This window comes from Ascaphus truei, chromosome 1, assembly GCF_040206685.1.
Source record: "Ascaphus truei isolate aAscTru1 chromosome 1, aAscTru1.hap1, whole genome shotgun sequence".
In the NCBI taxonomy this organism is placed as follows: domain Eukaryota; kingdom Metazoa; phylum Chordata; class Amphibia; order Anura; family Ascaphidae; genus Ascaphus; species Ascaphus truei.
Genome location: NC_134483.1, coordinates 200,645,386 through 200,717,474, shown reverse-complemented (window position 1 = coordinate 200,717,474; position 72,089 = coordinate 200,645,386). Strand labels below are relative to the sequence as shown.

The window sequence follows — 72,089 nt, the reverse complement described above, 5'->3', positions numbered from 1 at the left end:
TTTCTTAGTTTTTTTTTTTACTGGTTGGGCATTGGCTCCTTATTGGATTAGAAAATATAATGTATTTCAGACAAGCTAGCTGTATAGGTATTACTCACCAACGTTATCCTATACAGGTAATGTTGGATATTTCCCACACCAATACTTTGGATTTTGTTTACTAGTTTTTAATGTGAAATTCACTCACAAAAAGCAGCGGGAGACCATTTAGAGTAGTTTGGCATATGGTAAGATTACAAATTTGATGTTAAAAGCAGCTTAAGGGATTTTGGAGGGATGGTAGCTCTCCACTGCAATGTAATTTACAGGAGGAAATGTATCTGCTTATCTGAATTGATCACTCTGTGCAGCACTTTTCATCTCATGGAAAGGTAGAGCAGACAACAGAAGAAATACAAAGTAGTTTTTCAGCTTAAAATATAGCTTAGATGACAATTTCATATTTAGATAAAATTGTCATATTACTTCATATATTTTAAGTGTATGTGCTATAGCCAATAATTCAGATTTTTTTTTTAATGCACCGATTTTGCAGATTTAAGTAAAAAAATAAATGGGAAAATGTACAAATAAAACAGGTCTCTGAGGTACAGAAATTCTATATACCTGACCGCTATTTCTATCTAATAGAAAAGGGTTGGAAAAATAGTCAATTAAAACAAAATACATTCTACACTGACAATTCCATCTTATTGAATTGAAATACTGGTGAATTATAATAATAATAATAATAATAATAATATCATGTTCTTGTATAGCGCTGCTAGTTTTACACAGTGCATTACAGAGACATTTTGCAGGCACAGGTCCCTGCCCCGTGGAGCTTACAATCTATGTTTTTGGCGCCTGGGGCATAGGGAGATAAAGTGACTTTCCCAAGGTCACAAGGAGCTGACTCTGGAAATTGAACAAGGTTCCGCTGCTTCAAACTCAGTGCCAGTCAGTGCCTTTACTCACTGAGCCACTCCTTCTCCTTATCATTCATCTCACGCAGCAGAAAAGCTATGGATGGAGCCTTAACTATATAACAAGTGCATGAACTTGACTGTGAAGGGAAAATGGTTTAGACATATTGATTACATTTATCCTGATATATGCAGCCAAAATAAAGTGTCAAAATCTTCTTGATTAAAAAAATGGAAAGCATCAATTTTTTTTTGTATATTATGAAATGTTAGTGGGGCAAAATGTCAAGACATTTTGAAAAGAGTACTCCTTATTGGATATATTCAGTAATAAAAAAAAACTCCATGGAAAACAATTGAAGTAAACATTGAAAACTAAGAAAAAAGAATGATTTGAAATACAGTAGTTTTAAGTAATTAAACATTGATGTGGAAAACTAAAGTGAAGTGGTTATTTTCTATTTTTATCCTAGTAGGAATACATGTGGTGGATTATGATAAAAGAGTATGCATCTGTCATGAGAAGAAGAGGCATCATTCATAAAGAGATGATACAGTAAGTCAAATGAAATGAATTAATACTACATTAACATTCCCTGTATTACTGTATTCATCCAAGAACAGGTCTGCAGAAAAGCAAAGTTTAAAAATAGACTAAATGAAGTAAAATGCAGATTTGGGCTCTGGGTTTCAGAGCTGCAAAGGATAATGTTATTGGGAGTAAATACTGTACTGTATGTCTACATCCAATGACCAACATCAGTGATTTGGGAGTTTTGGACCAAAACAATTAATAAAATATTCTGGGAAAGTTCTGAATTCCATCAGTGAGAATCCACAGACACACATACCGGTTCAATCAGTGAGACTAGATATCTGTGAAGTGATTACAGAATAATATATACTTGTAACCCCATGTAAACAGCACGGGCTATATATATCTTTCTCCTACTGTGGTAAGTCCTGTTAAGGGCAGGCGCCAGTAGTACTCATGGGTTTTCCCCCTTCACGCCCTGCCTTGAGTGATAGATGCAGGCCCCTGACTCTGCTGCAGGCATGAGACAGAGGGGAGGTCCTGCTGACATCATGAGAGGTGGGGCTGACTCTATTTAGTAGCCAGTTCCTGTGAGTGACAGTTAGTCTGTTCGAGTCTGTCCTGGGAGTTGGAGGAGAGGAGTAGGTCGAGCTCTGTCCTGGGAGCAGGAGAGAGAGAGAGAGAACTCTGGCCTATTAGTTTGGAGAGTGAGCAGAGCTCCGTGGACCAATGCCCCTCACCCTGATGAGGGGGTGATGGGGAGGATCTACCCCCACCCAGAGGATACCCTCTGAGGTGGGCATTGGGGTATTGTGGCCCCTCACAGACCATCCTGTCGGAGTGCATCTTGGAGGAAAGGAGAGGAGAGGAGAAGGCCTGTACACCTTTGGAGTGCCTTGTGTGCTGCTGCTGCTGTGTGCTGCCAAGACTGCTGTGTGCGAGCTAGAGACAATAAAGAGACATTGCTGATTTTAACAGAGACTGTGTGTGATTCTGGAGCATCCACCCTGGGACCAGGGTTATTTCTTCTATAAGGGTCCTACCCCATATCCCTGGGAAGTTATAGAGGATGGAGGCGCTGCACCACCACTAAAGAATGAGGCAGCTACCCCAGAAGCCTGGTCCTGTGTCCCCAACATCATCGCGGGAAGCTCAGGCCCTCCTGTTACCGCCAGGTACGCACCACTCAAGCACGTGTAGCCAGCCCTCACACACCCTAGATATAGCATCTGTGTCTGGGGGGGGGGGCAAATATGGGTTACATACTATTTTTATGTTATTGGCAATGCTTGTGTAAGGGGGTCACCCCCGGTTCCCGTGATCTTCCTTTGCCCCCTGCCTTACCCCTGTGGCAGTGGGGGAAGGGGATGGCGACTTCTCCTGGCGGGCACCGCCATCTTGGTTGCGGTGCGAGGTTTGCGCAATGCGCAGAGGTTGGCCAGGCTAGCGGTGGCCATCGCCAGTGTGCCGGAGCTCTGGGAGGTTGCGCAGGCACAGTTAAGCGTAGCGGCGGCCATTACAGCGTCGCACATGCGCAGTACAGATCGCGCACGCGGTCCCCATAGGAAAGAGCTGTGCCAAGGACTACAATTCCCAGCAGCCTCTGGGGACTGCACTTTCACCCTGGTCACAGGCAGCATTGAAGCCAATAGAGTTGGCAGATTCTCATGCTGCAGAGTTGCAACAATGTTGTGTGCAGACAGGGTTTTTGTCAGTTGGAGCTGGGAGTAAGAAGGGGAAGGAAGGGTGTAAGGAGCAAGTGAAGCTCCTGCACCAATTAAGGTTCCCCCAGGTCCCAGATAGGCCCCAACTCCCCACCAGGTTAGTGGGTAATTAACAAGGGACGGCCCCAGGTTAGGGACCCTGCCCTTAGGTGTGCGTATATGCTGTCTTGTCAGAGTCACGGCTGTCAGTGCTGTGAGGTCTGACAAGAAGGCATCGTGTGTTTGTGCAGCACGTTTGCTGCAAGTACCAAGTAGGTGGCAGTGCGTTACTGCAGGTGCTAGGTAGTACAGTAGTTAGAGTCAGGACTGGGAAGAGCTAGGGGAAAGGAGCAGGTCAGTAACCCCTTAGGCCCCAGAAAGGTTCTCACTCCCCAGTTTGTGGTGCTACAGGGATAGGCCCTAGGTTAGGGACCCTGTCACAGTAGCACTAGTGTTAGATAGGGACACAGCGGACGCTGCGCTCCCCGTGAAGAGACTTGGGCTCAAGTCTGTGCCCACAGAAACTATCACCAAGGTGGGATCGCCCCTGGCGGACCCCGTGCGAGGAACCACAAGAACAGACGGAATCACCGAGCGACAGATCCTTTGCGAAGTCAATTGCAGGCCCGAGTGCAGGAGCGCTCAGCAGATACCCCCATAAGTGCACCAACGTATCCTAACATACTATCATCACACATAGTGGCAGCACTGACCACGGGACAAGGGGGTTGGGCTGTGGACACAGTGTGGGGATACGGTGACTGTAGAGTTACTCCCTAGGGGGAGTGTTAGTAGTGTATGTTAAGAGTGTTGTATTGCCTGCATATATATAAATTGGTTATATACATCCTCGTGTATGTACTTATTATATGTGTGGGTCCTGTGTAGGTAACCCTCTACATCCCTAGAACCCTACACAGGTGGAGGCGCTGAAACCGAGAACGTTCCAGAGGATTTACCCCAGGCTCTCACTAGCGGAGGCTCAGACCTCCTGTGAGCCTGACAGGTATACTGCACCACACCTGGTAACATATAGGTTCCCCTTCCATATGCCATATATGCAATTGGGTGGGGGGGAATACCCGTTACATTTGCTTTTTCTTGTTCCATGTGAGTTTAATCCCTCTGCATCACACAGACTGGAAATCTTGTCTCAAAGAACACAATGTTTAATCAGACGCGCTCATTTACGACTGCAAAACTATTAAAAGTACAGCATGTGCATTTTAGAACACAGTGACTACCAAGTCAACGGGATTTCAATATTTATTTTACATCCATTAAACAGAAACATGATACACATTGTGTAAATACAACAATTAACATTGCATATCATGCAGTTCATTCTTTTAAGTGAAAACGGAACTTAAAGAGTAGCACTGCAGCCCTCCAGGCTAATAGTAAGAAGGGACAAAGGAGTCGTTTTTATGGACTAAAGAGACCCTCAACTAGTTGTAGAAGAATGCAAAGAGTGGACAGGTATAACTATTTGGGGTGCCGCAATCAGTTAGTGCATCCATTTATTACAGGGAAGAGGTTTTAGATTGGTGGAGGACTGAACTTATACTTTATATGTTGCACAGGTTCCTTTTCAACGCTGCTTTAACTAAAGATGGAGCTAAGCAAAATGTAATGGTGTTGCAGTTGTGATAAAATAAGTACAGGCATACCCCGTTTTACGTACACTCGCAAGTACGTACATTTATTTTTAGTTACACCATACCCCTGTGTACGTACGCATGCTTCGCGAGTACGGACACCAGGGGGCGGCGTGCGTGCGTGCGCACCTCATCAATACTGCAACCTCCTTCATTGTGGTCCCTAACTGAGTGGGAGTGCAGGTAAGAGGAAAGGGGGAACGGGGCCAGATGGCAGGGGGAACGGGGAGATTGGGCGCGCCATCAATCAGCAGCTATAGCAGTGATTCCGCCCGCACTGCAGCTCCTGGCTTTTCTCCCTCCGCTCTCCTCCCTCCTCAAAGCTCGATCTAGCCTTCTGCTGCTGCTGCTGCTGCTGCTGTAGAATGGAACTTTGCATGTGAGTTACAGGCTACGGGGGAGGAGGAGGTGCTCTTCTACTGCATTCTGTGCTTGTGTGTGTGTCTGTGTGTGTGTCTGTGTGTGTGTGTTTCTCTGTCTGTGTGTGTGTGTGTTTCTGTGTCTGTCTGTGTGTCTGTGTGTCTGTGTTTCTCTGTCTGTGTGTGTGTGTGTTTCTGTGTCTGTCTGTCTGCGTGTGTGTCTGTGTGTGTGTGTCTGAGTGTGTGTGTGTCTGAGTGTGTGTGTGTCTGTCTGTGTGTGTGTGTGTCTGTCTGTCTGAGTGTGTGTGTGTGTGTCTGTCTGAGTGTGTGTGTCTGTCTGAGTGTGTGTGTCTGTCTGAGTGTGTGTCTGTGTGTGTGTCTGAGTGCACGTGTGTGCGTGACTGAGTGCGTGTGCGACGGAGTGTGTGTGCGTGCGTGACTGAGTGCGTGTGCAACGGAGTGCGTGGCGTGCGCGACTGAGTGCGTGTGCGTGCGTGACTGAGTGTATGTACGTGCGTGACTGAGTGCATGTGCGTGCGTGACTGAGTGCGTGTGCGTGCGTGACTGAGTGAGAGTGCGTGAGAGATTGTGTGACTGAGGGAGTGTGTGAGAGATTGTGTGACTGAGGGAGTGCGTGAGAGATTGTGTCACTGAGGGAGTTCGTGAGAGATTGTGTGACTGAGGGAGTGCGTGAGAGATTGTGTGACTGAGGGAGTGCGTGAGAGATTGTGTGACTGAGGGAGTGCGTGAGAGATTGTGTGACTGAGGGAGTGCGTGAGAGATTGTGTGACTGAGGGAGTGTGTGAGAGATTGTGTGACTGAGGGAGTGCGTGAGAGATTGTGTGACAGAGGGAGTGCGTGCGTGACTGAGGGAGTGCGTGCGTGTAAGCCAAGCTGATCAGGGACCTGAGTAAGGCCGTGCGTATAGTGCCGGCGATGCCGCTCAAAAACAAACACATTGCCGCCGCCGCGTGCGCTTATAGTAAGCGCGAGAGCGGCAATGCGACGGAGCGGACTTTGGAAGCCGGGAATATTTGATTTTCAAGGGCTGTCACCTCATGTGACAGCCCCTGAACAAATCAAATGTCCGGGAGTCTGCGATGCCGCCGCAAAGCGAAATATAACTTTCGCTAGCTGGGATGGGTGATGTCGCCGGTCGCGGGCACTGTACGCACGGCCTAAGCAAGCACAGCATTGTAAAACACTGTACTGTACAGTATTGTACTGTACTGTTTTCACCAAAGTCACAAAAAATAAGTCCCAAAAATATATCAGTCAGTCAAATAAATGCACCTCACCTTCATGCCCTTTCAGTAAAAATACAGTACAGTAGAAGATATGCCCTCTCCTTCATCCTTCCTACATATTTCTAAAATAATTTTCCATTCATCCATGTTGTATCTGTCAGCACATAAGAAAAATCTGCTGACATGAAAGATTTTATTTCAATAAAGCGTACTGTGTTTATTTTAGTTCCAAATGCATTATTTACATCAGTTATGCACATATATGATGTTTGCAGTACAGTACATGCATTGTAAAGTGGAAAAAAGGTAGTGCTTCACTTTAAATACATTTTCACTTTACATACATGCTCCGGTCCCATTGCGTATGTTAAAGCGGGGTATGCCTGTACACTGATGCCCACAATTGTTGGCTACAATGCCATTACAACAGTATTCCCCTCATTACAGAACAAAGCATAATTTCCTCTTACCTATTTTTTTTGTTTTAATAAATGCAGCAGTTCCTTACATCTATGGCAATGCAATAATCTAAGATGCTAATTGATCTATTCTCCGGTGATCTGTTCTACCATCCTTATCCCAAGGTATCAGAAATAGCTCTCTTTTGGAACTGCTCAGTATGGGTCAATCCTGAGGCGCTCTGTGACCCTTTACTTAAAAGGATTCCCCCCACAATACTATGCATCCTCCTCTTTCAAGGCAGATGACTAACCTCGGACCGTTGCTATGGGCCATGACTAGAAGAGGCACGTTCCCCTACTATAAAATAATAAAGGTAACCAGATATCCTTAAACATATTGCTCTACACATAAACATGACTTACACTATGTACAATGAGATCCCCCCTCTGTGTCTCCTACTGGGACCTGACTCTAGAATCTTCCACCCCTACTATGTATTCTTACTACTAACATCACTGATCACCATGCCTACAGGGGGAGTAGCATGGATTTTGCAGTTATCCTATACCAGTTCACAAGCTAGACATGTTCTAGAAGGTGGACGTGGCTATGCTCCTGCCTAGTAACCCTGTACCATGTGATGGGAGAGGGTGTTACACTTCCTAAGCACATACAGTACTGTAGCATTGACCCTTTAAGGCCCATAGCCTTTTAAGTGAAAATAGTAATCCCAAAGAGATGGTTTGCTTTGGTCAGAATTGCATGAAGGGAAATATTTGGATGTCCACACCACTTTTTACACATCTAGCAATTGTAGGGCTTCTTTGAAAACAAGATTTATATTTCAGTGTATCTTTTATAGCTTGTACAAAAATGCTATTGCACAGAAGTGATGCAAAAGTGGTAAAACCTAACACTTGAACTGACCAGAAAAGAATCATTGACATAATTTGGGAGCGACTCCCATAATCAATGATGTTTCATCTTTACTTCCCAGATATTGTCATATTTCAATTCCTCTTCTCTATCACTATTATCTATAAAGTATTGTGATTAAGTTACTTTTTGTAAAATAATGATTCTGCCGGACCCTAGTCCTCTCTCGCAGGCCTCCAGCTCTCCTTAAGAGTTTCTCCCTCCCGCGGGTATCTGGCCATGCCCCAATGCATGCTTCCAGCCCCCCTCCCCCCCCCATCCCCTTGGCCAGCCATATATTGCAGTTTCCAGCTTCTGAGGGCCTGCAGCACCATGTTGGTGTATAATATGTCTGTCACTGTGTGTGTGTTTGTCCCTGTGTGTGTCCGTCACTTTGTGTGTGACTGTATGCCAGCCTGTCACAGTGTCATTACAGTAGGTCAAAGAGTGTGCATGTAACCTGAGAGGGTGAGAGTGATGGAGTGAATGACAGAGTGTCTGGATGTAATAGGGATGGGTGTGTTTCATGTTCCAAGTGTTTAATTTTAATACAATAGGGGACTCAGTGCTATTATTGCTCAGTAATGGATTTTATTGTTTTGTGGCCCAAAATAGTGTGTGCATGGGGGGGGGGGGGGGGGAGCTGTGTTGCGTGTGTCTCTCTCTATAGAGGGGGAGCTGTGTGTTTCTCTCTGTGGAGGGGGGAGCTTTGTGTGTCTCTCTGTGGAGGGGGGAGCTTTGTGTGTCTCTCTGTGGAGGGGGGAGCTGTGTGTGTCTCTCTGAGGAGGGGGGAGCAGTGTGTGTCTGTGTGGGGAAGCTGTGTCTGCATGAGGGAGAGGGGGCTGTGTGTGGGTGTCTCTACGGGGGTGCTGTGTGTGTCTCTTTGGGGGTAGCTGTGTGAGTGTCTGTCTCTGTGGAGGGAATCTGTGTCTGTCTCTCTGTGGGTGTGTGTCTGGGATGGAGCTATGTGTGTGTGTGGGGGGGGGGAGACTGAGTGTCTGTGGTGTGTGTGTGTGTGTGTGTATGTGTCTGCGGGGAGTTGTGTGTGTGTGTCGGGGGACAGCCATGTGTGTCTTGGGTGGCAGCTGTATGTGTCTTGGGGAGGGGAGCTGTGTATGTGTGATTCATGAGGGGGAGGTGTGTTTGAGCAGGGGGGAATTGAGTGAATGAGTAAAAGGGTGTGTGTAAGAGAGGTGGAGATGTGAGAGTGAGGTAAGTGGGGGGAATGATTAGAGGGTAAGTGATAGAGAGGGGAGATAAAGAAAGGGGCGCATGAGTAGAGATAGGAGTGCGTGAGTGAAGAGTGTGCGTGAGTGAAAGAGGGGTGAACGTGAGAGAGAGGGGTGCATGAGAGAGAGAGGGGGGTGTGTGAGTGAGAGATGATTAATAAATAATTTAGTATTTTGTCCAGGTTTGTCACTTTAAAAATATGGTCACCTTAATTCTAAATATACCCTGTAGTTTTGAAACTGCTTACCATGTTTACAGTAGTCAAAGTACAAATATTAGTATTTTAGTGTACTATCTGAAGCTTTAGTGTGCTGCTTTCAAAGCTCACTGTCAATATAAATCACTGATGTTAAGCCTATTCTAAGTTGGCAAATAATCACTCTCTTCTGTTATTGTATCTTCAGGTTCATTGCATTCTTAGTTATCTTGCCTTGTAAATGTACTGCCATAAAAGTTATAAAATGTTATTGTGTCGAGTAGATTTTGAAGAATATGGAGCTTTAAATCATCCTTGATGTTTGGAGGGAGAGGACTTAATATCCCTCTTCTGTATCTCTTAAAAAATGAACATGATGCATTGTCAGGTCAGCACAGTCCTTTTCTTTAGAGAGAACATTGAATGTAAAGTAGGCCCCTGTAACAGGGTGCATTCCCTGTCTAAATAGCTTTGCAGAGAGACCTTGAGCCCAGCACTGAGCAGGTTAATTCAGAGCAGACTATCCTAGTTAACCTGCTCCGCTGGCTCGTTAGTCCTTTAAAAACTGTAAACCTCTTAGTGCAATGCTGGAGAGATCACATAGGGACTACTCTCTATGATCCAGGAAGGTACTGGACCGTGGACCGCTGTGGATAGACACCTACACTCAGACTCTCCCCCATCCCTCTCCTAGCCAGACTGGAGTAGGCGGGGGCCCGATAGTAACTGACCTCCACCTGCAACTAATGTATTTTGTTGTTGAAAAGGGGCTTAGCCTCCCAACCCTCAGATAGGGAATAAGACTGATGTTAGCCAGAGCTCCCTGTAAGAGCTCGGTATGCTTATTCTGCTACTCCCATTTTTGCTGAAACATAAGCTGTGTTTCTGTTGTTTAAAACCGTCAGTCACCTGATGACGACTGAGCTGAAGACGACAAACGCTATTATTACCGCCATGGTCAAGAAAGAGTCGCTCTGACACAGTTAGGCTGCAAACCCGCTGCGGCCGGCGGGGCGGGGCCCGCGAACCACTAGACTCTTGCCCGAATGGTCCCTGCCCCCACTGCCTCCTTCCGGCAGCGCTGATTACGTACTGTGATGCGTCAGCCGGCCGATGCTGCAAGAATCTAGTGATTTTCGGCGCTGACGCGTCACGTGGTACGCGAGTCAGCCAATGGGGAGGAGGGGAGGGAAGGAGCTAGATGGGAGGCGCCTTGGGCGGGGAGCAGGGAAGGAGCTGCGGGTTAAAGTGTGTGAGTGTGTATGTATGTATGTGTGTGTGTGTATGTATGTGTGTATGTATGTGTATATGTATATGTATATGTGTGTGTGTGTGTATGTGTGTGTATGTGTGTGGGGGGTGGACGGCACCTCAATCAGCACTGGAAGAAGCAGAGCGTTCTTTACAGCAGGAAAAAAGCCAATCCCTATTTCTTCAATTAGAACTTTCTCAGATCAAAGCAGACTCTGAAAGAAAAAAGATAAGCTTTCTAACACTTCGGAAATACTGCAGAGCTCTTATCTAAGTTAGATTGGGGGGGAAACGTTATCCGCGCAAACCCTCTGCAACGTCGTCATACAGGCTGCCTACAGAGGAACAAAAGCTTGTCGGCTTTATCGTCAGAATAAAGCCGTCTGTCTTATCCAGTCAATATGGAGAATACAACGACAAAGAAAGAGTATGAAGATTTGAAGCAAAGTGTAATTGTGGTCCAGTCAAATGTTAGGAATATCTGCAGCAAAAGAGGCTAAAGAAAAATGAAGGAAGCTGCTTGTATGATTCCTTTAAGATATAGGTCCTACATCAAAACCAAGAAAGCTATTTGTTGCTACTGTATAAGCGCATCCACCATACCATCTCAGTGCTACAACTGGCTTTCCAAAAAATCCAGGAAAGAAGAATCGAATTGGGACTGAGAAGTACAAAACAAATCCAGTCATGCTACGTACCCACGTTAGCCAAACAGATTCCTCACGAGGAAAATATCATAGTCTTTGTCTAGATAGAGACAGATCTGCATCTGTGATCACGCCCATAAAGATGCTAGACTAGTTGTCTACTCACCTATGCAAGGGAAAAAGGCACAAAACTACAGGTTTGCCAACTGCAAAAAAAGAGGCTGCAGGTAATGGTCAGGTATGAGAAAAAATGCAACAAGATAATGTACTGGAAATTAAAGATCCCGAACCAGAAGCAAAAGACATCTCTACTGATAAGGGGGACATGCTTTTTGTGGATAAGCCCATGATGGATGAGGAGGATGTATCCCAGGGTCCCCTGATGTTGAAGGAGCTTCAAGACGGTGCTACTGTAGTAAAGATACACCGCCAGACATCACTTGGGACTTCCCCATGCATTGGAGAAGCGGACAGGCAGGATAAATTAATGCATTGAGAGAGGCCCAAGACTATGTCTGCCGACTGATAAAGAGAGTTAATGAAAACTCCACCAAGGTTTAGCTCCATGAGATCAATTATGCTGAGCCAGAGGCGGGTGGTCACCTTAGTGACAAGGAAAAAACACAAAGTGTGAAAACTCACTAATGGAAAAATGTGCTTGAGCGAGATGTTCTTCACAGGGTTGAAGAAGCTAAGAACATCGTGGAAAAGCGGTGCTTTGGAAGAGTCATCCAGGAGTGACTAAAGCGTGTTTAATTTAAGCGTCTACTAAGTAGACTCTACTTAAACAGACACTGGTTGTATGCACAGGCTACAAAGACTTTGGGGGCTATGCACTAAGCTGTGATAACTGCTTTTAAGACCGCAAAGTGGCTTTTAAGGCCAATAAAGGCTGCTGCGTGATTCACTAAGCAATGAGAACAGTGTTTTATCGGCCTTAAAAGGCATTTTTTCTGGCCTGTGAAACATTTCCAGCCGATCAGGCAAAAAACAGTGTCAGGCAGTCTACCCAAGTGTCAGGCAGTCTACCCAAGTGTCAGGCAGTCTCCAAAGTTGTCAGGCAGTCTCCCACCCACCCAAGTGTCAGGCAGTCTCCCACCCAACCCAAGTGTCAGGCAGTCTAAACCAAAGTGTCAGGCAGTGAATGTGACTAGCAGTCTCCAAAAGTGTCAGGCAGTCTCCCACCCGAACCCTGCCAAGTGTCAGGCAGTCTAAGTGTCAGGCAGTCTCCAAACCCAAGTGTCATGCAGTTTCCCACCCACCCACGTGTCAGGCAGTCAAAGTGTCAGGCAGTCTCCCAACCACCCAGCCACCCAAGTGTCAGGCAGTCTAGTGTCAGGCAGTCTAAGTGTCAGGCAGTCTCCCAAACCCAAGTGTCAGGCAGTCTCCCAACCACCCAACCACCCACTCACATGTCAGGCAGTCTCCCACCCAAACACCCAAGTGTCAGGCAGTCTGTCACCCACCCACCCAAGTGCCAGGCAGTCTGTCACCCACCCACCCACCCAAGTGTCAGGCAGTCTGTCACCCACCCACGTGTCAGGCAGTCCGTCACCCACCCACCCAAGTGTCAGGCAGTCTGTCACCCACCCAAGTCTCAGGCAGTCTGTCTGTATGTCTCTCTCTCTGTCTGTCTCTCTGTCTGTCTCTCTGTGTTTCCCTGTCTCTCTCGGTCTCTCACTCTCTCTCTCTCTCTCTCTCTCTCTCGGTCTCTGTTCTCTCTGTTCTGTCTCTCATCTGTCATCTGTTTGTTCCTCTGTCATCTGTCTCTCATCTGTTTGTTCCACTGTCTTTCTGTCTGTCTCTCTGTCTCTCTGTTCTGTCCTCCTGTCTCTCTGTTCTGCCATCCTGTCTCTCTGTCACTGTCTCTCTGTCACTGTCTCTCTGTCACTGTCTCTCTCTCACTGTCATTGTCTCTCTCTCTCTCTCTCTCTCTCTCTCTCTCTCTGTCTCTCTCTCTCTCTCTCTCTCTGTCACTGTCTCTCTCTCTCTGTCACTGTCTCCCTCTCTGTCACTGTCTCTCTCTCTGTGTCACTGTCTCTCTCTCTCTCTCTCTCTCTCTCTCTCTCTCTCTCTCTCTCTCACTGTCTCTCACTGTCTCTCTCTCTCTGTCTGTCTCTCTCTGTCTCTCTGTCTCACTCACTCAGTCTGTCACCCACTCTCTCTGTCTTATCTTAACTGTCTACAGAAGTTCAGAAGTCATTCACATCTGGCTTTTTTTTTGTTCGATTTAGTGAGGTCATCCGACACACACACACACACACACACACACACACACACACACACACACACACACACACACACACACACACACACACACACACACACACACACACACACACACACACACACACACACACACACACACACACACACACACACACACACACACACACACACACACACCAAGAACTAATGGTAGTAAAGTATAAGTGTAATACAATAAATAAACTGTTAATGTAAAAAAATAAAAAATAAAAATATAATTGTGTGTCCCGGTTTCTAAGGACTGTAATTACCCTATGGACTTTGTGTCTCTTGTGCAGTGTTTTTAAGCGCCAGGTATCTGTGTTTTATTTGCAATTCTGTTACATGTAAGTTTATGAGAGACTTACTCCATGAGACACCTTGGCAGCTTTTGATATCTCCAGCAGGTATCATCATTATTTATCACAATTAGTAGCACTGTTTATTTTTCACTTACAAATCACTTTTATTTTTTGTATTAGTATTGTGATTGTTTAAATTCACAGTTGTGTAGCACTCACATATATTTAGGTCGAGCGCTATTTAGTTTAGGGTCTTATTTCACTAGCATATGTTTTACCAAAGAGGGAGGGATGCATTTTACAGCATGTGCCGAACTAGAAAGGTGTGGCGTTATCATGTAAATCTCTAGTGTGATATATATGTATATTGTTTTAAAACACCAAGTCAGCTGCAGTTGACACATAACAGCTTGTCTAAAACTCATTATTCTTGTTTTCAATTTGTGTTTACTTATTTGTTTGAAGGAACACAGCTTTCCAGCAGCACAGAGCTAGTGAACCAGCGCCTCCAATCAGAAAGGGCTTCTCAGGAACTAATCGCAGGCTGGCTTCCTTGTTCAATCTGCTGCATGCAGTTTGGAGGAGGGGCATGGGAGGAGGAGAGAAAGTGGCCTCCCTACAGGGATAGGATCGGACTGTCACCAGAGAAGCCCTCCCTCTTCTTATTTCTTTCTCTCCGACCCTCCTCCCTCTGACACCATCCACCTCTTGCTGTGGTGACAGTAGGAGGAGCAGAGACATTATTAGCAGCCTTTTGCAAAAAGAAAAAAAAAAAAAAGTTCCTTTTCATTCAGTATAACAGGTCTTGAACATGGCAGAGCAGCCAGTGTGTGCAGCTCAGGTGAACCCCAGCCCTGGCACTCAGGGTAGCTGCTGCATCGGTGCCCTGGGAGGCATTGGCAGTAGTAACAGCAGCAGCAGTAGCAGTGTCCCTTTGCTCTTCTGCTTCTCAGTGTTCGCGCGGCCCTCCTCGGTGCCGCTCGGCTCCAGCTATGAGGTCCTGATCCAGAAGTTCCTCAGCCTGTACGGGGAGCAGATAGACATGCAGCGCAAGTTTGTCGTGCAGCTGTTCGCGGAACAGTGGGGCCAGTACATTGACCTGCCCAAGGGGTACCTGGTCAGCGAGAGATGCAAAGTCAGGCTGGTGCCCCTGCAGAATCAGGTCAGTGGTTACAGGTGCGCTGGGTACAGGGCAGAGGCAGGGCTGCATTGGAGTAAGGGCTGCATTGGAGGAAGGGGGTAGTGGGAATAAGGATTGTATGAGCTACAGCTTTTTTTGCACAGTTATTGTTATGTAAATGAAACATGAGGTATGTGTCCCATTTGACACTAGCTATGGCAGTATAAATTAATGCAGGAACAATTAAGGATTGTATGATGATCAGTTGCACTAAATTAAGCAATACGTGGTCATTTCACATACCCAATATTATTTGCAAATAGCCAAACTTGTTGCCTTGGTAGCAAAACAAACACCAATGATTAAAGCATCAAACTACACTCTCCACCCCCCCACCCTCTTTTTTTCTTTTTCTTTTTCTTTTATAAGTAAAGCATGTGGCATTGTATAATTCTATATTCTTACCTAAACTGGCAAACATTTGTTGCTCTTGTTATAAATCTGTCAAAATCCTGATTGTGTGCCTAACGAAATGTCCGCTTCTAACTATGCTGCAGTCAGTGAAATGCTGCCGCTGATATGTAACATTATACAGCTCAACCCCGTTATAACGCGATCCGTTACAACGTGAATCCGCTTATAACGCGATCCAAGCGTGGCTCCCAATTTTTGTATTTGTGCATACTTTACAACACGATTATTGGTATCTTAAATACTCTATTGTACAATGCATACAATTGTACATTATTTCTAACGCGATACGCTTATAACGCGGTGCGATTCTTTGGACTCCAAGCACAGCGTTATAAGGGGGTTGAGCTGTATTATTAAATGTAAAACATTACTGTTACAGCATTCAGAGCAATAGACAGTCTGCTCTTTGGAACTCAGCAACAGATTTGTTTGTGATACTTAGTTGTCAAAGGGCAGAACTAAAAAAGTTGTGTGAGAGCTTGTTTCAAGAGAGGAAATCGATACACTTTCTAAATGGTTGCTGTAGCGACCAAAAGGCGGATCAGTACATTAAAAAAAAAAACATTAATAATGGCATTAGGAGTTACAAAAAAATGCAAACAGTATTATCTAATACTACAGAACAACTAATTTATTAAAAACAAATACGTATAGGATTGTTCATGATTTGGTGCTTAATCTTTTGTCTAATAAACAAAAAACTATCTCTCCTGTCTCCTGCCCTAAATAAATCAGTGTCTGCCTCCAGAAGGTGATTAGCCAGAACGGGAGCTGCTTGCAATCACAGGCAGGTAGAAACAGCCATCAGAAATAAACCATCAGAAATTAAATTCTCAAAGGAATACTCCACAAAATCTGCTTAATAAGGCTGCGGCTGAGCGCGCTTAGTGCGTTAAATTCAATAAAAGTCAATGTGTCCGGCCACGCTCACGCGGCTCGTGCCCGTACTCTTGCTGGTGCATGGCGAGACAGATGAAATTGATTTCCAGGTGCGCTGAAGGGTCACATGACCTTCAGCAACCAATCAGCGCCAGTCATGGCACGGCCACGCCCACCCGCTCACCCTTGAAAAAAAAAAAGTTGTGTGTGCTGTGCACGCGCATAGTAAGTGAAACTTCTTTGACTTTTGTCACAGAAATTGACTTATAACGCGCGTGCTCGGCACACATGTGTCAGTCAGTGTATGTGTCAGTCAGTGAGTATGTATGTGTGTCAGTCAGAGAGTATGTATGTGTGTCAGTCAGAGAGTATGTATTTGTGTCAGTCAGAGAGTATGTATTTGTGTCAGAGAGTACAGTATGTATGTTTGTGTATGTATGTGTGTCAGTCAGAGATTATGTATGTGTGTCAGTCAGTGTGTGTATGTGTGTCAGTCAGTGTGTGCATGTGTGTCAGTCAGTGTGTGCATGTGTGTCAGTCAGTGTGTGTGTGTGTCAGTCTGTGTGTGTGTGTGTGTGTGTGTGTCAGTCAATGTGTGTGTGTGTCAGTGTATGTCTCTCTCTCTGTGTTGTGTGAATGTCTCTCTGTGTCAGTCAGTGAGTGTATGTGTGTCAGTCAGTGTGCGTGCATATGTGTGTCAGTGTGCGTGTGTGTGTGTGTGTGTGTCAGTCAGTGTGTGTATGTGTGTGTGTCAGTCAGTGTGTGTGTATGTGTGTCAGTCAGTGTGTGTGTCAGTCAGTGTGTGTGTGTGTGTCAGTGTGTGTGCATGTGTGTCAGTCAGTGTGTGTGTGTGTGTGTGTGTGTCAGTCAGTGTGTGTGTGTGTGTGTGTCAGTCAGTGTGTGTGTGTGTGTGTGTGTGTGTGTATATGTATGTGTGTGTGTCTGTCAGTGTATGTGTGTCTCTCTTTCTGTGTCCTGCCCCCTCTCTCCTGACTCCCCCCCCCCCCCCTCACAGACAGGCAGAGCTGCGGACCCGCGGCGGCTCTGCCTGAGACTCTCCTCCTCCCCTCACACCCCCTTACAGACAGGCAGAGCTGCGGACCCGCGGCGGCTCTGCCTGAGTCTCTCCTCCCCCCCCACCCCCCGGCGAGACGCGGCCGCACCGGGCACCGGGCAGATACCTTAATAAAGGCCCCCCCCTCCGGAAGTGCTGCGTGGGCAGAGGCAGTGTTGGCGGGGGAAGGGGGGCAGCGCGTCATCGTCAGCGGGAGCTGGCTTCGAGGGGAGCGCTGCAGCGATCCCCTTCTGATGGTGCTGTGGGGAACGCAGCTCACTCTACCCCCCCCAGTTCCATGCCTCGGCCGAGGGAGGTCAGCAGGGAGTGGCGGCAATTAAATTTTGAGGGCTAGCGCCGCCGCATGTCAGTGGGTGGGGGGAGCAGAGCTCGTTAGGAGCTGCGGCGGCGAGTAAATGTTGAGCGGGTGGGGGGGACCGTTTGGGGGGGAGCAAAGATGGTTGGGAGCGGCGCCGGCGGCTGTCGCCGCCGCCGCCGCCGCATATGATTTGCCAGAACACAGCCTGGCCTCAACTGCCAGCACTGTGACGTCAGCACTTTGACGTCACATCCGTTTCATTTTCTATCCCCACAATCCATTTTTGTCCCATTAGAAATGAGGTGCCACTAAAGAAGTTTCACTTCAAAAAAATATGCAGGACAGCCGAGCACTCATGCTTGGAGAGTTGGTGACGTCACCGCTCTCAAGCATGAGCGTGCTCAGTGGCAGTGTGGCCGCAGCCTTATGTTCTGCAAAGCTATGAAGAAGCTTGGGAGCAGTGATAATTAACCTGTGGCTCCCTTGACACATTTGGCTCAGGAAGGCCCTCTAATTGTATTTTTTTTGTATTGAACACTGGAGAATGAAAGAATATTTCACGCAGCAAACAGAATAAAGAAAATGGTTATAGTACGGAGATATTTGAAATTGGCGGTGAATTGCAGGTATTTCCGTACTACAACCAGTTTTTTCAATTCATGGCTAAGGTGAATCTTTTCATGCTACAGTAATTGTTTATCACCACTTTACAGCGTCACCCAAAGCACACACACGCACCTGCAACCCACTGTCTCTGGATTCATAAAATTAGCCGCGTTATTCATCATCTGTCAATTGTGTCATCAACTGTCATTGTGTTTTGTTCCCCAAAGTTATGTTATAATATACTTTCATTATATACACAGACCAGCATACAGTAGCTGTTGACGAGGTATGGATGTTCCTGGTTGGATTGCTGCTTTAATATCTAGGGAACCTTTGGATCTTAAACAATTTGATCTGATTTTCCTTTTCCTTCCTCCAGCTGACTACACTTGGGAACCTTACACCTTTAAGTACTGTGTTTTTCTGCTGCGACATGCAAGAGAGGTTTCGGCCTGCGATCAAATATTTTGGAGATATAATTAGTGTAGGACAAAGATTGGTAAGTACAGTTTGCCTTGAAACGCCTATCACAATATAGGAAGAGGATATTCAAGATGTACTGTGTATTTTAATGACTATATTTAAACTGGATATACTTTTAATTTTAGCTCCAAGGTGCACGCATATTAGGAATACCAATTATTGTCACAGAGCAGTATCCTAAAGGACTAGGAAGCACCGTGCAAGAACTTGATCTAACAGGAGTTAAGCTTGTGCTCCCAAAAACAAAGTTTTCCATGGTTTTACCAGAAGTTGAAGCAGCGTTGGCAGAAATCCCTGGAGTGCGCAGTGTTGTCTTATTTGGAGTGGAGGTGCGTTTGATCACAGTTCTCTTATGTGTTTTTTTTTCCAGCAAGGTTAGATTTTCCTTTTAGAGTTTATGCCAGCAAAGATACAATATGTATGAGTATTTTTGCATGGCTTCTACAGGTCCCCAAACCTGCTTTAGTCGCCTCATTGTCACGTCATACAGTGGTTAAGCTGCACACAAGGATTCTGGGTAGTTACAGGGGACATATCACTTTCAGCTCACTATCCACTTTATTCTATGAATTCCCTACACCTTTATTAAGCCTGGAACAGGGAAATGATATAATCTGTTGTACCACTCAGAAACAGGTCATTAGTTTGAGCTTGGTCACTGATTATAAACGGTGAAGCTGGTAGTGGTTGCAAACCAGACAATACATGCGTATCATTTTTGTGTATAATTAAATAGCATCATCTGCCTGGGGCTAAAATATATGATTTACTGTTATAACACTTCTGTTGCCAAAATGTTACCGTTTTCTAATTCACTAGCGACATATTATTACAATTTGTACATCTGAACAATGGGCTGTATCTGTTGCTTTGCATTATTGGTCAACACTGATAAATTATGTTTATCATTCTGTAATTCATGACTGCATTTTGTTACTTAATATTACGCTGATTTTAGTTTTTCACAATTTTAAGGAGATGTCACTTCTCTAGTTGGGAAACCAAGACCTCTCTGTTTAAAATGCTAAATATATGTATTTACTTTGGTTGTGCATTTTCACACTTTTAAACATCTGTTTTTTTTTACACCAGACTCACGTGTGCATTCAACAAACAGCATTGGATTTAGTTGGTAGAGGTGTTGAAGTTCATATTGTGGCCGATGCATCCTCCTCAAGAAGTATGATGGACAGAATGTTTGCCTTAGAGGTAAGATTAGCAATGAGCTTTAAAAAACTTAGGGAGGTAAACTTTTTAATACCATTATATTCGTTAATGAGTAATACATTTTGAGCAACATTGTTGAATAAGGTAAGCACAATCTTAGTTTAAGCTATGTAATCATTATACCCTGTTATTCATGCTTTGGCAATACTGAAATGTTCTTTCGTCATGCCAATAAAGCTGATATGATTTGATTAAAGAAGCCATCTGCACTGATCGATTCCTTTTTGTGCAGATATAGGAAGTGTCTGGTACTGCTGCGGCCAGCTTTAAGCTAACAAATGCCCGTAATTTTCCGGGGCTTTTTTCGGTTGGCGCCGAACTTGGCCGCGCGCCAGCCGCATCTTCCCTTCCTCCCTTCCTCCGGTCCACGACCCCTGGCTGCTCCGCCTCTGCTTCCCCTGATCCCCCACATCCCCCACAGATACAGCGTGATCCCCAGTGTCACGGATGCCTTCGGGATGCCGGCGGAACGGAGGCAACGGAGGCACCAGTGCCGCGCGGCACGCATCGGGGAAAAACCGCGCCTGCACGCGGTTTTAAATTACCCGCGGTGGCGGCCGCTTTAGACTCAGGGCGGCCGCCAGTGTAGGTCAGAATGGAGCTCTGACTTGGGCCCAGTGCCATCTGAGGTTACCATGCTAGTTAGTTTGTAAACATGGTAAAAGAAGACATGGAAAGGGGTTGTGTGATCTCATTGTATGTAACAGAAAAAGCATGTACAGGTAAATCCTCCACCCTCTTCTTTTGCCTTCCCGTATCCTCATTCGCTCTCTGACAGAGACGGAATGAATTAAGGTTAGAGAAAACAATTCACAAAGTTGTGTTTGTTGGTAAAACTTGCAAATGTAAATACAACTGTATGCTCATCTGCATGTCTTAGGCAGTTCTGCAACCCCGCCTTTCCCCATTATCACCCAGCACACAGCACTTCCACTGCAGCAAGGGATTCTGGGAAATGACATGCAAATGAGCACACAGTGCCACTTTTTGCTTCAAAAACCATTGATAAAACTTGAAACAGGAAAACTCACATGACCATGCCCTCTGCTGGTCATAGCTCAAATGAACACATTAATTATGCAATTCTTTTTAGATGGCTGGCTCATTTTTTGCTTTTTTATCTATCACAGTCTGTTTTGCAAAGGGTCGTGTGAAATTGGAACTCTTTGGTATAACATATGTAATGGTGTTTCCCCCCCTCCCTCCCCCCAATCACAGATAGGGGCCATTACGGGGTGTATGTGGTGCATAGTTGATGGTAACAAGAGGGCTAAGTCGTCCGTGATGACTTTGGGACACAGGATCAGGCTTCTGGGGTTCATACCCCACATAATACTTAGCCGTGCAGCGCCTCAATCTGCCGTAGGCACCAGGAATATATGGAGATGATCTCCCATGGTAGAAGTTGTACTCTCCCCGAGTTATATTACACACCAGGCCAGAGATATATTGCAAACGGGAACGGTTTATTACTACATACTTTGCAGCAACCAACAGCTACCCAGCAGTCGTCTGCCGGATACAGTCTCCTTAAATCAAGGGCACCCTCAGCTGTCCTAACTCTTCCACACCTCCCAAGCGGAGGCAGAGGTATAATCACACTCACTCCTCTCCGTAGGGAAGAGCACATGGGAAGGCCCAAATCTCAGGCTCCCAGTCATGTGACCTGCCTTCCTCAGAGGGAAGGAACAACCTCCAAATTTAGGGCGGTCCTGCCCTTAAGTACAGCCAGAAGGCGGGCACCCCGTTGTCCCAGCTACAACAGGATGTGCCACCCCCTGCTGTCAAGTGCAGTACCAAAGGTGAAGGGGAAAACCCCATACCAACTACTGGCAACCTGATAGTACCAGGGTTTACTGCCAGCCCATTGGGTAGAATAGTAGCCAGGGGGTGACCCTGTTTCACATAAAAAAAAGTAAACTTTTCTTAACGTTTTTAAAAAGTAAAGAGCGAGGCACATTTCCCTCAAACATACTATAACATAGGCACGTGACAGGTAGGATCCCCCCCGACTATTACTATTAAAACTAGAACCAAGAGGAGGAGTCGTCAGGTGCCACAGAGAAGGGCGCAATACGGACCGACAGCAGATCTTCCACTACCGAAGAACATGGTGGCAGTCCATTCCCTCTCCCCCTCCCCCCCCTCCTTTCCCCTCCTTGTTGTTTTTTCCCTCTGTTGTCTAGTCTTCGGTCCGGTGAGTCAGGTTTGTCTAGTCATGTGAGTGTATGTTGTTAGTCCCTTGTTGCTTTTGAGTGATTTTACCCTCGATAGTGAGAGTGAAAAGGGTAAACCTCGGGGGGTTTCAATTTGTTTTACCATGGGATGTGGCATAATGTACCTGTTGTAAAACCCAATAAAAATCTTGAAGTTAAAAAAAAAAAAAAAAAGTAAAGAGCGAGGCACATTTCCCTCAAAAAGGTATGACTCCTGCATCTTTGTTTCTAGAACATCCTACAGCCTCATAAACATGCTCTTTGTCAAGGATAAATTCAACTTGTTCAAGAAAGCCATTGGCCTTTTTTTTGTTTGCTCCAAACTCAATAGAGCTTTCTGATTGGAGCTTACACAATAAGGCACATTTTCGATCTCTGCTGCTAACATGTCTTCGTCTCCTGTTAATCTGTCTATAGGTGTAGCTCAGGGCTATGTTCGTGGGAATCTCCTTTTCTCTCTCTACACACTATCTCTTGGTGACCTTGTCAACTCTTTTGGCCTTAGATATCATCTCTATGCAGATGATACGCTGATAAATATCCACCCCTACCTTCACACCTGCAATCCAGTTCTCATTCTCTGATTGCCTCCGGCTATATCCACGTGGATGGTGTCACGCATGTATGCCCGCAGACATGGCAAGAGGAGAAGTTCGCCAATTGTTGGGAAACGGTAGACAGCTGGTTGCTGACAAACTGTAAGGCCTCTAAGGAAATACTCGTACCCACCTCAGGGGGTTATGCTTTTGTTAGGCTCTGCATAATGTCACGCCTGTATGCCTGCAGACCTGGCAAGACCCCAGTACTGAGGTGGGAAAGGTATTACACCACACACCCACAGCAGTGGGAGCAAGCCCGGAGTGTGGTATAGCATTGCTGGGCCTGTAGAAAGAGTAGTTATTGTTACTTGCAACGTCCTTAATAGTATGCGTAGGGATAGTCGTGTCCGTGTGCCAATGTCCAAGGGTTCCAGAGGGTAGAGTCGTCAGGGTCCAAAGCCAGGTCCAAAGGTTCCACAGAGCAGCGTGGTCGAGGGCGTAGCAAGGTTCAAAGGGGTACAGAGAGCAGAGTAGTCCAGAGCAAGCAGGGTCAAAGCCAGGGAAATCCAAAGGTAAAACACAGGAACAGGATATAGCAGGGACACAGAAGGAGCACAGCATAGGTCAGCACACAGAGAAACAGGAACTATGCAAAGCGAGGAAGAAGTGGACAGACAGGGATTATAAAGGAAGGTGCACCAATGACAGAGAGGGGAGGAGCAGAGAGAGAAGTGGGAGAAGATAGGGATTGGTCAGGAATAAGAGAGGAGGAGACAGAAGGGGCAATCAGGGGAGTAACCGGTAGGGATTGGGAGGAGCTGTCAGGGTCGTGGCAGGGTAGAGAAAAGGAGCGTGTGCGCGCGCCCTCTGTAAGTTGAGGGTGCGCACGCACAAGCTGTGAAAGCGAGATGGTCCGCAGGGACCGGGAGGAGGACGTAGAGGGCGGACAGAGCCCGGAGGAGGGGCGCGTGCCCTGCATGAGCGGAGGAGGTGCGCGCACAGGCCGCATCACCAGGCGCTCGGAGCACCGCGCTGCGGGGACCGTACAGGAGGGAGGCAGAGGAGCAGACGGGGCCGCCAAGGATGGCAAGGTATTGCTCGTGGGCGCAATGGGTGACTGGGAGCGGGGAGCGCTATTGCAGGGGCTCGGGGACCGTACGAGTGCGCGAGGTCTGCGGGGCAAGCGCTGAGGAAGTGGGAAAGAGGTAGAAGGAACGGGACAGGAGTGGGACAGGGTAGAAGGTGTAACAGGAGATGGGACAGGGGAAGATAAGGAAGGGGAAGGAATCCCCTAGATCATCACAGTATCCCCCCCTTGAGGATTGATCTCAGAGCGATCCAACCAGGGCTTGAGGGGAAACTTCCGGTAAAAATGGAGAAGAAGTCTTGGGGCGTGAATATGGCGTGCTGGAACCCAAGAACGTTCTTCCGGACCGTAACCTTTCCAGTGCACCAAGAACTGCAGATTATTCTTCGACCAGCGGGAGTCAATAATAGACTGGATCTCATATTCTTGTTGGCCAAGAGTGGAGACAGGATTGGGTTTCCGAGAGGGAACAGGAAAGTGAGGACTGGTATGAAGGGTTTGAGAAGGGAGGCATGAAAGACTGAAGGAATCTTCATGGTCGCAGGCAGTTCAAGGCGGTAGGCCACAGGATTGACTTTTTCCAAAATTTTGAATGGGCCTAGGAATCTAGGAGATAATTTCAGAGAAGGTGTTTTCAGCCTAATATTTTTGGAGGATAACCACACTTGGTCGCCGGGTTTGAAGGAGGGCCCAGTATGACGATCACGGTCAGCTTGGGTCTTTTGTTTGGCCACTGCCGATTGTAAGGTCTTGAGGATCCTTTTCCAAGATTCTTGAAGGTTGACAACATGAGAATCGGCCGCAGGAACGCCCGAAGGAGAAGGCGAGAGAGGGAGGCTACTGGGATGGAAACCGAAATTGATAAAGAATGGGGACTCCTGAGTAGACTCGTTTCTTAGAGAGTTTATGGCGAATTCGGCCCATGGCAGAATATCCACCCAGTTATCTTGTGAGTCCGAGATGAAACATCTTAAATATTGTTCAAGGGTTTGATTCATCCTCTCTGTTTGACCATTGGTTTGAGGATGGTATCCTGAAGAAAACAAAAGCGAGATTCCGAGTCTTTGAGAAAAAGCCCGCCAAAACTTCGAAATGAACTGTGATCCACGGTCAGAGACAATAGAAATGGGAACGCCGTGTAACCTAAAAATTTCTTTGGCGTAGACATCGGCCAAGGTGGCAGAATTAGGAAGACCCTTGAGGGGAATAAAGTGTGCCTGTTTTGAGAACCTGTCAACTACAACCAGAATGGTGTTCATCCCTTTGGAAATGGGCAGCTCAACAATGAAATCCATTGAAATGTGTTTCCAGGGTTGTTCCGGAATGGGAAGAGGTAAGAGAATTCCAGAAGGTTTGTGATGGATTGTCTTACTCTGGGCACATACAGGACAAGCGGTGGTAAAGTCCAGAATGTCCTGATTCATCTTAGGCCACCAAAAAGTCAGTTTGATGAGATCTGCTGTTCTTTTGAAGCCTGGATGACCGACTGCTCTGGAAGAATGACCCCAAAGTAAAACTTTATGGCGAATGCGTGGAGCTGCGTAAAGGCGACCGTCAGGTACCCTGAACCTGCTGGGAATGTGAGCTTGAGCCTTGTTGATCTCGTCCAAAACATCGAAGTTGTTCGCAGAAATAATACATTTGGCAGGGAGAATAGGTTCCGTGGTTTCGCTAGCATCGATTTTGGTGGCGAACTGGAGAGAGAGAGCATCCGCTTTAACATTCTTAGTACCCGGAATATATGAGATGGTGTAGTTAAAGCGGGAAAAGAAGAGAGGCCATCGGGCCTGGCGGGATCCCAAGCGACGAGTCCCCTAACTATATAACAAATTTTTGTGGTCAGTGAGAATAGCAACTGGTTCCTTGGACCCCTCGAACAGGTTTCTCCATTCTTGAAGAGCCAGTTTTATGGCCAAAAGTTCACGATTACCAACATCATAATTCCTTTCGGCAGATGAAAATTTCCGGGAAAAAAAACTACAGGGGTGAAGTTTCTCTTGCGGAGAAATCCTCTGGGACAGGACTGCACCGGCTCCTACGTCCGAGGCATCGACCTCCAAAGTGAAGGGGAGGGAGGTATCCGGATGACGAAGGATGGGTGCAGAAACGAAAGCCTTCTTAAGAACCTCAAAAGCATGAACCGCCTCAGGAGATCAGAAGCAACATCAGCGCCCTTCTGAGTCATGGCAGTGATGGGAAGCGCAATAGAAGAATTTTTCTTAATGAATTTCCTATAATAGTTGGCAAAGCCAAGAAAACGTTGCACAGCCTTGAGTGAATTAGGCAGTGGCCAATCGAGAACAGCTTTCAGTTTCTCTGGATCCATGGAGAAGCCTTGGCTGGAGATGATATAGACTAGGAAGGCTGTAGAAGACTGATGGAACAAACACTTCTCCATTTTCGCATATAGATGGTTAGAACGGAGTCTAGAAAGCACTAGCTTTGTATGTTGAATGTGTTCCTCCAAGTCTTTTGAAAAAAATTAGAATGTCGTCTAGGTAGACTATAACAAATGTTCCCAATACATCGCGGAAGATGTCGTTCATGAACTCTTGAAAAACGGCAGGGGCGTTACATAACCCAAAGGGCATAACAAGATATCCATAATGTCCAGAACGTGTGTTAAATGCCGTCTTCCACTCGTCCCCCTCCCTTATGCGGATAAGATTGTAGACACCTCTTAAGTCGAGCTTTGAGAAGATAGAGGCCCCCTGGAGACGATCGAACAGTTCTGAGATAAGCGGAAGAGGATAGCGGTTCTTCACCGTGATTTTATTGAGTCCGCTGAAGTCTATGCACGGCCTAAGCGATCCATCCTTCTTCTTCACAAAAAAGAAGCCAGTCCCGGCAGGGGAGGTAGAGTTGCGGATGAATCCCTTGTCCAAATTCTCCTGAATATAGGAATTCATGGCATCAGTCTCCGGGACGGAGAGTGGATAAGACTTCGACTTCGGCAGGACGGTACCTGGAATGAGATCAATAGGACAATCGTACGGACGATGTGGGGGAAGAATCTCCGCTTGTACCTTGTTGAACACATCTAGGTATTCATGATACACAGTAGGAAGGGTTAATAAATTGGAAGAAACAGCATCCAGGCCGGCCAGCACCGCAACAGGAGACTTCTGGGGAGCGGTATCAGTGGACGAGGGCCATTGGAGAGGCAGAACACCGGTCCAGTCAATATGCGGATTATGGAGTTGAAGCCAAGGTAATCCTAAAATAATTTGCACAGAAGGAGATTGAAAAATATCGAAGATGATTGACCCTGGCTGATGGCCATAAGGAGGTAATGTGAGAGGAATAGATTCCCAAATAATAAATGCCGGCTGGAGTGGTCGGCCGTCGATGGCCTCGAGGTCAATGGGAGTCTTCCTTCTGACCATGGGAATTTGGTTCTCTGAAGCGAACTTCTGGTCCAAGAAGTTACCACCCGAACCTGAGTCGATGAACGCTTCAACCTTCAGAAAAAGGTTCGGACCCTCCAACGTAGCATGAAGCATCAACTTCTTAGGGAGAGTTTCAGGAGGAGAGGGGCAAGGAGAGACAGTACCCAGTAGAAGCCCCTCTACCTTTACTGGGTATGCCTGTTTCCCGGCTTCAGAGGACAATTCTGGAGACGATGTTCCGGAGAGGCACAATAGTCGCCAAGTCGTCTTTGAACGTATCCGTGAGTCCATGCCAGTATGCGGCAGCGAGTGCCTCATCATTCCACTGGACTTCAGCGGCCAGCGTGCGGAACTCGATGGCGTATTTGGCAGCGGATCTTCGGGCCTGAGAAATGTGAAAAAGAGAAAAAGCGGCTGTCTCACGCCGTGCAGGGGTATCAAATACAAGTTGAAACTCGTGTCTGAAAAGAGCGTAATCTTGGGTTACTTCACTTTTGCGCTCCCACAGGGGAGAAGCCCAGGCGAGAGCGTCTCCGGTTAACAAGGCGTAGATATATGCTACTTTTGGCGCGGCCAGTAGGAAACAGGGAGGGGGATATCTCAAACTGCACCTCGCACTGGTTTAAGAAACCGCGGCAGGTGAGGGGGTCCCCATTGTAACGGTTAGGTGAGGGAATCCGGGGCCCAGAATTGGAGTAAGTCATGGCATGGGGGCCGTGAGATTCTCCTGAGGGGAGAAGTTCGCCAATTGTTGGGAAACGGTAGACAGCTGGTTGCTGACAAACTGTAAGGCCTCTAAGGAAATACTCGTACCCACCTCAGGGGGTTATGCTTTTGTTAGGCTCTGCATAATGTCACGCCTGTATGCCTGCAGACCTGGCAAGACCCCAGTACTGAGGTGGGAAAGGTATTACACCACACACCCACAGCAGTGGGAGCAAGCCCGGAGTGTGGTATAGCATTGCTGGGCCTGTAGAAAGAGTAGTTATTGTTACTTGCAACGTCCTTAATAGTATGCGTAGGGATAGTCGTGTCCGTGTGCCAATGTCCAAGGGTTCCAGAGGGTAGAGTCGTCAGGGTCCAAAGCCAGGTCCAAAGGTTCCACAGAGCAGCGTGGTCGAGGGCGTAGCAAGGTTCAAAGGGGTACAGAGAGCAGAGTAGTCCAGAGCAAGCAGGGTCAAAGCCAGGGAAATCCAAAGGTAAAACACAGGAACAGGATATAGCAGGGACACAGAGGGAGCACAGCATAGGTCAGCACACAGAGAAACAGGAACTATGCAGAGCGAGGAAGAAGTAGACAGAGAGGGATTATAAAGGAAGGTGCACCAATGACAGAGAGGGGAGGAGCAGAGAGAGAAGTGGGAGAAGATAGGGATTGGTCAGGAATAAGAGAGGAGGAGACAAAAGGGGCAATCAGGGGAGTAACCGGTAGGGATTGGGAGGAGGAGTCAGGGTCGTGGCAGGGTAGAGAAAAGGAGCGTGTGCACGCGCCCTCTGTAAGTTGAGGGTGCGCGCGCACAGACTTTGAAAGCGAGATGGCCCGCAGGGACCAGGAGGACGACGTAGAGGGCGGACAGAGCCCAGAGGAGGAGCGTGTGCGCACGCCCTGCGTGAGCGGAGGGGGCGCGAGCACAGGCCGCGTTACCAGGCGCTCGGAGCACCGCGCTGCGGGGACCGTACAGGAGGGAGGCAGAGGAGCGGACGGGCCGCCAAGGATGGCAAGGTATTGCTCGTGGGTGCAACGGGTGACTGGGAGCGGGGAGTGCTATTGCAGGGGCTCGGGGACCGCACGGGTGCGCGAGGTCTGCGGGGCAAGCGCTGAGGAAGTGGGAAAGAGGTAGAAGGGACAGGAGTGGGACAGGGTAGAAGGTGTAACAGGAGATGGGACATGGGAAGATAAGGAAGGGGAAAGAATCCCCTGGATCGTCACAGATGGTGCTTCGCTGCCTTAAACTTAATAGGTCTAAAACTGATTTCATATCTTCCCCCTAACCTGGCATAATATCCCATTTTTCCATCACAGTAAACGATACTAACATCTCTCCTGTCGCCAAAGCATGTTGCCTAGAGTGAAATTTTACTCCTCCCTTTCCTTCATTCAGATTCATGGCACAACTAAAATTTGTCGCTTTTTCCTCCTTAATATTGTCAAGCTCAGCCCTTTCCTCTGTGAATCTACTGCTAAAACTCTAATGCATGTCCTTATCCTCTCTGCATTATTGTAACATACTCTCTCTGCCTCACAACTTTATTAATTTGCAATCTAACCAAAATTCTGCTTCTAGAATAATTTAACTTTTTCCCAAAACAGTCTCTGCCCATCTCCTCCTTAAATCCCTTTCCTGGCTTTTCATCACATTTTGGATCACCTACACAGTTCCCCTCCTTACCTTCAAGGCTCTCCACTCTTCTGTTCCTCCCTACATATCAGCTTCTATCTCTCGTTATACCCCTGCTCTTCTCTTGCACTCTACCCATAACTGCGTCCTTTGTATCCCTGGCACCTCTACTGCTCTCTTTGACCTTACACCTTTTTCCCTCACTGCCCCTTATCTGTGGACCTCCATCACACTTGGTATACAAGCACCTTCACTCCCCACCTTTAAGTCAAACCTTAAAACTCACCTCTTAAAGGAAGCATTTCAATAGCCTATATTCATGGCTACTGTTCAACCCCCACAGTTGCACCTACCAACCATTGTGGCCAAGCAGTGCCATCTACTGTCTCTGTAAATCTCCCAACATACCATTTAGAGTGTAAGCTCTCCAGGGCAGGGATTTCTTATCATATTGTCTGATTTTGTTTGTTGCACTTATCGTATTATAATTCCCTTTGCTGTAGTTTCTCATTTGTAAAGCACTGAGTCCACTGTGGTCGCTATATAAATAAAGATATACATACAGGCCATTGTCTTCAATGTGTCATGTGTCACTTCATATTGATTTTATAGAAAAAAATAAGTATTTGGTGAATGCAACAATAATGTACCCTTTTAAATGTTTAGATCTGAGAATGAACATTTTAACACCCAAGAGACTGTTTAATTACATATTTGTGTAACATATAAGGCCTTTCCTTACAGGTTAAGGTGTGTGTATATTATTAAGCTTCTAGATCCAATTTCATCAATATGTTTTCATATGTCCCTGTGCAATTGATAAACAATAGATGATAAAAATGCTAAATGCTAAAATATGGTTTGAATCTCATGTCTCTATTCATGTTACCGTGGGAAAAGTATTTATTTCCCTTTACTTTAGTCCACAAATATTGTTTGTGCAACACTCTAATTATGCATTTTGCCTGCTAAATTTTGTGTTCCGTGTCTATAGTGCTACATAAGTTAAAGCATATTTGGGCATAATTACGAATTGTTGCTATGCCAAAAGATCCCTTTTGAATGATTTCTTACAGCTCACTTGAATATGTATCATACAGCGCCAAAAGGTGTATGCAGTTAATATTGCCCATTATGTATATGAATACAAATGACATTGGTAGGGAAGAGGGTACATTCATGCACCAATAGATTTTCTCTGTCTTGTGAGATAGTTCAGGGGGGTCAGAAACAGATCTCCAGCAGCACTGGAGTTGTCGCATCAAGCTTTGTGTAGGTAAAAAAAAAAAACCTTAGTCTTCCTAAATAGAAAATTTGGAGACGCAAAGTTATTGTAAGCACATTAAAGTCTGTTATTTTTAGGAGTTGTCTCTAGACCAGTGCTATTTTTAAGTGAAGTATGCATAGATATTGATAGTGTTGTGATGACAAGTAACAGAGCATGTGTGAATTAACGGACAGGAGGTGACGCGGTTTGTTATAACTTACATTAAACATAACTGGAATGTAATGTACACATTCAGGATTTATTTAATAGGTATGTTAAAGCAATCTTCTTTTAGATGCAGCATCCTGACCAGTATGTAAAGCTCATGTTGCCACGATTCCCTCAGAACATTTTGTATCAGTTTGTGTCAGTTTTTTTCTTATGTCTTTGTCCTTCTACTTAATGTAACTACTGTTTACCCACTGTATGGCTCTTTATAAATAAATAATATAATATTGTCTTGAATGAGGAATCTTTAGTCAAGGAGGAAGAATACAAATGATACATATTTAGGTAAGTATCAGGACTCTTGCTGATAAATTGAAAGTGGGCTGCAGTGATCCGAAAAATAACTATACAAATAAAAAAGGGATGATCTCCTCTTGTTTCAAGAGTGATTAATTGATCAACACATCCAGACTACGGAAGGGTGCAGTGTATTACTTTAATACATGGAGCTGCAGATCCTCGCTCCTAAGAAATGAATGAATATTGATTGAGTATTTTGTTTATCTGGAGGTTTCTTCCGTTTAGCTTTACTTGATGGTAAAGGTAAAGTACTGTTTGAAATTACATGCTTTCCAAATGTTCTTTATCAGCAGTAAATGTAAACAGCATTGGGAAACCACAGATTTTGTTAGATTACAAGTGGCAATCTACCCATTTAATCTTTGACTTTGTCTTGCAAATGTTGAAGAATCAGCCTATGTTGAATGGCTGCTGATGTACTGTATGGCAGCTTAGATGCATTAATGGTCAAATGTTGGTAGACACATTAAAGCATTGAATGACCCAACTAAATTGCAATCAGGCATATGAAATGCCCCCTGGTAGTGTTCGTACTAAGTCATTTACTAATTGTAGCATAGAGACAAATCCCATTTGCTTAATGAATGAATAATGTTGCGCTGACAGATACATTAAATAATGGAACCCCCTGCAGGCAAAAAATATCCTTACTTGTGCATTTGGAAACCATCAGACAAATTGTAGCTTATTTTTTTTATCCCATTATAATATTTTAAACCATTCTGGATTGGAAATGAATAGCATTAATTTGTGTGTAAAAAGGCTGTGTAACCAATGTTCCTGTTTTGCCGTGTTAGAATATTATATTTTTGTAGAAACCCACTCAGTTGAAACCACGGAGTCTTATACCCACAATGTTTATTTTCATGTGTATGATGTTGATTTTGACTTCTTGGAAGTCTTGTTGCTCAGCATTAGAAAAATCAAAATACAGTAGGCGAAGTGGATGTCTTGATGCCATTTTCATCTGGTAAATAGATGTTGGATGTACAGTACAAGCTGGTTTATGTGAGAATAATAAAGAACAAAGGAAGGCGATTTGATGAAATGTAGCCGGCTTTAATAACTTACTGAATTCTGTATGTTTATTCAGTAAAACTGATATTGCCACCATTTAAAAATGCAAAACCTCTTTGCAGCAAAATGCAACTGCATGGAGGGTATGTACATCCTAGCAGCGTAATAATGTTATGTTTATAATGTAATGTCCATGTATGTGGAGCTGTACTCATTATGGTGAGTGTATGTAGTTTAGTAATTGAGACACTAGGGGATAAATTAACTGGCCTAAGATCACTAGTAGTTTACTGAAGCTACTTGGCTACATTTCATTGAGTTTTGTAGCTGTGTATTCATGGTTTAGTTGTGTAGTAATTTACACTATAGACTTCTCTGTTCTACTGTACCAGTGCTGTATTTATCAAACAGACCCTTCTTCATGTTGCCTTTCGTTAGTTTTCTATGGAATTTGTCGAGCAACTTAGCCTCTTGTGTACTTTCAGATTGCCTGGTTCCGGTAATAGTGAATGTTGTAGAGGACTAAAGATTCCTTCAATAATCTTACTGAGAGAAGAAATAAAAAAACTGTATTGGGCCTAGCACCAACAAAATCAATAAAATAAAATGTTATCTGCTAAATGCTGCACATTTTTGATGCCCGTTAAAAAACGGCTTAAAATTGTATCCATGTGTTGAACGTTTTAGTGCAGCGTCTATGATGGTATTATTACTATTATTGGATTGTTACATGACTATTCTATCTTATTTTTAGCGCCTGGCACGGAATGGGATTATTATAACAACAAGTGAGGCTGTACTCCTGCAGTTAGTAGCTGATAAAGACCATCCAAAATTCAAGGAAATACAAAACCTTATCAAAGCAAGTGCTCCAGAGTCAGGACTCCTTTCCAAAGTGTAAAAAGAACATGATGGTAAAAGTGCAAATGGATTACCTGTGTTTTTCTCCAGGGCAAAATGATTCCAGTTTTGCAGGGTATTATTTGCATTGAAACCCATAGGATATTTTCATGGATTCTTCAGTTTTTGTTTTTTTTTGTTGTTGTATTTTTTTTTTCTTTTGTGTAAAATTAAAATGTTTGGTTGCTAAGAGAAGCATCATAAAGCACCTGGTAAAATTCAGGCATATAGTTATATAACCACAGCCATGTACACAGTGACATAACACAGACATACAGTATACCATATTCAACTAAACATAGATTATATGAAGTCCATTTTTTCTAAACCGGTTAAAAAAAAAATAAAGCAACATTATACCCGTGTGATGAATAGTTTAAACTGGAGTAATTTTTATGATGGAAGAAAACTGTAATAAAACATTGATGTAAAGTAAACCCACGTTCTATGTACCCTGTCTACCATGAAAATAAATAACATGCATTGGTGTAAACGTTGCAATGTGAGATTTTATAATACTGTACCTTATTTAAAATTAGTTCAAATAAGGAGCATGTGTATACTCCATCTCAATTGGAATAAATGTACTGTATGAAAATAGTTATTTTGTGAAATCTCTATATTGTGTACTTTGTATTTGTGTTGTTCCATTTTTGGTCAATTCTTGCTGAATAAAATTGTGTTCTTTTATTTAATGAGATTCTGATTTTACTCCTATCTATGATCGCTCTATCTATACATTTCTAAAAAGAAAGATAAGAAGTGCTACCTATATAATGGGATGGGTGAATGTGTGACATACTGTATACAGCTCAACCCCGTTATAACGCGATCCGTTACAAAGCGAATCCGCTTATAATGCGATGCAAGCGTGGCTCCCAATTTTTGTACTTATGAATTCTTTACAACACGATTATTCGTATCTTAAATGTACAATACATACAATTGTACATTATTTCTAACGCGATCCGCTTATAACGCGATGTGATTCTTTGGACCCCAAGCACAGCGTTATAAGGGGGTTGAGCGCTATATACAGTATGTATGTATGTTTGTACAGTGCTTGACAAATTACCCAAAAATCTACTCACCGAACAAAAAATATACTCGCCACCTAGCCCCGCCCCCAGTCCCGCTTTTAAAAAAAGAAATTGAATAAAATCCTAGAAAGAACTAATATTAGTTTTTTACATAAGTTTATTGTATTACATTTATACTTTACTACAATTAGTCCTTGTTACATAGTTACGTGTGTGTGTGCGTGTGTGTGTGTGTGTGTGTGTGTCAGATGACCTCACTAATCAACAAAAGCAGCAAAGGGGAGAACTTCCTAGTGATAATTTAGGAGAATTGGTTGGACTAATTAAAGAGTTAGTAAGTAAATTTGGATACTTCTGCAGTTGGTGGATCAGTTGTTTGTAGTTATCAAGATTTTAACAGGTCGGCTAGTATTAGAGTGCCTTCTAATGTAGCAGATACACATAGTTCAGTAGCCTCTGTATCAGCAATGGCAAACTGTATGTATTGCATTTGTCCATTAGGTATGCATTTGTCCAAAGAAACCGTTTGAAAGGTGGATTTTATGGTTATTCTGAATTGAATTCCATTAGATAAGGAGACCATGGAAAAGTTGATAAAAAGGCAGAGTTAAAATTAGATCCACCTGATAGGAAAAAGTTATTGCCAAAAACATTATGGAGGTATGTCGTGGCGAAAGAATGACATGACGTACAGTTTCATCAAACGTTGGTGGTAAGGCCTAATTTAAGTTCGGTTGTTAAGGATGTACTGTAGATTTATGTCTGTCATTGACGATGCCACAGATAACTTCTCCCTTTTCAGACCAGCTGGCACTTCCGGAGAAGGGGTGTTGACAGGAAGAAGATCGGGAGTTTGCTGGCTCTTTAATGAGAGCCATTGCAGATGGCATAGTGCATGCAAATGTAAATTGTTTGTACTGTGGAGGCAGGGTGCAGGGGTGCATGCTGTGCTCAGATGTTTTAAGAAAGGAGACACAGGATTCCATAGGTCTGGGGGTAGAAACATGTTTGGTAAAGGGGGCCCACACCAGTGAACGTCAGAGATATGGGTCAATAGTTTAACATGTACCACAAGAAAAAGGAAGCAAAAATAATTAGTGATGGACTTGAAGGTGGTTTTTGGATTCCTTGGAGGAGAAGGAATCATCGTTTTGCTGCTAATATAAAATCAGTTTATCAAAATGAAGATGTGGTGCAAGAAAAATGTTAAAAGAAGTTTAATTGGGTTGGATGTTTGGTCTTATTGAGGTACCACCATTTATTTAAGAGAGTCGCCTCTGGGTCTAGTACCGAGAAAGGAAGCAGGGAAGTATAGTTTCATTCATCATCTTTCATACCCAATAGGCGAATCGGTTAATGGTAGAATTGACAGTAAAGATTTGTGATGGTAGGTGGTAACCAGGCTCTTAATAAAGGCCAAGCCCTGTTTTGTTTACCTCTGATCCGAAATAAGGGTTCAAGAAGAGGTTGCTCTTGAACCTAGTAACTGTCTATGCATAACCTGCAATGTGCGACAATAAATCATTTTTGTGTTTTTACCTTTCCAGGGAAGCCAGTGAGCAGCGATTGCTAGGGCATGAGTTTCAAGAGGGGGTTTGCAGAGATTGTTGTCAGAATGTGCCTAGGTAGTTGAGGTCCGGAGTTGTCGGTTCCCCTAAAAAATGTACCCGGGAATCATGCCTGATTCTCGGATACATGTAGGCACATTTCCGGCAATATCTCTCCTTGAAAACGCTTGTGCGACTCACCACTAGGGTTCCCTGCTTCAGCATAGCCCAGAAAGGTAACTGGGGCAAAGGGATGCAAAGTATCCCTGTAACTATAAGGTGTCCCTAGGTTAAGGGGGATACCCAGTTAATGCCCAGAACTATTTTGGGGTTCATGGGTGCTCCAGCTGTAGATAAAGTTGTGAGGGGACTCTCAGAGTCCAGTCTAAGTTCAGAGTCAGTGTGTGGGGAATAAAGGCTAGTAGAAAAATAAAGTGCAGCTTTCAATTCTATTTCCCATACCCAGAGGCTTAGGATGTATTACAAGTATATTTTATTAACACTGTGTTTAATATTGTAATGTACTGTTGTGCACTGTATATGAGCTGGAACTTTCAGAACTGATTCCCACTTACTGTAGACTGTCAGGGCTACCAAGTTGGTGCCAGTAAGTCTAGTGGACATCGGAGATGAGTCACCATTGAATGCCCGAGGTGCGAAAGCCATTTGGGTAACAGGGAAAAGCTCAAGTACCCACGTCCTGGGATCAATGGCAGTCGGCCGGGCTGCCATTTGTCCTACCAGACCTGGAGGAGCCTGACCCATTGGGTGGCATGAGATAGAAAGGTACACAGGTGGCAAACTTGCACATGTCTCTTGGCAATTTCAGATTTCCCTTTCCATACCGGCTTCACTCTGATTGGCTGCTGAGAAAGTTTCCCACGCTCTGATTGGCTGTAGTATTTTGTGACTGAACTCCAAAATACTATAAGAAACCCCTAAGCCAATCAGTGTTGAGATTTCCAGCGCCAGAAGTGTGGGCAGGCTTTTCAAAAGTGCTCTTGCGTGAATAGCAGAGCACCGGCTTCAGATAAGTCTGCCTGGAAAATGTTCCCACTAGTCCCACTTTTGGCAGCCAAGTTCTAATAAACAAACGTAGTGGTCGCGGCTGGGAATGCAAGCTGATTTTAGTTCCAGGAAGTTTGGCAGTAACCCCTGGTCAAAGGATTCCAAGTTCTCAGAAGAGAAGGGAGCGGTGTCATGTGGAACTTCACACCGATTTTGGAACCAGAGGATTTCGGGCTAAGTCCCGGTCAGGGTAAAACTCTTACATATAGTTCCCTGTACCTAGAACAATCTAATTTTCGAACCCCCAGACCCCCAGTAAGTGTGCTTTTCGTCTGTATTTTGGGTTCCGCTGTGTGTATGCCTATTTCTGTGAATAAACTACAATTTATTTCATTATCTTGTTTTGCTCATTGAATGATCCTAGTAAAGATGTACAATAAACCTGGTCTCCCGTGACAAGATCTTTTGATAAAGCGTTAGAGTTGGTAAGGGAGGCAGGAATGGAGGGCATTGTTGGTAAAAACAGATTGATAAGGGGCCTGTCGTTTATTCCCAGTAAATCCAGATTGCTTTCATTTATTGGGTTGTCAGTTAAAAAGCAGTTATTTTTTGATAAATGTTTGCCTATGGGATGTTCCATATCATGTTACTTCTTTGAAGTTGTTAGTACATTTTTGAAATGGGTAGTTCATCAAGAGGCTGGTGAAAGAATCCTTTTTGCATTTGTGTGATTGTGGTACCAGTATGCAATAGGTACTTGATTTATGCCTGTACTCTACCTAAAGCAGTCAGTGAAATTTTGCTATTTAGCATAGATTAGTAGTGGGTGTACAGATAAGTATGCCAGAGATTCGGTCAGTCACCAAATATTTCCTGACATCCGTTAGAGGAAACACTCTTTCAGGACTTTACCCTTAAGTTTGTTACCGGCCGCTGTGTTAGCGCTGTAGCCCAGGTTACTTTCTGTTATAGCATATGCTGGCATGAGGTAGTAGTTACGGTAGTCGCTCCTAAATACTAGACTGGACTGTCAGGCATAGTGCAGGAGCAATCACCGGACACTTCTCGACACTGTGAAGTGCTTGTGGAACACTCAAGAGTGCCGGTGATTAACCCCTTACCCAGCAGGCAGACGCCTTTGAGTGGTTGAACATCCCACAATATGATGTCACCATGTCCATTTAAGCTTATATGATGGAAAATGTTCTACAGAAATCAATTATTTCCTAATCTTTTATTCATTCAAATAGCTGCAAATTCACTGGACAGCATTTTGATGAACAGTGATTTGGATAATAAGACCACATGTACTACAGTGCTTCATCTACCTGCTTTCAAACATTGTGAGTATTTATTTGGCCAAAGACATAGCATCTCGAACAATTACGTGTTTTGTGATGTGGCAAAAGAACACTTGACAACCTTTTCTTTTACTATTGTGTGTTAATTTCTTTAATAATATTTTAAATACATGTGTATGCCATAACTTCATACTCTGTGGTCCATTTATCATTGCTAAATATATTGTACTCATCAAGCACATGACATCAAAATCACTGACCCACATTGTTGACCTAATTGTATTTAATTTTGTGATAGACTTCCCTGACTCAATCCTGATTAAAAGGGAAACCAGTGCTTATGTACTGTATGATAGAACAGATAATATGCTACAGGTTTTGGTTTATTTGAATTATCTACTATAGGTCTTAATTATTGTAAGTAAAGTAGAAAAACAGGTAAATATACTTTCCACAGAATAACAAACTGAAATGCAGTACAGGCGTACCCTGCATTAACATACGCAATGGGACCGGAGCATGTATGTACTGTAAAGTGAAAATGTACTTAAAGTGAAGCACTACCTTTTTTCCACTTTACAATGCATGTACTGTACTGCAATCGTCCTATACGTGCATAACTGATGTAAATAATGCATTTGTAACCAAAATAAATACAGTAGGCTTTATTCAAATAAAATGAATGGGAGCAAGGAGGTGAGAGGCGCGCACGCGGGTCAGTACTGTATAGCAGCTCTCTCCTATCTCTCTCCTTCTCGCAGTCTCTCTTCGCAGTCTCTCCTTCTTGCAGTCTCTCCTTCTTGCAGTCTCTCCTTCTAGCAGTCTCTCCTTCTCGCAGTCTCTCCTCGCAGTCTCTCTCTCCTTCTCGCAGTCTCTCTCTCCTTCTCTGTCAGTCATGCACTCTCTCTCACTCAGTCACACACACGCACTCAGTCACACACACGCACTCAGTCACACACACGCACACAGTCACTCACTGGCACTCAGTCACACACACTCAGTCACACACACTCAGTCAGTCAAACACACACAGTCAGTCAAACACACACACACACAGTCACACACTGTCACTCAGTCACACACTGTTACTCAGTCACACACTGTTACTCAGTCACACACACACACACACACACACACACACACACACACACACACACACACACACACACACACACACACACACACACACACACACACACACACACACACAGTCACTCAGTCACTCAGTCACCCACACACTGTCACTCAGTCACACACACACACACAAGCAAAGATTGCAGAAGAAGATCTTCTCCTCCCCCTCACAGTTGCTCCGTAGCTCGGTAGTTCACATGCAAAGTTTTGCAGCAGGCAAGAGCGAGCTCTGAGGAGGGAGGAGAAGGAGGGGGGAGGAGGAGGAGGAGAGTGGAGGGAGAAGAGCCAGGGGCTGCAGTGAGTGCGGGCAGAATCACTGGTTTAGCTGCTGATTTATGGAGCGGGAGTGCAGTGGGAACAGAGACAGATGGGAGGGGGAGGGCAGAGGGAACGGGGAGATCGAGCGCACCATAATAGGGACAAGCATGAAGGAGGTTGCGGGATTGTTGAGGTACGCACGCCGCCGCATGCGCACGCCGCCCCCGGGTTTCCGTACTCGCGAAGCATGCGTACCTACACAGGGGTATGGTGCAACTAAAAATAAATGTAAGTACTTGCGAGTGTACGTAAAGCGGGTGTACGTAAAACGGGGTATGCCTGTATATAAGAAAAGATCTATGCCTCACATCACAGCAGTAAAACAGAACACAATACAGTAGAATTGGTAAGGATCAGGCAAAATTATGCTATTTGAAACTCCACTGCAAGGCTGTTTTTACATGCATTATGACTTTATTAATGTCCTGCCACATGTGAGCACTTCCTCACCCCCTAACTTTATACATTTGACTACATTTTCTTTTAATCTAAAAGCTGGTTGAATTGACACCCACTGTAAAACATGGGGGAAATGATGGCAAATAAGCTAAAATTGCTAGGTACCGTTATAATATACAATGCAGCGGCCATTATTTAAACACCACGCGGTGTATACCTCGGAATACCCACGTCATGGCGCGAGATTTCTTCCAACCGTACCGCCTTAAGACGCGAGTGCATAAAATGGCATTTTAGTGTTCTGGCTTTTAAACATCTGAAATTGATACAGTATCACAGTACTGTACACATTACAATTCATTCATTTCATTGCATTTAATTGCACACAATCCTTGAAATTCAAACAAAGCAACCGTGATAAACACGTGTGCCTGGGGTGGTTGGCAGCGTTAATGCCGCGTTGAGTACAGCAGCGCACATGAAAACGGCGTAGTGATTTTTTCGAATAACGGCCGCTGCATCTGTAGGTATTATTTTTTTCCCTTAACACACACTCCATTCCTCCCGATTTCAAGTAAAGTGACAGTTCCTGAAAGGACCACCGTCAATCAATTACACATTTAACGAGTTAAAAATATGTAATTAACCCTTTCTTGTAAAAATGTCATCAGTATTTTGAAATACTGTACTTGATTTAGCTGGTTATACTTTTAATGTTTTAATGACTTTCAGGACAACACTGTTTTGTCCCTATGAAATATTCTGTGAAGACGCTGAACCCATCACAAGCACATTGAAGACGTCTTCGCTGCATACTTCATAAAGGCAAATTGACAATTTCCACTGGTTTTCTTTTTCCGTTCTTTGTAAAGTAATTATGTTGCCATCATTAGTTTAACAGTTAAGAGTTTAGTTTTAGTTAATAAATTAAATTAATTAATGTAATACATTTTTGAAATTCATAGGACACAAAAAAATGAGAAAGAATTAATTTTCCATTGGAGACAAATAGGTACAAGTTTTACTTTAAGTGTAATTGAACCTTTCTAAGGAAGTTGATTCAATTGATGAATCATTTCAACTGCTATATGAATATCAGTGATCTGTTGACATTTGGGTAATGTTTTATTCTCTTATTTGGTATGCTATTACAGTATATTTAAAGTACATTTATTTTAAATAAAGATTCTTCACACACTGCACATATAACCAAAGAATAACCTTTCAATCTGAAAGCTGTGCAAAGCTGACAAATAAGTAAAGTTAAGTGTAACCTACTGCAGGGGTGCACAATAATTTTCCATTGCGACCCCTGCTGGCTCTCCCTCCTCCTTGTGCCCCCCCTCCTTACCTTGGCTCCAGCGTTGTGGCGTCATGTTGCTGTGGCAACGCGGCATCACGTGACCCCCACAGCATCATTTGACTCTGCGTTGCCAGAATCCATCTGAGCCAAGGTAAGTGAAGTTACTACAGCCTTCGGGAAGCGCGAGGGGCCTGTGTAACCGACACGCCCCCCAGTTTGCGCACCCCTGACCTACGTATGTCATCTTACACAAAACTGTTCTTAAAGTTAATGGGAGAATACTGTACATACATGATCTACATTGGGTTTCTGGTGTACATTGTGTAGTCTAGTGTAGATAAGAGGGTATTTGTTGCTTGCTACAGGAAGCTGACATTTATTAAGTACTAGCTGAGAGACCCGGCGTTGCCCGGGATGTAATGTTCCCGCTCCTCTCTGTCTCCTCTCTCCTCCCCCATCTCTCTGTTTGTCCCCCATTCACATCAATCCAGTCCCCCCCTCCCTCCTTTACAGCTCTGTTTGTCCCCCTTTACAGCTTCATGCAGTGTGAGTGCGTCAGTCATTGTGTGTGCGTCAGTCAGTCAGTGTGTGTGTGTGTGTGCGCGCGTCAGTGAGTCTGACGCAGAAACACAAACACACACACACACACAGACTGACTGACGCACACACACATACACACACAGTCAGTGCTGTCAGGGGTTGTGTGCGTGCGTCAGTAAGGGTGTGTGTGTGCGCGCCTGTCAGGGGTTGTGTGCGTGCGCCTGTCAGGGTTTGTGTGCGTGCGCCTGTCAGGGTTTGTGTGCGTGCGCCTGTCAGGGTTTGTGTACGTGCGTCAGTCAGGGTTTGTGTGCGTGCGTCAGTCAGGGTTTGTGTGCGTGCGTCAGTCAGGGTTTGTGTGCGTGCGTCAGTCAGGGTGTGTGTGCGTGCGTCAGTCGGTGTGTGTGCGTGCGTCAGTCAGGGTGTGTGTGCGTGCGTCAGTCAGGGTGTGTGTGCGTGTGTCAGTCAGGGTGTGTGCGTGCGTCAGTCAGGGTGTGTGCGTGCGTCAGTCAGGGTGTGTGTGCGTGCGTCAGTCAGGGGTGTGTGGTTGCGTCAGTCAGGGGGTGTGCGTGCGTCAGTCATGGCGTGTGCGTGCGTCAGTCATGGGGTGTGTGCGTGCGCGTGGCAGCCAGCCGGTGTGTGTGTGTGTGTGCACATCAGTCACTCTGTGTGTGTGTGCGTCAGTAAGGGGTTGTGTGTGTGCGTGGCAGTCAGTCAGTGCTTGTGTGTGCGTCAGTGAGTGTGTGTGCGTGCGCCATTCAGTGTGTGTCAGCCAGTCAGTGTGTGTGTGTGTGTGTGTACCTCCTTGCGGCAGCCGGTGCTCCCGGCCGTGGGGGGGGGGGGTTGTGTGTGGGGGGGTTGTGTGTGTGGGGGGGGGTTTGTGTGTGTGGGGGGGGGGTTTGTGTGTGTGTGGGGGGGGTTTGTGTGTGTGGGGGGGGTTTTGTGTGTGTGGGGGGGGTTGTGTGTGTGGGGGGGGTTGTGTGGGGGGGGTTGTGTGGGGGGGGTTGTGTGGAGGGGAGGGTTTGTGGGGGGGGTTACCTCCTTGCGCCAGCCGGTGCTCCTGGCCACGGGGGGGGGGTTGTGTGAGGTGGGGGGGGAGGTTACCTCCTTGCGCCCCCGGTGCTCCCGGCTCGGCCGCGGGGGGGTTGTGTGGTGGGGAGGGAGGTTACCTCCTTGCGCCCCCGGTGCTCCCGGCTCGGCCGCGGGGGGGTTGTGTGGTGGGGAGGGAGGTTACCTCCTTGCGCCCCCGGTGCTCCCGGCTCGGCGCAGGGGGGGGTTGTGTGTGGTGGGGGGGGGGAGGCTACCTCCTTGCGCCCCCGGTGCTCCCGGCTCGGCCGCGGGGGGGGGTTGTGTGTGGTGGGGGGGGGGGGAGGGTACCTCCTTGCCTCCCCCGGTGCTCCCGGCTCGGCCGCGGGGGGGGTTGTGTGTGGTGGTTGGGGGGAGGTTACCTCCTTGCGCCCCCGGTGCTCCTGGCTCGGCCGTGGGGGGGGTGGTTGTGTTTGGGGGGGGGGGGAGGTTACCTCCTTGCGACCCCGTTGCTTGCTCCCGGCTCAGCCGTGGGGGGGAGGGGGTTGTGTGTGTTGGGGGGGAGGTTACCTCCTTGCGCTCCCGGTGCTCCCGTCTCAGCCGCGGGGGGGGGGGGGTTGTGTGTGGTGGGGGGGTGAGTCCTGGCACCCCCGGTGCTCCCGGCTCGGCCGCGGAGGGGGGGTTGTGTGTGGTGGGGGGGGAGGGTACCTCCTTGCGCCCCCGGTGCTCCCGTCTCAGCCGCGGGGGGGGGGGGTTGTGTGTGGTGGGGGGGGGGGTTGTGTGTGGTGGGGGGGTGAGGTTACCTCCTGGCACCCCCGGTGCTCCCGGCTCGGCCGCGGGGGGGTTGTGTGTGGTGGGGGGGGAGGGTACCTCCTTGCGCCCCTGGTGCTCCCGGCTCAGCCGCAGGGGGGGGGGGGGGTTGTGTGTGGTTACCGCCTTGTGCCCCCGGTGCTCCCGGCTCGGCCGCGGGGGGGGGGTTGTGTGTGGTGGTGGGGGGGGTTACCTCCTTGCGCCCCCGGTGCTTTCGGCACGGCCGCGGTGGGGTTGTGTGTTGGGGGGGGAGGTTACCTCCTTGCGCCCCCGGTGCTCCCGGCTTCGCGGCCGCGGGGGGCGGGGGGGGGGGGTTGTGTGTGGTGGGGGGGGGGGAGGTTACCTCCTTGTGCCCCCGTTGCTCTCAGCTCGGCCGCGGTGGGGTTGTGTGTTGTGGGGGGGGGAGGTTACCTCCTTGCGCCCCGCGTGCTCCCGGCTCGGCCGCAGGGGGGGGGGTTGTGTGTGGTGGGGGGGAAGATTACCTCCTTGTGCCCCTGGTGCTCTCGGCTCGGCCGCGGGGGGGGGTTGTGTGTTGTGGGGGGGAGGTTACCTCCTTGCGCCCCCGGTGCTTTCGGCTCGGCCGGCGGTGGGGTTGTGTGTTGTGTGGGGGGGGGGAGGTTACCTTCCTTGCGCCCCCGGTGCTCCGGCTCGGCTGCTGCGGGGGGGGGGGGTTGTGTGTGGTGGGGGGGAGGTTACCTCCTTGCGCCCCCGGTGCTCTCGGCTCGACCCGCGGTGGGGTTGTGTGTTGTGGGGGGGTGAGGTTACCTCCTTGCTCCCCGGTGCTCCCGGCTTGGCCGCGGGGGGGGAGGTTACCTCCTTGCACCCCCGGTGCTCCCCGGCTCGGCCGCAGGGGGGGGGTTGTGTGTGGTGGGGGGGGAGGTTACCTCCTTGCGCCCCCGTTGCTCTCAGCTCGGCCGCGGTGGGGGTTGTGTGTTGTGGGGGGGGAGGGTTTCCTCCTTGCGCCCCCGGTGCTCCCGGCTCGGCCGCAGGGGGGGGGGGGGGTTGTGTGTGGTGGGGTGAAGATTACCTCCTTGTGCCCCTGGTGCTCTCGGCTCGGCCGCGGGGGGGGTTGTGTGTTGTGGGGGGGGAGGTTACCTCCTTGCGCCCCCCGGTGCTCCCAGCTCGGCTGCGGGGGGGGGGGGGTTGTGTGTGGTGGGGGGAGGTTACCTCCTTGCGCCCCCGGTGCTCTCGGCTCGGCCAGCGGTGGGGTTGTGTGTTGTGGGGGGGGAGGTTACCTCCTTGCGCCCCCGGTGCTCCCGGCTTGGCCGCGGGGGGGGAGGTTACCTCCTTGCACCCCCGGTGCTCTCCGGCTCGGCCGCAGGGGGGGGGGTTGTGTGTGGTGGGGGAAGGTTACCTCCTTGTGCCCCCGGTGCTCTCAGCTCGGCCCGTGGGGGGGGTTGTGTGTTGTGGGGGGGGAGGTTACCTCCTTGCGCCCCCGGTGCTCCCGGCTCGGCCGCGGGGGGGGTTGTGTGTGGTGGGGGGGGGGAGGTTACCTCCTTGCGCCCCCGGTTGCTCCCGGGTCGGCCACGGGGGGTTTAACTGCTTGCTGGTGCTCCCGGCGGTAATACGAGGCCCCGATGAGAAGAGCTGAGTGGCAGGCGCGGCGGCGTGTGAGAGAGGCGGCGGTAGTTTTTGCTGGCGGCGCTGTGAGTGGTGAAGGTGGAGGAGGCTTGGCGCCGGGGAGGCTGGCAGGTTTGCGGTAAGGTGGGGGTGAGGGGAGGGGGTTTGCGGGTGAGGGGGGGTTTGCGGTGAGGGGGGGCGGGAGTTTGCGGTGAGGGGGCGGGGTTTGCAGTGAGGGGGGCACACACACAGCACACACACACACAACGGGAGTGAGAGGTGGTGGAGAGTGGGACTGGCGCAGATCCGAGGTGAGTGTGTGTGCGCGTGTCTCCTTTGGTCCGTCACTCCGCCTCAGGCCAATGAGAGGTGTGCGGGGGCGGATGGGCCAAGGGAGCCATCTCATTGGCCTGGCCCAAGGTCCAATGTGATTGCCGCTAGGGACACAGGGAGGGACACAGGGAGACACATACAGACACAGCCACATATGACGGTTTCAGAAATATATAGTAAGATTAATGAATTTAGGTCGGGTTAATTGCTTAGTGGTTGTATCATTGTTATCTTTATGTACAGGATTTTACTTTAATGAAACATTTTAATCCATTGAAAGGGGTGAAAAGTTCAATTAATCAAATGATAAACGAAATGACATACAGTATTTATTAGGAGAAAGGATAAGCTGCCACTGTCAAATATCTGTTGTCATACTGTAGTTAATGTCGCATTGTGCTTTAACATAGAATTATTCTGAAATAAAAGGGAATGTTGACCGTATCTCTTGATTTAATTTTTTATAGTTTAACATGCTTCCATGTGACAAAAGAATATATTGAAATATAGTACTGTAGGTACACTGATATTTTAAACTAGCATAAAGGTTCAACTTTTGCTCTCCTGATTAGAACCTCCAGCTGGGTTGGGTAAAGAATGCACTTCACCGCTGAGGAAAGACCTGTGAAGTTCTATAAACACTGATGCATGTAGTGGGTTCTCTTCTCTTGGTCCACTACAAGGTGTTGCAGTTGGTAAATAATTTACCAAACATCTGACATTTCAGCTATATTCTGCAAACTGTCTCTTGTTTCTGAGCAACTTTATACATTTTCAATATTTGTTTTCCTGTATGGCAGTGATTTCCCAACCTTTTTTGTGTGGAGGAACCCTTTAAGTATTTTGTAACATTTCGGGGAACCCCTATCTGGATGACATGTTCGATAAGGGTAAATCACAAAATAGTCATTTAAAGCAGTAGAGGTAATAAATAATAATTGACTCGTACTTTTGAATAAAGAATGTGTATATATTTCGTAATGATTTTGGTTTAAACATCACCCCCCTGCATCTCACATCATACCCCCTGCATCTCACATACCCCCCCCCCTGCATCTAGCATAACCCCCCTGCATCTCACATCACACCCACTGCATCTCACATCATACCCCCCCTCTCTCTCTCACTCACTCTCTCTCTCACACACACACACTCACCCTCTCACACACTCTCTCACACACACACACACACAAACACACACACACACACACTGCCACACTGTCACAGACACACACACACTGTAACACACTGCCACAGACACACTGCCACACACACACACACATACACACACACTGCCACACACTCTCTCACACAAACACACACTGCACACACACACACACTGCCACACAACCTGCCACACACTGCCACACACACACAGACTGCCACACACTCTCTCACACAGCCACAGTAAGACACACACACACTCAAGCAAGCAAAGTTTATAGCAGGAAGCAAACTCTCCTCCCCATAACCGTAGCACACATGCAAAGTTTTATAGTAGAGACACCACGGATCCCCCTCTCCCCCCCCTCCTCCTCCTCCTCTCCCCCCCCTCCTCCTCCTCTTCCCCCCTCCTCCTCCTCATCTCTTTCCCCCCCCCCCTCCTGTAGCTCACAGGCCAAGCTCTCTCCCATCACATACCTCAGGCAGCATGAGGCTTGAATCGGCAGGACTGCATGCACGCTCCTAGGAGAGAGGAGGGGAAAGGAGAGCGGAAGGGGGCAGAGCCAGGGGCAGCAGTGAGTGTGGGCGGCCAGGCGGAACCCCTTGGACTGCTCCACGGAGCCCCAGTGTTCCGCAGAGCCCCGGTTGGGAATCACTGCTGTATGGTCGATAACAGGGGTTTTTGGTTGCCTTCCTCTGGATCAATAAGTAAGTATAGATATAGGATAAAGTATCTGTTGTCTAAATTTAGCATACAGTAGGTTGAACTTGATGGACCTATGTCTTTTTTCAACCTCATCTACTATGTAACTATGTAACTATGTAACACAGACCTCATTGTTATGGGTACAGTAACTAATTTGTTTAATAACGAGAGTGTTTAATTTGAGCAGTTATGATTATTAGTAACACACATGGCAGGGCACATTGCAAGATGACCCTATATATTTGCATTTAGAATCTGTTATGTTTTTAAGCTGTTCGATTACTTTTCTTAAATACCCTGATCAATTTCCTTTTTTATAATATATCTAGACCCTCCCTCAATAAATCAGCCATCACTGGGGTGAAAAAGCATCCCCACATCCAGGTCCCAAAAGCTATTTAAATCATATCTCATCAGCTGTCTTCAATTGAATGAACAATATCTTAATTTGTACAGTATTTGCTCAGTCTCCTCCATCCCTTTAACCAGTTTGATCGTTCTTCTCCTAAATTGTTCTTTTTCATTGTGCTGTTTAACAGCAAAATCATGCTCTGCTTCTTCCTATCTAAAGCCGCTGTTATGCCTGACAATGTCCTTATGACTTTTTCAGTTTTAGTCTAACTTTCAGCATTTAAGCCAAGTCTGATTAAAGTAACTTAAGCAAAGATTGCTTATTAGTTTAAATTGGATGATATTTATGGTTATCACATTAATGATGAGTGCCCAGATAAAACAAAGCAGAGATTTGCTAATGGCATATTTGGGTGTGTGCCTGTGTCCTGTTTATGGTATTTCAAGTAAATAATTTAAGGCAAATATGTTTAAAGCGGGTACTTTTCTCACCAGAATTTATAGTGCATATAACCACCTGGCTATTTCTGATCCTACAGTAGTATCACATTGTTATCAACTAATGGGTCTCTTTTTCTGTGGGCCATCCTGTGTATAAATTCAAGGTTTTTAATAGGGATGGGCAAATTATTCACCCACATTTACATTCACCGTGAATATGGCATTTGAGACCGAGAGAGACAAACACCATCAAACTGATATAAAAAATAAAGATAAACAATTCACCAGATAAGAAAGATGCAACAAAAAGTAAATTAAAAGATATACCAACAAAATAAATATACTGTACAATATTAAAAAGCAAATGGGATTCTTGCAAAAGTTCAGTGTTAACTTCATATTGTCAGGGTTCTGCTCGCCACAAACCAGGACCGGACCGCGAGGCTGAGGTGGGGTTGTAAAAGCACCGACCTGAGACCGCGCAGGCTGATCCGGATTGCGCAGTTCGTAGTCATATGTCGCAGGATCAGGATTGGAGACAACAGGATAAACATTGTACAGGCAAGAGTTCGGCAACAGGTAGTCAGGAGAGTCCCGCTTCAGCTTAGGAGCGCGGGGTTGGCCTTTGCGCGAGCGACGACCATGGCCCATGGTGCTGGTCACAGGAGATGGTAGGCAGACCAGAATAGCACACCGTCTTGCTGCACGGGTGCACCAGTGCTACAACGCAAAGTCCTGAGCGGGCAAGGGAATCCACTGTTTCAGCGCAGGAACCAGGACACGGCCTCTCTAAATTAGGGAAAGAGTAGGCCCCAGGAACCAGGAAGCTGTAGATACAGGGAAACCTCCGCTTCAGTGCAGGAATCAGGAGACTGCAGAACGCAGGGACGAACCTCTACTTTAGTGCAGGGAATCCAGGAGGCTGAAGGACGCAGGAACGAAACCTCTGCTTCAGCACAGGGGAACAGAAGCTGAAGGACGCAGGGGAATACCTCCGTATCAGCACAAGGAAACAAGCGGCTTGAAGGGAGCTGAAGGATGCAGGAGCTAACCTGGAATCAGCATGGGAGAACAAGCGGCTTGAAGGAAGCTGAAGGACCGCAGGGCGTGACCTGGTATCAGCAAGGGGAACAAGCGAGAGCTTGTGGCAAAACAGTTGACATCCAGTAGGACTATGCTCGGCAAGGAGCATTATGGGAAAGCAATACTTAAAGGCCAGCGGGCCAATCCCCGGCGGGGGTGTGAAGGTACTGCTCCAAATGAGTGAATACAAGTCTATGTTGCAGTGATAGGCTGCACAGCTGCAATAGATACCAGAGGGGAGTGTGTATTGCTTTGGTGAGTGAATCCAGGCTGCAGCAAACATCAGGAGAGGTGCTCCAGGACTGCACAAGTCTGCAAGGTAAGGCAACCAGTAAACCGCGGAGCGGATTCCTTACACATATCAGGTTTCGTCATACTTGGACTGTAAAGCAAAAAGTATATCTATTGCTTCTCTTCACCTCTGCACTCTCACCCCTGTTCTGTCTTAATTTTTCTATGTTCCTTAACTTCTTTAATAGCTCTCAGACTTCTACTCCCAAAACGTACTCCTTCTTACATCTCAGCCCTAATTTCTCGCTATACACCATCCTGGCTCTTGCGTTCTGCTCAAGGATGTCTTCTCCCTACCCCTTTTGTATCCAAAGCCCTATCTCGCCTTAAACCCTTCTCACTGACTGCCCCTCACCTCTAGAATGCTCTTCCTCTCAATATTCGACTAGCACACTTTCTATCCACCTTTAAAACCCACCTTAAAACACACCTGCTTAAGGAAGCATATGAGTAGGTTGATGGCTGATAATTAACACCTCTTACATTAACCTTGGCCCCTTGCAGAAGCACTTAGCAGAATGCCTTCCTACGGTCTCTGTATGTTCCAAGCAATTAGATTGTAAGATCTTCGGAGCAGGGATTAATTTTCCTAAATGTTACTTTTAAGTCTGAAGCACTTATTCCCTTTGTGTTATTTATATCTTATTATGTGTTATTTATATCTTATTATCTATATGACTGTAACCAGTGGTTGACAAATTACCCAAAATCTACTCGCCGAACCAAAAAATCTACTCGCCACCTAGTCCCGCCCCCAATCCCGCCCTGCTTGGTGTCGGCCATGAGGAGGTCGCCACGGGGTCAAATCCAGTCGCCACGGGCCTGTATTTTAATGGATTTGTCGAACACTGACTGTAACTATTACTGCTGTGAAGCGCTATGTACATTAATGGCGCTATACAAATAAAGCTATGTGGGTATGTAGCACACAAAAACAGTGCAAATAAATGCAAGAAATGCGATACTTGCGCACAATGCCGGAGCTCCTGGTTCAAGGATGGCCTATCTGCAGCAATCCAAATATAAAGCAACAGGAAAGATGATCCACAGGTTTTTAGCAAAATAATGTATTCATAATACACAACGTATTTCATTCTACTCGTTTTGCCTACATACAGTAAATGAGACCGCAGGGACATTTGATGGTATAAATCACCATAGTGGAAGTACATGTGATCCTATTCTTAATGTTGTATTTCATTGTCTCATTTATGTAGGCAAAACGAGTAGAATGCTCAAAACCAGATTTATTGAGCACCGCAGCAAGATTAAAAGTCAGAAAAGAGGAAACTGCACTCATTAAACTGTACTGATTTCAAACATAACATATCATCTCTCAAATTAATGGGGATCAAACAGATTACAAAGTTTCACCCAGGCTTTGAGAAAGATAAGGTACGTTTGCAAAGGGAGGCCAACTAGATTTTTTACCCTAGACACCATGTTCCCAAGGGGTTTCAATGACTTTTTGTCTTTAAACTGCTTCCTAGATAGGAGATGATTCTTGGTGGCTTATTACCTACATACTGCTGTTGCTGCTTATTTCTGCAGTTCCTTTTTTGCAGCTTCCTTCCATTACTATGTATTACTACTGTTTCAATTTCACTGGGTACTGATCCGATCCTATGCATTATTTAACCCTTTATTCCTCCATTTCTTACATGTGCTGCACCATCTTCGTGAGCTGACAGACATCAGTCGTGCTTCCCCCCCATGAGATCCCCAATGTGCTTATACCACTTTAAGGGGCTGTTTATTGCTTGGATTAGCATGTGTGTTATGCTTCACTACGATGTGACAGAGGAGGAGACAGCTTCAACTCCAGGGAGCATCTAGGACCGCCCACGATGACATCACTGAGGGGTTTACCCAGATACCCATAGGAGGAGGCTGCTACGACTGTACTGGCACCAGAAGGACCGCCCATCGTGATGTCACCGGCAAAGAGGATCTCGCGAGACTACATGGCACTATCATTATGGATGCGGAAAGATGACGTCATTACCGGATGAAACTCAGCTGCGTTCCACATTTTCAATGGAGGAGGGACATTATCTGCATAGGACACACATGGGGTGATCAGCGTTTGCTGTGGGTGTGTGTGTTTGCTCACCTGCTTTAATTATATGGAGGGGTTTATATAGATGGGACATTGTGTTTGTCAGTTCATTACCAGTCACTTGACAAAGGCCTAAGTGAGGCCGAAACGTTGTGTATTATGGATACATTCTTTTGCTAAAAACCCGTGGAGCCCTGGATCATCTTTCTTGTTGCTATACAAATAAAGACATACATACATACGTAGCCATGTTTAAAAATGGTATACAGTTCTCTCTCATGCTGGCAGTAAGCCTGGTAAATATACAGGATTGCCAGTGTAGCCCCCTGTAAGAAATAGTGGGCTACCAATCCTGGGGTAAGCCCTGGTAAGGGCAGGCGCCAGTAGTAATCATGGTTTTTCCCCCACCAATCCCTGCCTTGAGTGATAGAGGTAGGCCCTTGGCTCTGTGGCAGGCCTGAGACAGAGGGGAGGTCCTGCTGACATCATAAGGGGCAGGACTGTATCTATTTAGTGGGTTGCTCCTGTGTGTGTCTGAGTCAGTTGGTTGGAGAGTCAGTTGTTGTTGGAGTTCTGTGAGAGTTGTTGGAGAGTCAGTAGCTGGAGTGTGGAGGTCGTGAGTCTGATGAGAGAGGAGAATGTGACAGATAGTCCAGTCTGTCCTGGGAGCTGATGAGAGGAGGATGTGAGCTGCTCAGTTCAGAGGGAGAGAGCTGAGTGAGGTTGGAGGATACAGGAGAGAAGAACTCAGAGCCCGTCTGAGTAGAGCTGATACAGCTAAAGTGGACCAATGCCCCTCACCCTGCTGAGGGGCTGATGGGGGAGATCTAGCCTCACCAAGAGGGCCTACCCTCGGGTGGAGATAGGGGTATTGAGGCCCCGCTACAGCCATCCTGCAGGGGTACAAATCCTGGAGGAAGAGGAGGTCATATACCTGTGTACTGCCGTGACTAATACTGCCCATGAACTGCTGCTGGGTGCTGCATCACTGATAAAAGACAATAAAGACATTGCTGTTTTATATAAGACTGTGTGAGATTGGAATCTCTCGCCCTGGGACCAGGGCTTTCTCTGGAAGATTCAAACCTATCCCCTAGGTTTCACCAGAGAATGGAGGCGCTGCACCACAACCACTAAAGAATGGAGGCATATACCCCAGAAGCCTGGCCCTGTTATCCCCCACACCAACACGGGAGACTCAGGCGCTCCTGTTCCAAGCAGGTATGCACCACCATACACATGTAGCCAGCCTTCAATACACCTTAGAGGCACGATCTGTGTCTGGGGGGGAACATGGGCTACACCAGCATCAATCATGGAGGTTTGCCCTCACACCCTGGTGAGGTGTCATATGTATTCAAGGCGAGGGGTAACATGCTCTGAGTCCACTGTTAGTGACATCAGAGATGTGGCTATTCCCATAGTTATATAAGACACAGCACTGCCCAAAGTTAGTTGTTCTGAACTTGGAGTTCAAGAGTGTGGTTCTACAGTAAGCAGTAAGGTTAATCAAAGTCTGCAGCAGTAAGGCTGGCAGGTCTACAGAGAATGTCTACACTGTGTCCAGGGACCTGGCACAGGTTGTGATCTCCCTGAGGGGAGAGGTGATCCAACTCCATTGGGAGGGCAGATTCTTCTGAAAGAAAGTGCTGTAGAAGAATGATCAGCTGAGCTGACTGCTGCGAGGGGCAGTTGTCTACCCTGACAATAAAGATGCCCTTATTCATCAAAACCCTCATGTGTGAGTGTGGAGTTACTCAGCAGAGGAAGGCACCTGGAAGGAGTTCGTCATCAGAACCATCCCCCTGCGGACGCAGAGATCCTGTTGAGGTGGAGTCGCTGCACTGGAAGTAGGTAGGACTCAAGCACACTACCTCAGCGCCTGTCTTGCTGATATTCCCATACCAACAACATGCGGGAGACTCAGGAGTCCTGTAGCCAACAGGTGCACCACCAGACACATCCATGTAATGGGGACCGGTTAGACCACAGGGGCCAATCTGAGATTGGGTGGGTCAGCAGGGTCCAGAAAAACCGTTACATTTGGAGGCGAGCTGCTGAGATCTGCATCAACAGGACAGGCTTTTGCTAGGCACACTAGGAAACAGGGAGAGTGTATGCTGCCAGTTAGTGCTGTGTTTGGGACGGAACCTTGGGGTAGTCAGGGGGGCTGATGGAATTGTCAGCTCGCAGGGACGACCTAGGATCCTGAGAGGAGTTAGGGGTCTGGAGACAGGGCTATTGCTGTTCTAGTCACCTTGAGGCAGCTAGTTGGTAGGATGCCTAAAGGGATAGCCTGTTAACAGAGGTCAGGAATCCTGGAGAGGGTCTGCGCTATGCTGGCCAACAGTAGGTAGACGCCCTAGTACTGCATGGAGAAGCCAGAGTACTCTAGCCCATTACAGACCACTTACCACAGAGCACAGACTGGAGGGAGGAGGACATAGCAGACACTGAGAGAGTGAGCCTAGTCTGAAGTAGTGCAACACGAGTCAGACTTACATCAGGTACACAGGTGGTGCATCGGGCATTCTTTATTGCATCGGTATGGTAGCTGCCCCGCAGAGTGGAGCTCAATGTGCGATAACAGAAACAAATATCGTGAAAAGATGGCGACCGCAAGAATGAAGGATCCGCGCGGTGCGGAGAGTCCAAAATGGTGGACGGAGGCAGATGGAGGGAGCGCACGTGGTGTGTTCCACTGAAGAGCAAGTGGCAGAAGGGACATTTGCAAGCATGCTGTGGAGTGGCGCCAAGGCTGTGGCCGCGCCGTTTTGGAGCTTAGGACCGCGGGTGTTACCCTGGAGGACAGTGTGGAGGATATTGTGGTGGTGTGTGGAAGGAACGAAGAATCTGCTCGCCAGACGGCGATGCCTATGCCAAGATCCACCTCAATTGCAATTATGAATGGCCGGGAAAACCAAGATGGCGGTTCCCGCTTCCCTGGGAGACCGCGTGGGCCGGATGCGGGAAATTCTGGAAATGCAAAAGTTGCAGACAGTTGGCTGGGATTGGCGCCAAAAGTAGAACCCCACCCTGCTGGGAGGTATGGCGCGAAAGCTATGGCCGCACCCTCCTGGACAGTGACAGGCTCAGCCCCAGTGCTGGGTCACCCCATGAACTTGTGGGACCCTCCCCTAATATCAACCAGGGGGAGTGGTTTCCAACTATGCCAATTGAGAATGGAGCTAGAGGGGGAGGAGTTACTAAACCAGCCCCTGCTCTTCAGTTGTGAGGAGCTGGAATGCAGGAAAGACCTATACAAAAAGTGTCTCCTGTCATCAGTATGGCTGGCAGAACAGATGAAGATTTGCACATCTCTGCGCACCCCTACTCTGCACCGGGAGGCTTCCTGGTGCTCACAGCGGGTGGTAAAGAAACCATTAAATGCCTATGTATGAAGTGCCGGCTGCCGGGTGGTGCGGTCAGCACAACGGCCAGGTGCCCCCAATGTGGCATCCACTACTTGTGGGCCTTGCAGTCGTTCATACCTGGACAGACTGTGGAGGTGGGAGCGGACACAGCCATGCTGACGGCTGAAGCCCCGCGTGCGGCCTGGAAAGAACCAGTTGATCCCGGTACCTGGGGATCGCTCCTAATGATTAAAATGTAGCCGGAAGAGATAAGGGCCTATCCACAAGGGGAGAACCGAGAACCTCACCATCGGAACCCGACGGGAGTGCCACTCCCCGGGTCGGAGTTCGGCTCCTCGGACGAGGAAAAAGTGACCCCGACGATGGTGGTGATGCGCCTACCGGTGGACCACTACAGCGGTGCTGAAAGAGAGCCGGCACTTACCTGTGTCACGGCGGAGCGGAGTCTCAAGTCACCAGTGCAGAGACAACCGGAGAGGCGTAGTCCCACAGCCGTGGTGACTGGCAGAGCAGCCGGAGGAGAGGAACCCATCCCGAGCCGACGGAGCGGTGAGCTACATCCCTACCCTCCACAGGCGCCGGTGGTGGCAACGGCGGAGAAAGGCCTAGCCCAGGCCCGAGCGGAGAGCAGGACCATCAGTTCTGGCGGCGGATGTCGTTCTGGAGGAAGAGGTTCCGGTGGGGAGCCCAACCCAAGATGGCGGCGGCGAGTCCCGCGAGATCAATGATGTCACATCCGGCGGACACATCGGAGCCGGATGGAAGATGGCCGCGTCTTCGCAACCAACCAGTATTACCAGATCGCCTGGATCTGGGAAGAGCTGGCAGGCCCTGCGGAAGCCTGTGAGCAGCGAGACGGGAGAACCGGAAGGCCAGTCCGATGGCACGGGGCAAGGTAGCGAGAAGTTGCGGGTCGTAGCCCCGCGAATGCCGGACGTATTTCCCTATGCCCAACCCCCAGCCATAGTTAAAGCCCCTTCCCCTGTCACTTTTTCCTATGGGTCCCAATCCAGCCAAGGGTTATCTGGGGAGTCCCGATCTAATTCGGATGAACGGACTTTGGCGAACTTGGACTGGGGAGAGTGCTTTACGTCGGATGATGGGTCAGGGGGGGAGGGTACACACGACAGGTGTCTTGTTCCAGCGAGTGTACCAGTACCGCAAGTGTCACCAGTAGGCCCAAAAGGCTAGGGTCAACTTCCCGATCTACCGGTACCTCGGGGATATCCTCTGGGGAAGAATTAGAGGACAGTGAGGGTACGGTAGCGGTACTGGAACCCGATAAAGAGAGAGAGACCCGTGGTGGGCACCACTGTTCGAGGGGTACGAGGCCTGGCTGGACCACAACGGTTTATTTTAAGGAGAGAAGGGGTAGTGGACTACTGGTGGGGAGTAGGGGAATTTACAGAGGAGGAACGAATGGAAGAGCTTAGGCTTAGGTGGCACGACATTCACACAGGGGTAGTGGATCCCAAGGGGACTGCTAGATTCAGGGACCCCGTGAAACCGGATGAACCTTGTCATGGGTGCTGCCAGGCAGGGCAGGTAACGCCAGATTGATCAGGTCTTGCAGGGCTGAGCGGGCCATAGTTACTAGGTACAAGAAGTCCCACGGGTGGAGTATCCCTATGTACCTGAGCCCTTAATGCAGGAGATTGAGGGCCTTAATGCCTGGGCCCCCTCACTCACCAGGCCCGGGATGCCAACACCGGCAGACCCCCCCTGTTGGTGGCCCTGAGTGGGAGGGGTTAACCCCTTCATTACCATAGCGGTAGTAACTGCTAAGGTAATGAAGTGTGTCACGGGGGACCAGCACTTAACACTTTTTACCTCTCTGGGATCATTCACTAGGCAAAACAAGGAAGTGGAACAAAATGTAGTTTATTTGAAATACACTTACTGGGGGACTGGGGATGAAAACTAGCCTCAAATAGGTGCAGGGACCCAAGCTTCCTGGTACTCTTTTTGGGGAGAATACCCAACCGCAACCACTACGTTCTATTTTCAGAACTTGGTCCTAGCGTCTGACTAAGGCTGCGCTTATAGTGCTGGCTACAGCAACTGCAACGTCGCACAGCGCCGTAGCAAGTACATGCAGTCTGTTGCGGGTGCCCATAGTGTGAGCAACTGCCGGTAGTCAAAGGATTTGTACTTTTTTGGCGATTGCCTAGTTACGTCAGTGGGACGTGAGCGGTTCAGCCAATAAGGGCGAACTGCTCACAGCCACGCCTCCTCCACGCTCCCCGGTCGCCCTCTTTTGTCTACTGCACCATAGTGCAGGAATCGCTATTACAACGGCAAGGGCTGATGTCACACAGTCGCGTTGCCTGCACTATAAGCATTGCCTTAGTCTCTGCAGAGCAAGCTTTCCTAGCTTCAGAAACAAAGCCGATTGCTCTGCTATTTCCTATGGGTAACTCTAACCACACATGGCATCCCTATCTTATAATCCTGCAGGGGACAGTATAATGGGAACAGAGTTACAGGGAAACATAACTGTGCACTACTACACCCAAGTGTTTACACTCTCCGCTCTTGACATACGGTTTTAGGGGCAGCCAGCTGGGCTTCACCTTTATTATGAAGGCCGTCTACCCCCTACCATCACAAAGGGGTTTACTCCTCCCACAACCACCCCGGAAGGCCTAAACACCAACGGAAAGGCCAAATACCACCTTCACCTACCACCGCTACCCACAATAAACCAGGCATTGGTGTTTAACCCCTTCAGTACCTTCGCGGTTTACTGCTAAGGTAATGAAGCTGCCAGTAAATGTATTTTTATTGCATTGGATTAAAGATGGGGATATCCGGTGCTCGTATTAATGTGATCAGCTCCGCAGCCTCCCGGATTCAATCTGATGCAATAAAAATATTTTTTTTCTCTAAGTCCTACTCTCAATTCCCATCTGGCCACCCCTAAGTGGCGAGATGAGATCAGTTATAAGCTCGCTAATTGAGAGATCCTATTAGATTATCGGGGCTTCTAGAATAGCGTGATTTTATCAATAGCGTGATTTTTTCAGGTCCCGCTCGGTCGTTTTGAGCAGGAGCAAGACCGCTCAGGAAAATGCCCTTCCCTAACAAGTTTGGCAAGTTATCGAAGCTTTCTGAATAGCAAACTGGCCAAATCATTTGAGAACTGGTCAAAAAGCTTGATGAGAAAGTTATCAAACCTACTACAATAGGCCCCCTATTGTCTTAATTATTAGATCAAACACCTCTTTCAATAGAGCTATAATAACCAGACATTGCCACCATACAGATGCAACACAATGATCGGTTGCGCTGCCACCCGTAAATCCATCTTGGCACCGTAATTTTTCCATCTGTGTTCGCGTGGGCTCTTGATCTCAGTAAGGGGACTTAATGGCCCATTTGGATTAACACAGCGGAGGTCCCTGCGTCTGAATGGGACTCACGCTGTGTGAATCCTTCCAGACTATATAATATGGGCATGGTTTACCACAATGGCAATGAATGGGCAAGCTACAAATAAATAAACAAGCACTGAATAAAATACATTACATTTCAATAATAAAACAATTGCCAATAAATCAATTGATTGGCACAGTGGCAAACCAAGCCCATAATATGGGCATGGTTTGCCACATTGGCAATAAATGTGCAACCTAAACAAAAACAGGCACCAAATAAAACACATGACATTTAAATAAAAGCAAAATGTTTCCAGAAATTGCATTGCTTGTTACTGTGCTTAACCTATACCAAGAAAGGAGCATAGATAATCACATTACCAGTCAATACATAGTTAAATACTTCAATGTTGGTATTCTCATAAGTAAAGGTCATTTAGTTAAACCCTTTGGCCAAAGCGTTATGAGCCTGCAGCCACGTCACGGCATGAGCAGTATGCAGGTCCTAACACAATTATGTCAATGTCTGTAAAGCATTATCAAGTAAAGCCCATTTGTTTAAATAAAAGTTCCTGGCACCCATCCATATTGTAGCATCCACATCCAGACTGCACTTACCCAGCACCCTTTAAGGATCTGATGTGACCTCCTTTAAAACCAGGTAAGGAGTGTTACATTTGGGTCTCAACATGAGGCTGGGCATTGAAAGACTGTTTTTGTGTTTTTGCTCATTTTGAAAATGTTAGAGTGTTTTTGTGATTTATCCCTGGTTTTTTTTTTTGTTACTTAAATTTTTATTGAATATTTTTATATACATACAAAATAGGGTATACAAAACAGACAACACAAAAAGGGGGGGTACAATAATACAAATAAACTGGTTATGAAACAATAAAGGGGAGGGAAATCAGGGAAGTGGGGGAAGGGGTAGCATTTGTAACAATATAACACTGTAAACAACAATTTAAATACCACATGTATCACTCTGTTCCAAGTATTCTAATCTATACAGTATATGGGGATATACCTGCATGGCGGAACCAAGGAGCCCAATTCTCAGAGAATAGCGAGGTAGAGCCGTTCAAAAAGGCTGAGAGTTTTTCCATATAGACTATATGCCAAATGTTGTTATTTATTTGGTTTAGGGATGGGGGGGGGGGGCAGGTTGTTTCTAATTTTTAGCAATTGTACACCTCGTGGCGTTTAAAATTTGGGATATCACTTTAGCTTTTTTTTTTGAGAGATTGGCCATTGGTTTTCCTAACAATATATATACTGGGTTGTGTGGGACAGTGATTTCTAAAATCTTGTGTATTAGGGCAAACACTTCCATCCATGTTTGTTGAATATTGGGACATGACCAAAATATATGTACAGTAATACATTCCCCACTCCACCACAACCACGCCAACACAGAGGGGAAACACTTGGGACAAAAGTGTGTAACCTGGCAGGAGTCATGTACCTCAAAGATTCAGGGGAGCGCCAATGTTCACCTGAATCTTTGAGGAATTCTGCAATCAAAAAGACTAAGAGAACAGTCTTTACAAGGGTTTTGAGTAGCTTTTCTATTAGCACCTTTTACACTCGGTGGTGGATTTATCACATGATTAACTAATAGATCACAGTTCACGTTGTAATTGAATTTATAGATATTATTTCTGTCATTTGCTTTTAAACACATTGTTACACATATTTCACATTTTTAGGACATTGTTATAAGTAAGCGCCGTTGCAATCACATTTTTTTCACAGGAGTCATGTACCATCTGAATATTAGAAGCACTCATGAAAGGGTAGAGACCCTTCAAATTTCCTTGTGCTTCAGAGGTTCACTCAAGGTATATAAAGTCCATTTAAATCAGCAACATGATAATAGACCATAAGGGGTTAACGCATATGATGAACAGCAAATGAGTCTACTGACTCTCTCCTAGTATGGGAGCAGCCTGGCAGCATACAGAGGGTTGACCCAGTAGGTTAAGTAACCTGCTAGGGACCCCTCAAATGTATAAATAGTGCACTAAAAGTGGCTGTTCCCTTGGGGTGCTTAAGAATAAGAAATAAAATTACTCAGTTCTTTCATTGGTCTATTCCATTGGTGTGCTCCAGGCTTGTGAGCAATAAAGTAGCAGGATATCCTCTCCATAGGAAAGTAATCAGCGGGCACTGCTTGGACAAAAAATGGCAAGAAGGCTGGACTGTGCAAAAAATATAAAAGCCTTTATTGGTTCCCGGCAAACATGGATAAAAAAGGGGAGAAGGAGTCCCCCCTCAGCGCTCTGTCGCGTTTCGTCCGCACAGGGACTTTGTCAAAGAGTGCTTTCACTCGTGTTGCATTATCCTGATATAGAAATAAAAACAGGAAGTGACATCACGCTACTCACTCAGTGGAGAGTGTACAGTGACGACCGCCTTTAGTCTAAATCGGCTAGTTCCGCGATTTTCAGATTATCCCAGTTATGTGCGGTTTTGTGTCGTTTTTGCCCAGAGTGAACTGTGTTATTTTCGCGCTCGTAATATTAGCATTTTATTCTCGCTGTCTGCAATACTGCAATGCAGTGTAAAAACTCAGGGGGGCGTTTGCGAGCTGTTGTCTTGGAAGTCTAATACCTTCGCGGTTCAACCACGTCAGTACACAGTCTGTGTGTGTGCGCGCAGTAATTGTAAATTTGCATATTTAAAGTATACATGCATTTGCGGTGCTGTGCTGCTGTACAGTATGTCTCATTCAAAAATTGTTGAAATGCATAGGCGTGTACAGTACTGTAACAGTGTCACATTTCTGCATACAGTATACAGCGCTCTCCCCTCGCTCAGGATAATTAACTGCACTGCAGGGTATTTCAACTTCTTATCTTCTGTGCAATGCAGTACATCTCTCCCACACCATTCCTTTGAACGTGTGTCTGGTTTCAATCACATTCCTGCTTGACAGCAGGAATTTACTGTGCATGCGCCTGTAACTTCGCCCACCACTGCTTGCTTGCCTGAGTGAGTGACCAAAAAAAAATGTAAGAATTTTTTTTTATTGTAATTTTTTTTTCTCCACAAGCATGCAAAAACCATCTTACTGTAGCTTTTGTCTGCGACCCTGTGCATTTGACTGCACATGGTTGATTTGTGTGCTTTTTACATACTGTATTTGGGGGTGTATTATTATGATGAACTGCCTTTTGAAATTAAATTATGTCTTTAGCGTTGAACTTCATGCGGCTGTCTTTAATTTTTGGAATCTTGCCATTGTGTTTTGAATCCGTCCATAGCTGAGCTTCAAAGCCTCACTGCGCCTGCGTGTAATCCTTGTTCAGATGGGAGCTATTTTGCTGCTTAGCTGCTTATTGCGCATGAGTCACTCAACCCCCCCTCTCCACAGAGTCATTCGACAGACACCTGCCCAGAGTCATTAATTTTCTGAAGTTAGTCATTGTGTTTTTAATCCGTCCCTTGCCGAGCGTCAATCGCCTCACTGCGCCTGCGTGTACTCTAAGCCTCTTTGAGATGGGAGCTAGCTGCTACTGCATATGAGTCGCCCAACCCCCTCCCCCTCTCCACAGAGTCGTTAATTTTCTGAATCTTGCCATTGTGTTCTTAATCCGTCCATAGCCGAGCTTCAAAGCCTCACTGCGCCTGTGTGTAATCCTTTTTCAGATGGGAGCTATTTAGCTGCTTAGCTGCTTAGCTGCTTACTGCGCATGAGTCACCCAACCCCCCCTCTCCACAGAGTCGTTAATTTTCTGAATCTTGCCATTGTGTTCTTAATCCGTCCATAGCCGAGCTACAGTACAGAACAAAGCCTCACTGCGCCTGTGTGTAATTCTCTTTGAGACGGGATCTTTGAGGCTTTGTTTACGGCAATGTTTTGGAAAATCCCTTCTCGAATTTGATTTGCACAGAGCATCACCTTGATATTATAATAATAGCATGTTTTTGTATAGCGCTGTTAGTTACAGTATACGTAGCGCATTCCAGAGACATTTTGCAGGCACATGTCCCCCCCTGTCCTGTGGAGCTCACAATCTACTGTATGTTTTTGGTGCCTGAGGCACAGGAAGATAAAGTGACTTGCTTTTTATGTACTGTATTTGGGGGTTGTATTTGGGGATTTTTTTATCAAATTATTATGATGAACTGCCTTTTGAAATGACTGTACTCTACTCTACAGTATGTAATTTCTTTGAACTGCAGCACAACTAATCCTTCATCCCTCCCCCATGCACACACAAACTCTTTTCGACAGACACCTCCACAGAGTCATTCATTTTCTGAAGTTAGTCATTGTGTTTTTAACCCGTCCCTAGCCAAGCATCAATCGCCTCACTGCGCCTGCGTGTACTCTAAGCCTCTTTGAGATGGGAGCTAGCTGCTTACTGCGCATGAGACACCCAACCCCCCTTTCTCTCCACAGAGTCATTCGACAGACACCTCCACAGAGTCATTCATTTTCTGAAGTTAGTCATTGATGCTCGACTAGGGACGGATTAAAAATACAATTGCCTCACTGCACCTGCGTGTACTCTAAGGCTGCGTCCATAGATGGACAAGCTGTGCTGAGGTGTGCGGACGCTCCACTCTGAGCCCCTGCACACTCAATGAGAATGTCTTGAGAGGGTGCTCACGCGAGCGTCCGCAGGCGTGCTCAGGCTTTGGAGTTTTCAGCCGAGCGCCAAGCTGTTTTTCAGCGCGCTATTGGCTGAAAACATCCAATCAGCCTGAAGCAGCGTCAACGTCACGGCGCCGTGGCGTCGGCGCTGTGACATTGACGTCAGTGCGTCGTGAGCGATTGGCCCAGCGACGTCACTGCCCCGCCTCCAACCACCTCCTCCCGGCTCCCTTCGCGCACGCTGGCTCGCCTGCAAGTCCGTGCAATCGCGCTGACTGAAGCAGGCGAGCCTCAGCGTTAGCGCACCTCCGCTCTCCCCACATCTCTATGGCCCTGGCCTAAGCCTCTTTGAGATGGGAGCTAGCTGCTTACTGCGCATGAGACACCCAACCCCCCCCCTCTCCACAGAGTCATTCGACAGACACCTCCACAGAGTCAATCATTTTCTGAAGTTAGTCATTGTGTTTTTAATCCGTCGCTAGCCGAGCGTCAATCGCCTCACTGCGCCTGCGTGTACTCTAAGCCTCTTTGAGATGGGAGCTAGCTGATTACTGCACATGACTCACCCAACCCCCCCCCCCAACCCTTTGAGGCTTTGTTTATGGTAACGCTTTGGAAAATCCCTTCTCGAATTTGAAATGTAAAGCTGATTTGCACAGCATTGTGAGAATTGAGAGTAAAAAAAAACATTAACTGATTCATGTTGTTTTGACATTCATTCTTATACTGTGGGGTGGGGGGGGGGAATGTTAATAAATATTTATTTTATTTCATCAGGAACAAAAAAATACAAATATAAAAATAATCATGAATAATACATAATGCAGTCTTTATTAAGTTCTTCTGGCAGATTGAAATTGGAAAACATTTCGAAAACATTTGTAAAACATGGAGAAACATGAATTATGCACATTTATAAGAATATTATGTAATAATATATATACACTGTAATGTATAATACATGTATACTGTATATATATATATATATATATATATATATATATATATATATATATATATATATATATATACAGTATACTGTACATAGTAATATTATTTTTTCCGTCGTTATCTTGTTCCTCATTCCGTGTACAGTAGTTCATTGAGAGAGGAGAGGTTTTGTGTACATCAATACTGCTGTTTATATACTGTACATTTGACTGTACAAACAGATTAGACTGGACAGAACCCCACCTCCCCCCAGGCCACCCTTTTTTCCTAAAACGACAAGAAAACAAAAAATGAGTGCAGTTACTGTATTTATGTACTGTATTATGGCATTGTGTGATATGTAGTACTACTTTAGATGGCTGGTGCTGCTTTCTCTGAAAAGAAAAAAAATGACCAGTTAGTAGGCAGTTACTGTACTACTGTCAAACTAGTCTACTGTATACTGCAACTACTGTATACTCTGACTACTGTTAAATACAACTGTATGTAACCTGATGGCTGGTGCTGCTCTCTCTGTAAAGAAAAAACTGTAACTACTGTATACTCTGACTATTGGGAAAGAAAAAATCTGTGCCATACTTACCTGTATCATACTGTACTTACAATACTACTGCACAGTACTACTTTCCTGATGCTTGCCCATTACGCGCGATCACAATGGGCAACAAAGTCGCAATATGGTCTATATATTTATTGCAGCATTCCACGGTGAGTACATCGTTCCAAAAACTCATTATGCCTTTCAACAACTCGTCCTTTTTGGAGGGTTTTGCCACTTTCCGGATATGGTCCTTCGGCTGATGCCAGACCATTTCGATCGGATTGAAGTCTGGCGATCTGTCATTGGAAAAAAAGGACAATTAGTTTAAGAGATACAGTACACAGTAAAAACAGTGGGGAAAAAAATGAGACACGGTCTACTGCACTTACTCCGCTGGCGACTTCACCCAGTTGATACAGCGCTCAAGGATATGCGCTGTTGACGCGGTGTGCTTCGGATCATTGTCCTGGTAGAAGCGGTGACCATCCGGGAACTCGCATGTGATGTATTGCACTCTCAGGGAGATCTCAGGGACAATGTTGTCTTGGAAGAAAGCTTTATTCATTATTCCTATAGCAAGAAAAGAAAAGTGCTCAAAAAACTGCACAATAGAACAGTACAGTGCATACAGTGAGGCTACACTAGGAAAGTACAGTGCATAAGGCTACATTATATGTTATATATTTTACCTTCAAAGATGACAATGCATCCTGGTCCACGCCAAGAGATGGCACCCCACACATGCAGCTTCACGGGGTGTTTTGGCCGCGGCTTCAAAGATATACGGCCCTTTTTGTGGAATGCAAAGCTTGCAAATCTCTCCAGTGACACAGTAGACTCATCAGTGAAGATGCAATCCTGGAAAGTCTCTCCACTGTCGATCCATGCCTGGGCCTGGACCACTCTTTTGATTTTGTTTGTGTCCCGTATCATGGGGTACGCTCTGTAATGACAAGGAATAAATAATTTTAGCGGTACAGTACAGTTTCCTAAACAACACTTTTACCTCCTGTACTGTCCAGTACTAACCTCACACGTCCATATTTCCATCCAATGCTGCGTCTCATCTTCTTTATGCTGCTCTCGGATACAGTCAGATTGTGCTTGTCCTGCAGAGTGTTTTTGACCCTTAATGCACTATTCTCATCATTCTCCTCACATATTTTGTCCACCAGAAGAGTTGTCTCCCTACAATGTAAAGAAAATATATTGTTTTATTAATATGCAGCAATATAAAATTTATATATAAATATAAATATACTGTACAAAATATATATACTGTTGTAATATAAATATAAATATACAAAATATATATACTGTTGTAATATAAATATAAATATACAAAATATCTATACTGTACTGATATAAATATAAATATACAAAATACATATACTGTTTTAATATAAATATAAATATACAAAATATATACTGTATACTGTACTGATATAAATATAAATATACAATATATATATACTGTACTGATATAAATATAATTATACAAAATATATATACTGTACTGATATAAATTTACAAAATATATATACTGTTGTAATATAAATCAACAGAAATAACAAAAATATTAGATTTTAATAAAAATTAATTTTATTTTTAAGTTGTATAAATATACTTACGCGTTAGTTACCCTTGGTGCCCTTTTGCGGTCTCTGTTTTTTCCGTGTGCATGATAGCTCACAGTGGTTGCTGGCACAACGATGCCAGAAGTAGCTAACCAGCGTTGGATAGCAGCAATTCGGTGTCCGCTCATGTACATCTCCTTAATTCGCATGCTGAGCTCCTTGGAAATCTTTTTAACAGGCATTGCTGCGAGTAGAAAGAAATACAAACACAAGAATGTATATTCGATGTTTAGTCGATGTGTATTCAATGTGCAGTAAATCCACAAAATGGATGGTGTATTTATACGGTAATGACTCAAGTTAGAGTACGCCCACTTTTAACACCTGTACCTGGTCACCATGCATAAAAGGTTGCACACTTTGCATAGCCCACCACTCGATGATCTTTATCTGAACTTGCCTTTGTCCAGACATTGCATTGTGCCACCTGCTTCCATGGAGCAACCCCGATTCTACGAACGCAGGAACTCACTCGCCTCTGCCATGCCTGTCAAGCAGAAAAAGCGAAAGGCGGTTGCCGTTTCCACGCCAAGGCAAAAGCGACAGGCTAAGGCCAATAAAGAAAACCTTCTGCTGACCCCAAAGGCTAAGGGTTTTCATAGACGTCAGCCTTATTATGTCAAGAAGATATACAGTGATGTACTCTCGACGCAAAACGATTGGGAGCCAACCCATCGAATCCGCAGACCACTTCCTCACATACGCTTCGACGACTCTGCCGCCGCTGTCCCGGAAATCTTCAGCCCGTCTTCTCCACCCCTCGTCCTTGACGCTGCTGCCACCCTCCCGGAAACCCACAGGCCATCTTCTCCAGTTCTATCCGATGACGCTGCCTCTGAAATCCACGGGTCACTTTCTCCTTTGCTCTTAGACGACTCTGCTTCTCGCCCGGAAATCCAAAGGTCACTTTCTCCATCCCTCTTAGACGACGCTGCCGCTTCTCCTCTACCGGATATCCACAGGTCACCTCCTTCACTCTTCTTCGACGTCGCTGCCGCTTCTCTCCATGGAACCCCCATCTCATCCTCCGTTGCACCCATCCACCCAGATGTTCACATGCCATGCACAAGAAGCAGCTCGTTAAACTGGATGCTGAATGGGATAAGTGTGGATCTCCCCGGGAACTTTATTGTGCTAGCAAAGATAGATCTGCTTCTGGAGACAATGCTAAATGTGGAGCAACGGATGCTACAAATGGATAAACGGATGATACATATGGATCAACGGGTGATACATATGGATCAACGGATGTAACATATGGATCAACGGATTGATTGACAGATGGAGAAGATAGAGGCTGACATAGCGGGCATACATTATTTGCTCGGTGTTAATGCCCCTGTTTCCCCGACGCTGGAGCAGGGGGGTGACATGGATGTGATGACTGGGACCTTCGACCCTGTAACAGGGGAGTAATCCCTGTTCAAGTAATGTGCCTTTAATCTAGCAGTGTGGTGGTTAAACTGCTGGTAGTCAATTAATAAAACACCACCTGCCTGATTTAGATTGCTTACAAAAGCCTTTCTGTTGAGACAGGAAGTGACTCCTTAGCTCACTTGTGAGCTGAACTTTGGAGAACACAGATCTCTGGAGCTGACCTGTCTTGAGCTCTGTCAAGAAGAAACAGCAGAGCTGATTGCAAGACACCAAATAAGACTTCTAAACCTGGATGCTGATTTTCTGTGTACGCACGTGTGCGGTTTCAGGAGAGCAGAGAAGCTTACTCTACAGCAGCTAACAGATAAGACTTTCATTCTAAAGAGACTTCTTATATCTGCTTATGTCATGCTATGTGTTTGGGGCTGGGAGACCTCCTTAACTAGGAGTTGTGAATTGCATGGGATTTCACTAGAAATACTCCCAAGTGAATTAAGCTTTGTTCCCCCCCCGCTGTGTTTGGATGATTTCCTGATGAAAAGGAAAAGGCACAATAAAGCCTTATTATAATTTCACCTTATAAAAGCCTCCAATTGTGTACCTCTGTGAATGTCCGTCTACAGACCCCCTTCCATCACCAAGCGCACCCCCTCCACCAGAAGATGTAGTGTACATGTATGCCGTTTAGGAGGAGATGACAACACCGTCAAGACCACACCAGGAGACAACATGGCGACTAAGACCGGCGGAAAGCTTCCTCCCAGACAACCTACCATCGCCCGTCACCTCAAGCACACCCGCTCCCAAAAGACCTACAGTCGCTCGCATCGATACGGTGCCCGACATCACCCTGTGCGATCTGCCACCGGCACTCAGGGAGAAGTATAGGGTGAAGAGTGCTGGTGCACCCCACAAGTATGCCTTGTTACTTTTTAAGCACCATGTTCCCTACTCGTTGTACTGCGACTGGGCCTTCAAAGTGAACTACGACGGAAATCGTCTAAAAAAGGCCTTTCCTGCCAATTTAAGACGGAACATTCGGGATGAAATGCAGCGCTTTTATCCAATTACAGGTCCTGTAATGAAAGGCGTTCAAGACTGCATTAATGGCGTTTTGCGCCAAGCAAGGAATCGGCCATGGACAGACAATGCGGAGGACTTTCTGTAAGACCATACTGTTGTGCTGAACTGTATTGTACTCTACATGATTTGACCTGCTGTATTTAAATAAAAGAGATGTTGTTGTGTGTTTTTTTTACTTGTATTTATACAGAAATGTTTTAACTTGCTGTCCACACACACAGGACCTGCACAATTCCAGTCCCTGGGGGCCACACACAGGCACGGTTTTCAAGGTTGTCCTGAAAACCTGCCCTGTTTGCTGCCCTCGAGGACTGTAGTGGTGCAGGTCTGACTGACAGTTTTGCACACCATCCCACTGTACTTTATATGTTTCTTTAATAAAGGAGATGTTTCATTTGTATACTGTATTTTATGAATTAAGTTTTTTTTGTAATCACAGGTAAGGCCACAGACGGACAATTCGGAGGACTTTCTGTAAGACCATACTGTTGTGCTGAACTGTATTGTACTCTACATGTTTTGACCTGCTGTACTTAAATAAAGGAGATGTTGTTGTGTGTTTTTTTTACTTGTATTTATACAGAATGTTTTAACTTGCTGTCCACACACACAGGACATGCACAATTCCAGTCCCTGGGGGCAGCAAACAGGCACAGTTTTCAAAGGTTACCCTGAAAACCCGCCCTGTTTGCTGCCCTCAAGGACTGTACTGGTGCAGACTGTTTTGCACACCATCCCACTGTACAGTATATGTTTTGACTTGTCGTTCTTTAACAAAGGAGATGTTGCGTTTTGCTTATTTTATGAATAAAGAATTTGTTTTTAAAACATGTGACTGTAAACCATACTGACTGACATAAATGTTTTCACAAATGTAGCAGTAAACCATACACCTGTTGATGTTTTGAATTGTTGTGCACTTAAAATGTTTCTACATTGTACAGTATATGTAAATAAATGTTTTTGTACTTACTCCACCAATAAAAGAACATGTCGATTTGTTTTACATTGTTACATTTGCTCCTTTGCTACTGTAACAAAATACAGTGTTTCTAGAATGTCGAGGCATACTGCACTGTATACTGTAGGCATGCTCAGTATAAGAGTATTAAAAAAAAAATAGAAGACACAAACTGTACTGTATGTACTGGCACTGTATACTGTAGAACAGGGTTTCCCAAACTTTTTTTTCCGTGACCCGGTTATTTTGGAACTTCTCCTTCGTGACCCACTAAAAATGTTATCGCCTATACTGGCCTATAGGGCCTGCACAGACACACACACAGACACTGATACACACACACACACACACACACTGCTACACACAGACACACACACAGACACTGATACACACACACACACAGACACTGATACACACACATACACACACAGACACTGATACACACACACACACACACACACAGACACTGATACACACACACACACACATACACTGCTACACACAGACACACACACAGACACTGATACACACACACACACACACTGATACACACGCATACACACACAGACACTGATACACACACACACACACACACACAGACACTGATACACACACACACAGACACTGATACACAGACACTGATACACACACACACACACTGATACAAACACACACACACACACAGATACAGATACACATACACACACACTGATACACACACACACACAGATACAGATACACACTCGCTCTCCCCTATACGCACACAGACACAAACAGTGAATTACAGGCAATGACGAATGTGGGTGGGTGTTAGGAGGGGGCCAGGGACACTTTGTGAGGAGGGGGCCAGGGACACTTGGGTGGGTGGGTGGCTAGTTAGGAGGGGGCCAGGGACACTTGGGTGTGTGGGTGGGTGTTAGGAGGGGGCCATGGACACTTTGTTAGGAGGGGCCAGGGACACTTGGGTGGGTGGGTGTTAGGAGGGGGCCAGGGAAACTCTTGCTAGGAGGGGGCCAGGGACACTTGGGTGGGTGGGTGTTAGGAGGGGACCAGGGACACATTGTTAGGAGGGGGCCAGGAACACTTTGTTAGGAGGGGGCCAGGGACACTTGGGTGGGTGGATGTTAGGAGGGGGCCAGGGACACTTGGGTGGGTCGGTGTTAGGAGGGGGCCAGGGACACTTGGGTTGTTAGGAGGGGGCCAGGGACACTCGGGTGGGAGACAGTGACTGGGTGGGAGAGAGTCACTGGGTGACAGTGACTGGGTGGGGTGACTTACCTTGCCGCCGGACGCTTTCCCCTGCAGCCCCCGATATCCCCTGCTGCCCCCGATATCCCCTGCTGCCCGGGACGGGAGGTGGGCTTGGGGGCACGGGAGATGGGCTCGGAGGGGGTGCCATGGGAGGTGAGCTCGGGAAGCTGGCCGCGGGGGGAAGCGGGCCGCATAGGAGCTGGTACTTCCTCCTCCGTCCCATGTTGGGAGCGGGGGGGAGGAAGGGAGCGGGCCCTGCGCATGCGCGCGGGACCGCGGGGGGATTCGCCGCCATTTTTTTAACTTGAGCGGGGGGGGGGGGGGTGACGGGAAACACCGCGCGGCCAGCCTCGCTGCGACCCGGCAATTTTGGTGCCGTGGCCCGGTGCCGGGTCGCGACCCACCATTTGGGAGACGCTGCTGTAGAAGACACATAATGTATGTGATACATGTAGAATAAATGCATAGTTTTTATTTTTTCGGGTTTATTACACAGTATACTGTACTGAATATAAAAAAGTAGACTCCGGTACGTGGGTTTTTAAATCCGATTCAGCAATGTGCAGGCATTGTTACACAAAGCGATATTATCCATCGAAATCCCTCCATTAGCCGTTTTCTTTTCTGAAGAAAAACAAAAAGAAAAGTTTTACTGTAATGGTCAGCCCCCTAAAGAAGTTCCCAGCCAGTCCCACGAATAATTTTCTCGGGGGGCGTCTCCTGTTAACATGCGCATGCACCTTCCGTCGATGTAATGACACGCATATGCGTTTCAAGAAGGTTCCAATGCGCATGCATACAAAGGAAACTTATCAAAATGTGGCGCTCTAGATAATCAGATAATGACCATTAATAATGATATAAATAATACAGTGATACTTATACAGATATATGATGCGCATGCGCCTAGCGTTCCACCAATAGTTCAGTATCTGCAGTACAGTACAGTACAGTACTGTAGAAGCCGCTCAGCCAATAATATTGCTTACAGGAGAATCGCTTGACTTTTTAATCGTACCGATATTGATACTGTATTGTCAAAATAAAAAAAAACAGAAAATAATACGGCAACAATACTCACCATAGAATTTCCCATTCAGCTGGCGCCGGCGCCGGTCCACTGCCAGTCCAGCGTTCTTGATCATCCACGTCGATAGTTTGCAGCGGGACTAGTCCACCTGTAGTCAGCTGATGAGGCTGGAAATTGCTAAGGTACATGCAAGCTTGATCGAAACTGCACGCGAAATACGGCTCAGGCTCAGGGTTGTCACTGACGGCGGGACCGTCATTGGAAGCCGGTGCTGGTGCATTGCTTGGCAGCGACTGTCGTTTCTTAGTTGGTTTTAACACGACCCTTCGCTTTTTGCCGTCATCATGAACATAGATACAGGAAAAAGCCGGTGATACACACCAATACCCTCCAACAAATTGTGGCTCAATACGATAAAAACAGGGATCGCTACATAACCTTTTCCTTATTGC

General features: G+C 46.5%; 1 protein-coding gene across 1 annotated transcript; it reads left to right on the top strand.

The window, feature by feature from the left end:
* The first annotated feature begins 14,189 nt into the window (after nt 1–14,189).
* ISOC1 (isochorismatase domain containing 1) lies at nt 14,190–33,729 on the top strand. The gene is made up of 5 exons (XM_075600189.1): nt 14,190–14,759; nt 18,429–18,548; nt 18,658–18,861; nt 19,625–19,741; nt 32,896–33,729. The coding sequence occupies exons 1-5, from the start codon at nt 14,409–14,411 to the stop codon at nt 33,040–33,042; spliced, it is 939 nt and encodes a 312-aa protein (XP_075456304.1). The 5' UTR covers nt 14,190–14,408; the 3' UTR covers nt 33,043–33,729.
* The last annotated feature ends 38,360 nt before the right edge of the window (nt 33,730–72,089 follow it).

Coding starts and splice junctions, on each gene's coding strand:
- ISOC1 (XM_075600189.1), top strand. CDS start 14,409: ATGGCAGAGCAGCCAGTGTGTGCAGCTCAGGTGAACCCCAGCCCTGGC. Junction 18,549..18,657: donor TTAGTGTAGGACAAAGATTG/GTAAGTACAGTT, acceptor TTTTAATTTTAG/CTCCAAGGTGCACGCATATT. Junction 18,862..19,624: donor TTGTCTTATTTGGAGTGGAG/GTGCGTTTGATC, acceptor TTTTTACACCAG/ACTCACGTGTGCATTCAACA.